At 58.6% G+C, this 68840-nt stretch overlaps 3 protein-coding genes across 3 annotated transcripts; all 3 read right to left on the reverse strand.

The window, feature by feature from the left end:
* Nucleotides 1–10556: 10556 nt before the first annotated feature.
* On the reverse strand, nt 10557–41205 carry CFAP65 (cilia and flagella associated protein 65). The gene is given in 35 exon segments (XM_050711670.1): nt 10557–10644; nt 10891–10927; nt 10930–11038; nt 11041–11111; nt 11574–11711; nt 12357–12649; nt 12997–13146; nt 13777–13991; nt 14588–14653; nt 15211–15348; nt 15947–16063; nt 16521–16664; nt 17916–18074; nt 18740–18931; nt 19714–19824; nt 23686–23752; nt 24105–24281; nt 24521–24649; nt 25474–25699; nt 26644–26772; nt 27936–28101; nt 28668–28820; nt 29515–29739; nt 30156–30401; nt 31337–31474; nt 32474–32836; nt 33273–33473; nt 33993–34258; nt 34598–34820; nt 35964–36109; nt 36804–37003; nt 38308–38474; nt 39825–39927; nt 40635–40789; nt 41131–41205. Coding segments are annotated over 35 exon segments (5583 nt in total).
* A 3412-nt stretch (nt 41206–44617) lies between these two features.
* On the reverse strand, nt 44618–50993 carry LOC118252636 (motor neuron and pancreas homeobox protein 1-like). Its single transcript, XM_035556124.1, has 3 exons — nt 50567–50993; nt 45232–45392; nt 44618–44935 (listed from the first exon to the last, which is right to left on the reverse strand). Exons 1-3 carry the CDS (start codon nt 50991–50993, stop codon nt 44618–44620), a joined length of 906 nt encoding a protein of 301 aa, XP_035412017.1.
* Nucleotides 50994–59774: 8781 nt separating this feature from the next.
* Nucleotides 59775–68208, reverse strand: IHH (Indian hedgehog signaling molecule). The gene is made up of 3 exons (XM_035556120.1): nt 67906–68208; nt 63415–63676; nt 59775–60436 (listed from the first exon to the last, which is right to left on the reverse strand). Exons 1-3 carry the CDS (start codon nt 68206–68208, stop codon nt 59775–59777), a joined length of 1227 nt encoding a protein of 408 aa, XP_035412013.1.
* Between the last annotated feature and the right edge of the window lie 632 nt (nt 68209–68840).

Genomic DNA, 68840 nt, shown 5'->3' on the forward strand with positions numbered 1-68840 from the left:
TCCCACACGCCGGGACGTGCCTCGCACCCCCCCGGCACACCAGGCACCCACAGAAGGGCGCAGCTGGCGGGGGGCTCCCCGTGCCCAGAGCCCTTCCTCACTGCACCCCAGGGTGCTGACACAGCCTGCTCCCCCCGAGCATCCCCCGTGGTGCTGGGTGGTCCCCGTCCCCATCCAGCATCCCCGCGTGGCGGCTCGGTCACCTGCCAGCCCCCAGGACCGCCTGCAGGAGGGGGACAGGGGCTGGGGGGGGGGGCAGGCAGCGAGTCTGCTCGAGGGCAGCTGCTCGCCCAGGGCCTGCTGCATAGGCTAATTTAATAAGGGCCCCGCGTCCCTCCCGGCTCAGCCTGTTCCCTGCAGCAGCAAAACAGATCGGGTTTCTCTCTGCCAGCCCCGGGATGGGGTCGCTCCCCTGCTGTGGTCCCCAGCCCTGCGGGCACAGCCCCACAGGAGGGGTCGTGGCTCTGCCCGGGCATCCCGGTGCTGCTGCCACAGCTGGGGCACAGCTGGGGTTCGTGGCAGCACGCTGCCCTTCCCACTGTCACTGTGAGCATCTGGGCTGGTGACCGGGACAGCCACCCCTGGAGTTCCCCCCGTGTCCCCTTGCTTTGCCCCAGTCCCACTCGGGGCTGCGCTGTCGCCCCCAGGGGCTGGAGATCCAGGGCCGGGGCCGGGGCCGGGAGGGAGCAGATGGAGCCGGTGCCGGCCCCTGTTTGCCTTTTTCCCAGTTGCCTGGTGCTCTGTTTGTTCTGGGGATGGCTTCCTGCTGCCAGGCCTGAAACAGGTGGCTTTTATTTGCAGGGTCTGGCTGATTAGAGCAGGGGCAGAGCGTCGTTCCCCTTACCCAGCCCCGCTGCTCCCTTTTTCTTCCTTTTTTCCCCCAGAGAAGCGAGGCTGGGGGAAATCCCCCTCCTCAGCAGGGACGCACGTAACCCTCCCCAGGCATCTCCCCTCCGGGGCTGCTCTGAACACGGCCCCAAGGGGATGCATAAATCCCCAGAGGGGTCCATACAAGCCCAAAGGCACCCAAATCCCACAGCCGAGGCTTGCTGCACCCCGGTGCCACTTGTCCCCTCTCCGTGCTGGCTGGCCGAGGGCACACGTGTGCAGGCACCCACCTGGCGGCTGCCGGCCGTGCGCCCTGGTGCAGCAGGAGCCCCGGCACACGCCGGCCGCCCCGCACGCACGTGTTCCCTGCACACCCGTCCCCGCAGCCGGAAACTCCCCGGGATGGCAAACAGCCCGGCAGATGTGCCCGGGATTAGCTCCCACACGCAGCACGCACGCACACCACGAGCCCCTGGGGTACGGGGGGTCCCCTGGGCATCGCTGCGCCCGTCCCCGTCGCGCTCCGGAGCTGGCCACCCGCTGTCCCCAGCGGCCACCCCCGGGGGTGTGGAGCTCCTCCACTGTGCTCCTGGGGACCACGCTCAGCCCCTCATCCAGGACATGCCCTGCCTGAGTTTGGGGGCAGGCTGTCCCCATTGCTGCGGGGACGCTCGGTCCCCCCCCGGCCCCGCCAGCCTTGCCGGGTCCCCACGCTGCCGCAGGGAGCCGTGGCCTCACCTGCCTGCTCCCCGCTGTTCCCATGGGGATTAATCCCACCTGAAGGTCAGGGAGGCTCCGCCAGCTGCTCACCTCCTGCCTGTGGATTACAGCCTGGCTGCGAGCAGGTGGCAAGTGCTGCGTCCCCGGGCCAGCCCGGCCCCGATGCGGGGCTGACAGCGTTTCAAAACCCAGCCGTGCTGCTCCAAAAGGGGCCCCGGTGAAGGGTCCCTCGCAGCCCTAGGGGTCCCCTCACGCCCATCCCACCCTGCCAGGCACCAGGGCAGAGGAACCGGTGGCTGGTCCTGGGATCCTGATTCCGACCTGAAATGGAGCCCGCTGGTGCCAGCCTCCTGCCTGTTACCCCAAATGTCCCCAGCCTGTCCCCCCCAGGGCACCCCCTACCTACAGCGTCCTGGAGGGAGGTGCTGGTCCCCTTCACAGCACCCAGCCCAGCACAGAGGGCCGGGGGCAGGATGCTCCGAGGGAGCACATCCAGCCTGCCCTCAGCCCCGCCTGCAGGTGCATCGCATCGTGTTTGGAGGGGCTCCGTGGGGTAAGCATGGATCCCACGTCCCAGCTTCCCCTACAGCACCAGGGGGTTGTCGTGGGGGTGCCAGCTGCAAGGATTTGGGTTTCTTTGAGTTGTCTTTAGGTTTTCCTCCTTCCCATCTCCCTCAGACCCAGGAGGTGCCAGGTCAGCCCGTGCCTGGCCAAGGTCCTGCCCGACCTTGTGCTCGTCTGCTCTCCTGAGCTGCAGGTGTCTGGGGACAGCCAGGGTGTCCCCCAAAAAGCCGTGCAGCACCTCCGGAGCTGGCCGTGCTGCAGTGATGGGCTGGGGACTGCTGGGGAGGAGAGGGTGAGGCTCACTCCTGGATTTACACCCACTGAACGGACAGAGGGTGCCCTAGAGAGCTGCAGGAAGGAGGCAGGGCACCAGCAAAGCTGTCAGCCTTTTTTCTTTTTTTTTTTTTTTTTGTCCCAAGCCAGGCTGACGCTCATCCAGGCAGCGGGATGAGAGCCTGGCAGCCGCAGCTCCCCTCCTCCAGCAGCTATTAGGAGGCAGCGCAGGCGGGGGCCGAGCCAGGCGCCGCGGTGAGGACAGAACATCCTGCCTTGGGGCTCCCCGGCACGGCACAACAGCTGGGACAGGAGCCCCAGCACGCCGCTCAGCACCTCGTCCCCAGGCAGGCTGCCTGCCCTGCACCTTCAGTCCTTAACCCCTTTGCTCATAGGGGTTCGCAGCCCTTTCCTGGGGTCCCGTTGACCGGTGGGTGCAGGGGGGAGGATGCCATGCTTGTGCCACCCTGTGTCTGATGCTCCCCACGGCCAGGAGCAGGCTGGGGGCAGATCCGTGCCTGGGACCCACCTCTCCCCTCCACCCCACCTGCCAAACAGCCAGGGGTTTGTCCCAGCTGGGCTCCACGGAGGTGAGTGGTGGAGGGGATGTGTGGGACAGCCCCAGTGCCTGGGGAAGGTATCTGAGGCTACAGCCCTGCCATGGGGAGCGCAGGACCCCAGCTGGGACAGTCCCCGCTGCTCCGTGCCCCAGTCCCTGCCTTGCCCACTAACAGGCTGGGGAGAACGAGGGGTGCTCAGCAACACCCCCACCTCCCAGATTAGGCCAGCCCTGGGGACACAAGCAGCTTCGGTCTCCTTAGCCCAGACCTTGCAAGCTGGCTGGGTACCCACAGTGGTGCCAGCACAGGGACATGGTGACCTTGCTGGGGCAGGGAGCCCCTGTTCACCCCAGCATCTCCGCCAGGCATGGCAGAGCCATGGTGAACAGGCTGGGGAGAGGCGGGCTGTTAGGGGGCGTCAGCCCCTGGTTCCCATTGTGCTTGTCCCCACACATCCCCAGTGGCACTGGGTGCAGTGGCAGGTCCCCGGGTTGTCCCCTCCGTGTGGCACTGGGGTGCAGAGGGCAGCCGGCTGCCTTTACCACATCCTGGGATGGCACAAAACATCCGGGCTGGGCAGGACACGCAGCTCACCAGGAAGAGCACACACCTCTCCTGGCACCCACACGCAGCCCTGCACACGACGCACACGCACCGGCACACGGAGCAGCGAGCACGGCGAGGGCATCGCCAGCTCCACGTGGTTCGCCCAGCGAGGGCGCACACGCACGCACAGAGCCGTGCACACACTCGCAGCTGTATGCAAACGCGCACACACACACACACGCACGCGCACCTGCATGCAAACACACCTCTATGCAAATGCACGCTGGGGCACACGTGCCTCCTCAGCGCTCCTCCTGTGCCCTGCTCTCCCTATGCAAATCCTCCCGCGCCATGCAAACCCCCAGCCCGGGGCCCCGGGAGCCCAGTGGGATGCAAATGGCCATTTTTGGGCTGGTGGGGTGGGGGGACAGTGTGTGGTGTCACCACATCCCCTGCGCCTTGTCACCTGCCAGCATGGCACAGCCTTGGCACTGCTGCCACCGGCTCTGGCACGGGAGCTGGGGATGGTGCGTGAGGAAGGGGAGCTGGGGGCAATCTGTGGTGCTGGTGCTTGCAGGTGTCCCCTTTTCCTACTGGGACACTGGGTCTGGCTCCAGCCGCTACCAGGATAGCCAGAAAAGCCAAAGAGGCTTTTTTGGGGGCACCTGGACTAGCCACAGGGTGCCCCGTATGGTCTCTAACGGACTCGGGCTGTGCTAGGGCACCACGCAGCCCCACAGAGCCCAGAGTCACCGAGGGCGGGCGAGGCGGCAGGGCAGCACCTCCCGTGCCCCGCTGCAGCAGATAGCGTCTGTGCCGGGCCGTGCCCCCACGGGGACGCACGTGCGGCAGCTGGAGCAGCGCGGGCGGCGGGGTCTGGCTTTGCTCAGCGCTGCTAATCGTGCTCCGTTTGATCCTGGGGCAGCTGCAGGGGTTTGTGCGTACCGGGGCGTGTGTTGTGCTTTCTCAGCTTTTCAACTTTGCCAGGCCTGGTGGCAGGAGACAGAGCCCAGAGACGCGGCCCGGAGCAGCCCGTGGCCGCAGGGCCGTGATGGGCAGCCTCTGGGCAGTGTCAGCACGCCGTGTGCTGGCTGTCCCCGGGCTGGGACGGGCGCTTGGCTACCGAGAGACAGGGGGCTCCTCGCCCCGTGCTTTTGATGCTTTCCCCCACCACCAGCTGGAGATGCTCCAAGCATCTGCTCAGCGACGTGCCTGATCTCCATCCCTTGCAGAGGCACCCCAGGATGGAGCGGGGCTGTCCTGCTCTGGGGCAGGGGCTGCTGAGCCTCATCCTGTGCAGGGACCAGGTGGGGATGGGGGAAAGCAGCAGGAATCACCTCGTCCCACAGCACACAAGGCTCAGCCTTCGTGGTGTTTGCCAGTGCTGCAGGCAGGGCTCAGGACCCACCGGTAGGCTCAGAGCATCCCTGAGCACAGCTGGGTCCTACACCAAAAAAGAAGCACGAGTGCCTGCGGGGAGTGCCTGGGAGCAGCGCCCGGAGGGCAGGGCAGGAGCTGCTCAGGGCTCTCAGGAAAAACGCAGAGAGCCAGGCATGGCCAGGCACAGAGGCACGGTGCGCATCCTGGGCTGATCCGTCGCTGTCCCAGCTCTCCGGGACTCCCCGCTAGCTCCACAGGGCAAGGAGCAGCCCTGGGCTCTGTGCTGGCCAGGGAGGGGAGCAGAAGTCCAGGTCAAGCCCTACAGCGTGCTTTGAGCGTGGGGTAGGCACTGAGCAGGCTGATCTGGAGGAGCCCCCCGCAGCTTGCCAGATCCCCCCCAGACCCTTCCGTAGCAGCGTGGGCAGCAGCAGGACCACGTGCCTGGCCCGGCCAGCCCAGCGCACAGGCAGGGAAAGGATGCGACCCCCCCCCAGTCCTCTGCCCTGCTCTTGCTCTCCCTCCCCTGTGGCTCCCTCGGTGCCAGCAGACCGTTGAGACCTACCTGGAGCTGTGCCCTGCTGCTGGCGGGCGCACGGCCAGGCTGCTGCCGGCAGGTGGGACGCGTGTGCCTAGCGTGTCACGGGTGGGTGGCTTTCCTCCCGTGCCCTGGGCACACCTAGCGTGTGTCCCCCGTGTCACTGCCTGCGGTGCCGAGTGTCACCACTGCCACGTGTGCAAACGGCACGCGGGTCCCGCGTCCTGCGTGCACGCCCCGTGGCGTTCACACGTGCTGCACGCACAGTGTCTTCTGCAGGCACTGCCTGCTGAGAGCTTCGCGCCCGTGCCGCCCTGCGCCCGTGTGTGTGGGTGAAGGCTGCGTGCTGCGTGCGTGTCCCACGGGCTGTATTCTCACGGGGGTCGCACCTGCTGCAAACCAGCCCGCGCGTCCCGCACGGGTGTGCACGCTCTGCGTGGGCTGCGAGCCGCGTGGCGCACGGGACGTGCCGCCCCGGCATGGCGCGGGTGCTTGCAGACGGGCTGGACCTGCCTAACGCGAGCCGAACGAACAAAACGTTCAGGTCAGGTCTTGCACGTGGGGCTCGACGCCAGGCAAGTGCAGAAGTCTCTCCAGGCTTGGACCGTGCGGGCTGGGGGTGCTGCCGGGAGCCCCTTCCCCGTCCCGCATCCCCAGCTGGGTGCCGATGTCCTCGCCGCAGCCGCTGCCCCGAGCCAGCTCCGGCGGGGTAAAGTCCGGAAGGTTGGATGCTCGACACCTGCTGCCTGGGAAAGCCAAACAGAGCAGGGGCGGGTTAAACTGGCACCGCGGGGTGGGGAGGGACTGTGGAAAAAAAAGAAAAAAGAAAAAAAAAAAAAAGAGGGAAGGAAGGAAGAAAGAATGGAGGAAAGTAAATGGAGGAGGGGAACAGAAAGGAACGGAAAATACAGGTGAGAGAGAAGAGGCAAGTTAAGGGAAGGGGACAGCCGGGACGGCATCCCCTGAGCCCGTCCCCTTCCCGCCGGGGGGTTCCTCTGGGCTCCCAGTGCTCGCCCCCGGGGTGTCCCCAGCGGGACCCCCGTGCCCAGCTCCCTGCTCCCGGCCGGGCGGGCAGGACCCCGGCCCAGGCGTGCCGGGCTGCAGCACCTCACCTGGCTCCGGTGACACGCTGGCAGCTCGCAGGTGAGCGGCTTCGCCTTCCCCCTCCGGCTCACGAGCAGAAAATGAGGGTGACGCCGGCTGGATGGGGCTTTTATAGCCCTGATAAAAATAGCGCTGGCTGGCCGGCGGTCGGGGGGCCGGAGAGATGTGACTGAGCAGAGACAGGCGAGAGGGCTGGGCTGCCCGCCGCGAGCCTTCTCCCCAGCACACCTGTCACGGCTCTGTGTTTGCTCAGAGCAAATATTGACCCAGGGAAGGCAGGCTGGGCAAGGGAGGCGATTAGCCCACCTAGATTAGAGGCAGAGCAGGTCTCTATGCAAACTCTCCAGGGCTGCCTTTGTTAATGGGAGCCTGATGGGCTGATAGGAGCCAGGAGCCTGGGTGCTGGGGCGGGCGGTGGGGAGGAGGAGGAGGTGGGGGGGGGGAGAGGAGGAGACATTCATTAACCTGCACTGGAACAACACCAGCTGTCACTTTTCCACCCACCTGCCCGGCTCACTTTGCAGCCCGGGGTGAGGGGAGAGCAGGCCGGCGGAGCAGGGGGGCCGGGGGAGGCAGGTGCGGGGTGCCCCGCCTGGGAGCTGCTCTTTGCTGCACTTCGGGCTGCCGAAAGGTGAGGGAGCAGCGAGGTCCTGGGGCAGGAAAGCAAAGCCGCTGCCTCCCCTGAGCAGCCTGGTTGATGGCGAGGACCCCCTGGTGCCCACCCCAGGCCCCTTGCTCGTGCTGAAGGCACCTCGGGCACACCAGGGCGATGCTCGCTTCGCTCCCAGGAGCCCCCGGCCCCCTGATTTGGGCAGCAGGGCAGAGCTCGATGGAACACCTCTGCTCGCTCTCGGGGAGCGTTCCCAGCGCAGCCCCATCGGCCGGCAGCCAGCTCGCCCGGCGCAGCGGTGAGAACAGGACGTGTCTCGCTCCGTGCGCCTCGCCTCGCCTCGGGGTCACCTCAGCCCCGAGCTGCTCCAGCCTGCGCAGCCACCGGGCAGGGAAACGTGGGCTGAGACCCCATGCTGGCTCTCCGGGGAGCATGCAGAGCCCGTGGGGGCCAGAAATAAGCTATGAATACTCCTCAGCCCTGCCAGTCCTCGGCAGGAGCCGGGATATCTCTCCGGGTGCCTCTGGCACCCGCAGCTCCCTGGATAACAGAGCATGAAGCGCGACTGCGGTGGCAGGAGAAGCTCCTTTGTGCGAGTGCACTGGTGTGTTTGTTTGTGTTTTTGGGAGTGTTTGCAGGTGGGGAAGGGCGTTACACTGCTTTAACCCCCACGGTAGACACCTGCAGGTATCCTGGCTCCCGGGAGCGCATTAGAACCTGCTGCTGTCACCCCTTCCAGACCGAGAGCGTGCTCGCGGGTCGCAGTAAATGGATTCCCACGTGTAAGTGGATCGTGGCGGATCCTTATCAGCCACTGCCACCCAGCTCTTCCTCCTTGGAGACTCATCCCTGGCAGAGTCGGGATTTTGAGAGGTGGGCTCCATCCCTCCTGCCTGCTGCCGTCTCTGGGGCGGGGGTCCCGCAGGCTGCCCACCCAGCCCAGGCACAGCAAGGAGCTGGGGGGATGCTGGCATTGGCCACCCTTACCCTCTTTTCCAGTTTTGCCAGTGAAAGAAACTGCCTCCGTGTGCTCTTCCCCGGCAGCACCAGGGACCGAGCCCCTGCGCACGCACCCAGCGGGGCTGGCCCTGGTGCAGGCAGGCTCAGCCTCCTCTCACACCAGCCGCGGGTTTGTGCTGCCCCACGAGGAACGACTGGCTCACGTCAGCACCTCTTGGGTCCGTCAGAGGCCACCTGCAGCATCCTGACCTGAAAAAGTCACCGCTCCCAAGTACCAAAGCACCACGGCTGAGCCAGCCAAGCCCGGCACCTCGGGCACGGCAGAGCAGAGGTGAGGGGTCTCTGCCCGGCTCTGCCAAGGGGCTGGGGAAGCTCACCGTCGTGGCTTTGCTCTCCAGACATCGCCGTGGCCGTGCAGATGCCGCGGGCTGCTCGGGGCAGGAGCAGTCCTACCTAACGCTCAGTACGGGAGGAGAAGGGGCTGAAGCCAGCCGGGTCCCGGGGGCTGTCCCCCGGCACTGTCCCCATTCCCAGGTGGAGACGGGGTCACACCGGGTGGGTCTTGGTGGGGGATTCAGGCTTCCCCCCGCAGTGGGACAGCAGAGCCCTGCAGACACCCTGGCAGGGAAGACCAAGAGCAGCTTTGTTCCCTTCCCTTTATCTCCCGGACAATGGCACGATTCAGCAGGTGTTAAATGTTTTAATGGGATTCTGGATAGCTTCTGTTGCCCACCTGCCCCAAGGCCATTTCACCCCCCCCCTTAGGAGTCAGGACCAACAGCCAAGAAGAAAAGGCCTGTTGTGTGTTGCATTAACTGCCTGGTGACTGAGGCTGCTGATAACCAGCGCAGGAGGAGGGGAGCCCTCTGCTCGCCAAGCTCGCCCTCAGCCACCCTCCTTCCGCAGGCACCAGCCCCAGCATCCCCGCCACAAGGAACCTCACGCCGCTTCATGGCCCAGTGCTGAGGCAGCAGCAGGGGAGCACTGGAGGGATTTGTGGCCCCCGGGTGAGCTCTGCCCAGCCAGCCCGAACACACGAGGCTGTGCGCACGCACGTGTGTGTCCTCCAAAATCGTCTGGGGGGGGGCTGTTCTCAGCTTGAGAGGAAAGAGGACTTTCCCAACCCCAGAAAGGGGCTGTTCCCAGCGTATTTGTAAATAGGGTGAGGAGAAAAGGAGAAAAGTGTGTGACGGGTGCACGCCGAGTGGTTCTGGTTGACAGGAACCAGACGAGACCTAGAGCAGAGGTGGCACACAACCACCTCACAGCGGCTGCAAAGGGCTGAGGGAGGAGAGCTGTCTCTCACAGCTCGGTAGGTAGCTCCCAGGCCTCTTGTTCCCTGACTCACCCGCTGCTGAAGACACTGTCTCAGGGCCCTCGTACTGCTCCAGCTGCCAAGTGCAGTGCTACCTCTCTTTCGTCCAGGTCGTATTCAGCATGGGAGAACAAGGAAAGGGATGGGGGGGGGAACACACAGTGTTCCCCACATCAACCTATCTGTCCTGCGAGGCAGAGGAGGGAACGGTGCAGACAGGAGGGCACCATCATGCAGCCAGCCTGAGGATGGGCAAACTCATTCACCTCGTTTCCACTGCTCCAGGCTGCCCCTGGGCTCCTGCTGGATGCCACCTGCTTTAGGAGGATGGCGAGGCTCCTGCCCCTGCCCACATTACCCGTTTTGGGATGCCGGTCGTGCTGAGAAAATCCTAGTGAGGAGCCAGGACCAGGCAGATTCACCCCAAGTGGACCAAACAGCCAGGCTGGGCTGCTGCTGCCTTGAGCTGCCGTGGGAGATCTGGCACCCAGCGTGCTGGGAAGGGAGGAAAGGGTCTGCAGCACGCCTGGTGAGAAGGATCCAGGAGCCACGTGGAGCCCCCGGGGCTGAGCTCAGGAGCTGGCAGTGCCTCTGCTGTATCTGCAGCAAGAGGAACAGCTCAGCCCTGGGGCTCAGAAACGGTTCCGCACGCAGGGCTCCTGCGCCGAGCAGAGCTCTGCGAGAGCAGCGGCACCCCCGGGCGCAGCAGGCACCTGCCCTCTGCCAAGCAGGGCAAAAGCAGCCCGCGGTGCGTGGTTTTCCTGCGGGCTGCACGGGGAGAAGGCGCAGACGTGGCCCTGGGAAGGCAGGGCAGGAGGGCTCGGAGAGGGATGCCAGCAGGGTGCCTGGGCGCAGCAGAGCCCGCCGGGGCTGCGGAAGGGGGGAGATGCCCCAGGGCCACCCCCGGTGCCTGGCACGGGCAGCCCGCAGCCTGCGGCCTTCGCGGGGAGCAGCGGGCAGAGCCCACAGCTCGGTGCTGGCACCGGGGCTTTCTCAGAACTCACACTGCCACCTCCCGGCTGTGACAAACCCCGCTCCTTCCCCAAGCGAGACCTTGCAGTTTTAAGAGGGGAGAGCTGGTCCAGGGCGCTACCAAGCCCAGAGGCACTGACCACGCTACATTACGCATCAGTATCTGTGTCCCCAGAGGCCAGGCTCCTTTTATTGGGCTGCCAAGCCTGCTAGAAGCTGCGCGCACGGGCTGGGTTGCTGTATATGGGACCCGCAGAGCAGCCACAGGAGCAAGGAGGGGAGGAGGATTCAGCCCCTGCTCCCTGCTGGGGGGCAGCGGGGGCTCAGCACCTCGGTGCCCAGCTGTTAGTCCTTCCTCAACGATATTCCAAAGCAGGCTCCACTCCTCTCCCAGCTGGCACAGACTGAGGGCACCGGGAGCAGTCACAGGGGCTGTCCGTATGCTCCCACCGCGCAGTGAGGTCCTTCTCTGATGATGTGGCCAGCCACGGGAAGAAGAGATCTCGTGAACTCTGCTGTGGAGCTGCTGGAGGATTCAAGCTGGAGCTGAGGACGCAGGCAGGACATATGTCCTTGGAGGTGGCCAGCAGGCTGAGTTCAAGTCGTGGTGCGGGAGGGTCAGAGTTGCTCTGGACTTTACAGGGGTGGGATGAAGGGTGCAGGCACTAGGTATGCTTGCAGAGCTCAAGCAGCACGTTGTGTCACAGCTACGTTCTTGAGCTTTGGGGTGTTGGACTGGTGATTCTGAAGGAAAAGAGAGAGCCTTTGGAGTGGGGAGAGTGCAGGCTGCTGCTGCCTCCCCCCAGACAGCCATCCCTCCCCAGGGGATCACAGGGAACATCCACCCTCCTTCTGGACAAGACTTCTGCAGCTCTGGAGATGACACCTCCATTCAACAACCCTCCCTTGATGCCCTCTCCCTGTACTTATCCCCAGGCCGGGACAAATCCTCATTCTTTGCCCTCGGTCCCAAATCTGCTTCCCCACCTGTGTTCACTCCCTCAACCCAACCAGATCCCACCCCATCCCAGACCAGGGCAGCTTTGCCCCCTTTCTGCTGCCAGAGGATGTGCTGCCTGTTCCTTGAGCACACTCCCAAGAAAGCCTCCTTGTGCTGGGCTCCCCAACCTGACACGGGCTGTGCCTCAACCTGACACATTAAGGCCAGTTCCTGGCCCCCAGCACAGAACAGATACGCTCTGCTACCTTCGGAAAGGGCTGGGGGGCAGAGCGATGACCCTGGGCCGGGCTGTCAGCACCACCTCCCCACGGCTGGCTTCAATCAGGATGTTCTGCAGAGTGTTCTCCAGCACCAGCTCCACCAGGGTCCCAAAGGCTGGATGCCTGGAGGGACAAGAGTACAGGCAGAGGATGGTTATCAGGAAGCCGATAAGGAAGGCTGCTTGCTGTGGCTCCCCCCAGGCACAGCAGAAGAGCGCACGCTGCTTCCTGCATGCTGAGGCCAATGAACCAAAGCCTTGAGCAATCGGGTGCTGACCCTTCTCCCAGGACTGCCACCAGCTGGCACCCAGCCCTGACCTTGGTCAGAGCAGGGTAACAGCGGTTTTACTGTTTTTTTCCCTCCAAGCTGTGTTGTAGTTAGCATTTGTGGATGTGCTCGTGGCCTGTAGCAGCGTGCCAGGGTGTAGCCACAGTAAATATGATGTGATGAAATACTGTAGTAAAAATGAAAGGCGAGGTAAGCACACACTGCCTTCTGACGTCCAACGTAGCCAGAAGCATCCAGGTGTAAAGCAGATGTCACCCAGCATCAGCATCCTGGTGCTGCCCAGTGCTCAGCGCCAGGACGCAGCAATCCTGCACTCTTCACAGACTGCACTTTGGGAGGGGGTGGGAGGGTGGGCTAGCGTGGGCTTCCCCACAGAGCACACAGAGCACCCCAGAAATGCTACAGGGAAGATGGAGAAATGGGTTTCTGGCCAGGCAGTGCAACTTAAATCTCTTCTGTGTGAGTTCTTCCTCACCTGCTCAGCATCTCCTTCTGCTCCCTCAACTGCTCGTGGTGAAAAACCTCACTCAGCCTCTCCCAAGACTCCAGAAATTCCTTGTTGGGGAAAGATTCTTGCTTCATTTCTTCTCTCTCTCCATTCTCCTCAGTGTAAAGATCTGGGGAAGGAGAGCCCCTGGATGGGACCGTGGTGCACTGTCCCCCGTCTTGTGTCTCTACTGTTGCTTTACAACGGAACTGGGAGAAATAGGGGATGGGTTCATCCAAACTTCTCTTCACTGCGTCTTGGAACTGGGTGTTCTCCAAGAGGCCACTGGGAGGAAGAAAATAAGGGGTGAGTCCCAGAAAATCAGTTATCTGAGTGACCCCAGGGGATCATTACAAGTAAGAACAAGTCAGAGGGAAAACCTTGGCTGATATCAATGGCTTGAGCTAAAGAAACTACCGTTGCTTCCCCAGTATTTTTTCCCCTGCCTTTGGCTGTCACACCAGGACTCCCGAGCTCGTAGACCCCAGGGCAGCTTTAGGCAAGCTGCGTCCCCTATTTTGGAGCAGCATCGGTGCACAGATCCCGTGGGATTAGCGGGTGGCTGCCCGTGCTGCACACACACACCTGGAGGACAGCGGCTCCAAACAGGGTGAGTGTGAAGGGACACGCACCTGAGGACACCTGTGAGCATGTCAGTCACTATCTGCAGCTCCTGTTTGGAGGCAGTGGCCAGGGATAGCCATTTGGGGTCCATCTCCATCCTGTCGCTGACCTTACTCCCATCCACAGGCTTGGTCTCCAGCGGTAGGTGGCTGAAGGGGCTGGGAAAGAGGGATTTGTTCCATCAGTGGTTCTGCTGCTGAACTGAGCTCCTGCAGCCCTGCAGCCTCCTGGCTGAACAGCAGCACCGCAGGCAAGCTGGGAGCTGTGCAGGGTGCTGGGGGAGGCGTGAGAGCTGCTACACGTGACAGCAGCAAGGACACACACAGAAGAGGAGGACTAAGCTCTGACAGTATCTCCCGATGGGCTGCCTCTCTTCCCAGCACCCCAAAGAGTGGCTCCTGGCTCACATTAGTGTCAACAAGTGCCTGCGGCATCCCATAGAGGCTTTCCCAAGCCCAGTGGTTTCCAAGGTGTACATGTTGTTAAATACTCCTGCCCTTCCCATGCATGGCACCTCTGACAATGATTTAAGCCTGGGCTTTGTCCCATAATATCAGGGTCTTGATACTGGGGTGCATAAGTATCGGGACCTGGACCGCACCAGGCTATTCTATCAAGAGAGGGAGAGAAACAGGCCACGTCAGCTAATATCAGGGAAAGCAAAGCCCCTCCTGCCGATACTGAGGCACTAGAGAGGAGCAGAGCAGAGCTCCAGCTTCAGTGGGTATCAGGTCAGGGGCAGCCCTGGCTCAGATGAAGATGCCAAGCTAAAAGGACAGATCTCTTACCGGGGCAAGAAGTACTTGGGGAACTCTGAGGGGAAGTTCTTGAAGAAGTCCTCAGTAGAGTGGGACCTGGCTGTCACAGCGAGGTGTAAAAGGATGGGCTTGGGAGGCTCTGGTTTGACCCACACCCGGCTGGCTTCTTTGTCCAGCAACAGCCTCCTCTCCAAGTGTCCAGCAGGGAGATTGGGCACAGGGTGGTTTTTAATAGGGGGCAGCGTCTGTTGGAGAGAAAAATGGCAGGCCCTCTGTTGCTCCTCTAGCCACAGGTAGGCTGGGGTATGTGTGAGCGCTGGCGTGAGAACTGGAAAGCCCAGAAGCCACCAGATGCTGTTCAGGAGACAGCATCCGAACGGACTTGGCACTGCAGTAGCCCGATCAGGCACAAAGAGCCACGCTGGGAACCATGCCTGCCCCCTCCTTGCTGCCCAGAGCACCAGCCCCAAGCACCAGCAGGGCTTTGGGTATCTCCCCTGGGCCCTCAGGGCTGTTGCACTCCAGCCCTTTCACCCCCAGCGCGAAACCACCCCCCCTGCCCATATGCACCTTTTCTGCTCATTTGAAATCTTTCCACTTTTCTCCAGTCATGGCTGCATGCTTCCAGTTTCCCTTCCCATTCACCCCAGATGGAAAGTTACTGCCCACGGGACACAGCCTGATTCTTCTGGCTCCTCCAAACAGTCTGTGTCCCAAAGCCTTGAAGCTACAAACCCTGCCGTGCTCTCTGCGCAGGCTCCCACGCTGTGAGATCCAGCATCTGCCTCTTTTCTAAAGCAGTCAGTTTGATTCCACTGGGGGTGAGACAGGCCTGACTTACCTTGTATTTCCTGACCGCAGCTGAGGGCTCAGGGAGATTTTCTGTCTCAGCAGAATCTGATGATCTCTTAAAAAAAATAAGAAAAAAGAATAAATGGAGAAGTCACAGTGTAGGGAAAGATTAGGAGCAGAACAAGTCTTGAGGATTTCTTGAGGATTTGGTTTTGCTTTGCCCTAGCTGAAACCCAATGATCTATCTCATCCTCCCATTTTTCACTGTGCCCCATTCTTAATGGTAGTTACACGCTTCACTACAGTGTTTATCCACGTTTAAAAATCCAACCATCAGTTTCCAGAGCCACTGGCTTTGTTTTCCCTAAGGCTTCTCATGCCCTTCCAAATTTCAGATGATCATTAGCAAATTCAGAGTTTGTAAGGTGATTAGAAAAAATCATTTTTAATTTCAAGTTCCACATCTGCCATCCCCTCTCTCAACATTAAAGAGAATGCAAGAGGATTCGTGGCTAGAAGTCAAAATCACATTTTCCACTGTCCGCAGACCAGCTATGAGAACCTGAGTAGATCAGAGCCCTACGTCCTCTCGCCTGGATTTTCTTCAGGAATGTTTCTTGTTGACACCTGGCTGCTGTTTCTGAGCTGCTGTAAAATTCTGGCAGCACTTACCCCTGCAGGTGACTTCGGCTTCTTCTCAGTCCTGAGGTCCTTCTCCGTGATGGTGAACTCCACAGCCTGCCGTTCCCTCTCCCTTTCCCACTCCTGCAGGTCCCTCTCATACTGACGCAGGGACTCCTGGCTGTACACCTACGGGGCAAAGCATGACTGAGGCAGCAGGGCGAGAAAGGAGCTGCAAACAACAGAGCCTCTGGTTCAAGTTCCTGCCTGTTAGTCCTTCCTCCCTTCCTCCCCGTCATGTCCTCCAGTGGCAGGAAGGGGAGAGAGCAGTGCTATTGTAAGGCTTATACAGAGAAGACAGTCTTCTGCCAAAGGACACCTGAAAATTGGCCAGTGTACTGGCCAGAGGGACAGTGCTGCCAGTCTGGGCCCCCACCAGTCTCACAGAAGCAAGACTTGCTTTTCACTGATATTTAAGTGTCTGACTCCCACTGAAAGCCAGTTCTGTTCAAACGGTGACTTCTCGTATCTCCGTTCAACTCACAAAGCCCCAAGTTGCACAATTACACCTCACCTGGTGAGCCACACAGACAGAGGGGGACACAAAGCACCAGAAGAGAAGAAGCTCCGTTTCCTCAGCAAGGAGAAGCGCTGGCCAGCGTTACGGAGCTACGAAGGGTTCCTTCAGGTGGAAGCCAGCAGGCAGCTGACTGCTGGGGCCAGCTGTTTGGGAACTGCAGTGACCTGCCCAGGTGATGGGAATACACACGTTCCTCCCGGGTCTCACCTCACACACCACATCTACGCTGTACAAGGAAGGAATCCCTGAAGGCTGCAGCGTGATGAAGCAGGGGATGCTCTCTCCAGGCTGCATGACCCCCAGCTCTGGAGCAATCTGCAACACCTGGGGAAAAGAAAATCCACGGAAGATTTGTTTCTCTGTCCTGTGCCCTTGCTGCATGCCCTCTCCTTGCAGGAAATACAGAATGGTGAGATTTCTCTCCCTGTGCCCTTCTGAAAGGCAGGTGGCATGAGGGAGATGCAGCTGCTGTATTCAAGAAATGACTGTAGACTTTGCTGGTAGATGGAGTTCTGAGGCTCATCACATCCTTTAGCCTGAGGTTCACTTATCCTCACTGAAATCTTCAGACACCCTTTCTGAGTTCTTGTCTTTTTTCCTCCTATCCTACCCTTGCCTCCACTTTTCTCTGCCCTTTCCTTTCAACGGCTAGTACAAAATCCAGTTTCCAGGATGTTTTCTCAGTGTCTGGGTGAAAATGGAGAGGAAGTTCTTTTTGTGGCACAAGTGACCCACCCCCTGTCCCCCATGCAGAATAGAGGAGAAAGAAGGAACGACTCACCCCACTGTCTTTAACAGTGTTCGTCTTCCAGGTGAACGCAACAGCCTTGCTCTCTGAGATGTTGTTGAGAAAGACAAGCCGACACACTCTGGTGCAGTCTGGGATATTTCCGACGCAAATCTTGTGGTGTGATAAGGTGGCCGCCTGCAGGAAAGAGGGCGAAACCAGGGAGAGCAACAGTGAAGGAAGATGGCATACGGGGAAGGGCAGCCACACGTTCATCTTCAGGTTGTACAGCAAAGTCCAGAAAAAAAAAAAAAAATATTAGCTGGTCACCTTTACCATAACAACTGGAATGAGTGTCACGTTTCTCTCAATTTACTCTGGCTGCAATAACTCTTTGCAGCAAGAGGACAGCCCTGTTGCAGCGGGGGCGGACCAGCAGCACCCAGACTCTCTTTGCAGCACTCGTAGTCCAGGCCTTTTCCTCACTTCAGTTGGAAAAAGTGTGAGCTCTGTGCTTGGGCAAAATTCTCCTCAGCCTAGCCGTGAGTTCTGGGAAACTGCTCCCTATCTTACCCCGTTACTAGCATGCTGCTAGCCTGTCCCATTCTCCAGGCACAGAGCAAATTCATTACAGTGATCATTTTCTAAGCTAATGAAAACTCATGAAATTCATAAAAACTTAACGAAATGTTCGGAGACAGGTTTTTAATCACCTCTTTGCTTTTGCCAGCAATGCAAATCGCCCTGCAGGAAGTCAAAGAGCATACGTAGCAGTGGCTGGGCTCCGGGGAAAGTGCGCTAACGTCACACGGAACGAACCCCTTACCTGCCTGGTGTATGCCAGCGCCGGTGCTGTGTAACACTTACTGCACTGGGATCTGTGGCTGAGTTTAACAACAAACCATCCAGGCTGGCAGGACGGCTCTGCCCAGGCCAAACAAGCCAGCAGCAGGTCGGGCAAGCACATTCCTCAGGATGCACCCGAAGCAGTGACCCTCCTGCAGTCTGGGTGCAGGTGACGCATCGCTCAGTCTGGCTTTGGCTGTGAAGCTGAGGCAGCTGAGCCTTGGCGTGGCACGTCAGCAGTAGGACTTTTTCTTAATGCGTGAATGAATTGCCAAGGAAAAGGTTTTATATCTGCAGACAAGGAAGGTAGCTGCAATGGGGATAATCTTTAATGGAAATTTCAGAAAATGAACAAAGCCTAAAGCCTTTTTCGTTCTAATGGCAGCAGAATCAGCAAGTTGGAAAGAAGGCACCTTTCAGAACAACAGCCTTAGTCAATCAGGCTCTAGATGACCTGCTGGAAGGGAAATATCTTGCCCATCACATTGAAATGGACTCCTCTGCAATACAAGCTACTGCTAGATGGGGCCACTTGCATATTTCAGTCTTTTTCATGCATTTCTGGGCCGATCATATTGCTCATATCACCATACCTGGACTTACCTGCCCAGGCACAGTCAGTTTGGTAGAACCCAGAAGGACAGAAGGAGACAAGACTTCGCTGAATGTGGCGTTCTCTCCTGTGATATTCGGATCGTAGCCTACTCCCTGGAAGGTGATCAGAGCTGAATCACCCCCCAGGATGTGGATGGGAACTTCAACCTGCCTTGGACAGAATAAAAATATTAAGACCAGAGTCATATTTGGGAGAGATGTGCAAAAGGGCAGTGTACTTGCTAATGGACTGCCTCTATGTAAACCACATTCATGGGTGAAGAGAACTCCGTGTTTCTTTGCTCTTTTAGGCTTTGACCTCTCTGTTGGCCTTTCCTGCTTACCCAGGAAGGTCAGTCAAGCAGGCAAACAGCAACTTCTGTATGAGATGGGCAGAGACTCCCTTTCAGAACAAAAACTGGAGGGTGGGGTTTTTTTTTTCTGTTTTATTTCCTCTTTTATTTTCTTTTCTTTTTCTCTCATGCAACCACCATTAGTGGAGCTGTGCTCCAGCTCTGGCCATGCCTGCCTCCTGCAGCCTAGGTCAGCAGCCTTTGGAAAGGCTGTTTCCAGAGAGCTTTTTATACCCCTGTGGACACTATTAGATCCTTGAAAAATATGTGCTGGGATGACTCTGGTTGTGAAAGAAATGTGTCCTTTGGGAAGAAGAGACTTATGAGATGATCTGCTCTGTTTCTTGACCAGAGCAGTCACTTCTTTGCTCTTGGATTCTGCTTCTTGGAGGAATGAAGCCATCAATACAAGATTTAAAGAATTTTTGGCACAGGATAGCAGAAAGAAACCATTTCTGGCAGTCATGAGGAGGACCTTACCAAGTACGTTCTGGCTTCCAGTGGTGAGAAGATCCACTTAATCTGACCTGTTGTGCCAGGGGGGATTTCTCCTCTGGGAGTTAAGCAGACGAACACAGGATGCTGAAAATTGTCCTTCTGGATCTTCATGATGCTGTCCAGCTGAACCTCAAACATCACTGGCATGGAGCCACCATTATAGAGTTCATAAACCTGAAGGGAATCATAGTGCACTGCTTGTTACACCCTGCACAAGTTAAAGCAGTTAACACTTCCCCAGAGGACTCTGATAACCACGAATTAGCCAGCTTGTCTCCTAAGCATGAGGAGACCTCATAGTGTCAGGAGTTATCACCAGGACTCTAACGGGCGACTGTGCTGAAGGTTTATCACCACACAGGTACATTAATGACTACAGTGCCTCTCCATGTGTCACCCTGTGAATTCAGGCTAGGAGGAAATTAATACAAATTAGCTAAAGGGATCACTGCAAAGTGGATTACTTGAAATGCAGAAACCCTCTTGTTAAAGTGATCTTAATTCAGTTCAGACTTGTTCATTTTCCAGGTAAATTAGGCAGAACAGAATCAAAGCTACCTTTTCTTGCTAAATAAGCGTTTAAGGAAGTTCAATTAATTTACTAAGAAACTAATTACCATTCATTTCCAGAGTGCCTGGAGCAGCTAGACAAGCCTTCACCTAGATACAGCGCAAGAGAACAGGGGAAGAGCCCAACACACCTCACGTGCATTCTGGCTAGAGTAAATGCCAAGTCCTGTAGAACTGGAGATGATGAGCGGTACTTTCCCTACAAGCTCCTGGCACCAATTTCCAGGCTCTGTCTAGTACTAGGTGCAGAGTTTTGATGTGGTGCTTTCCTGTGGAGACCACTCTGTTTCCTGGGAAATGCTTTAGACAGTGCTGCTCCTTTGGACACAGTAACGTGCTAGCTCGTTCCCTCTGCCTGCTGCTGGGTTTGGCCCCAGGATGCTCACCTGTGTCGGGGGGTGGGAAGTCCCAATCGCAATGGGTGTGAAGAGGTGCTTAGTGGATGCAAAATGAACGTACAGCTGGTCCTGTTCCACCGTCACGCCTCTGAAGTTCAGCTACAGCAGGAAGAAACACAGTCACTTTCTCACAAAGCCTTGGCCCTGCCACTACCAACTACACAAGGACTCTGAAGGACTTGGCAAACTGAGAGCAACGCATTTACAGCTTGAAATTTGGTAATACCAGGACAGTGAGTCCTAAGACAGAGGCAAGGAGATGGAGAGCCTACTCAGCTGTTAGCTTTTCTCTGGGAGGTTGGCATCTTTTATCAGCAACATGGTACCCTTCTCCATTCTATATCAGGCACCAGCTTCAGTGCTTCTCCTTGCAAGTATGTAGTAGAAATTCTTCATGAATGAAAGTGTCTGTATGTGGTAGACTGTGCAGCTGTGACATCCAAACCCTTTGCCATAAAATCCTGAGCCAGAATTTTAGCTAAGTAATGACCCCCTCTTGGAAGGGACCATCTGGATGTCCTCACTCTGCAGAACATGCTACTCCAAGACTGTGTATAACAGGGTCCAAAGGCTGCAAGAAGATCCCAGCTGAATTTTAGGTGATCAAGTAATGATTAACAGTAACCTGTTAGCAGAGCAGCCACCCCATCAAGCAAAGCAGAGGGATTTGTAAGAGCTGTTTCATGGAAAGGCAGGGACACAGGATTCTGTATTTTGAGAAGACTGCGCACAGGCTAGAGATGAGTCATGGTGCATGATTTCCAGCAGGATCACCCCAAAGCACCCCGGAGCTGTCTGCTGCCTAGAGACAGAGGCTGCAAAGCAGTCACAGAGCTAATAATGTCTCTGCATGGATAAAGGGAGCTAACTCACTGCAGTTCACAATTAGCCAAGCCTAGGACATGCCTACTTTTCAAGCGCATACACAGAAGATGGAGAAGACATTTGTGATGCTGGGTGGATGCCTTGGACAGACACCTGAAGGATATACCATATCAGCTGTTTAAACAAGGCAGAGATTGCCGATTTCTTCAAAAGAACCGCTTCCAGTTCAACTCCATAAGCAAAGTGATGAGGGAGAGAGGACTAGAAATACAATACTAACAAAGTCCCACGTGGGATTTCATTCTTTCATCTTTTCAAAGCACTACATGAGTGTGCAGCTTCTAAGGGCCTCAGCAAGCCAGATACAGTGCAAATAAAAGAACAATAGCTGACACTTTCAAATTGCAAGGGAAAAAGGGTCAGGAACCTTCCCGAGCTTTGGGAGTGAAACACCCATTTGTACTACCTGTGTCAAAAGGCTGCCTTTGATTCCACCAGACCAAAACTGCTGAGGCAAAACTGTCATCAGTTTCCTTAGACACAGGATGTGACAATTAGGGGACTATTATTACAGGGAAACAAACGGAGAAATGTGAAGACCTGCTTCAATCAGTTCCCCTTCCAGAGAGCACAAACCTCACCCCACTGAAATGACTTAGAGCGTGAGAGGACAGGGATGCCAGAGCCCCCAGGGAGCAGAGCTGCCCGGAGAACACGTGCTGCATGTGACAGCGTCTCACTATACCTAATTAGCAGCTATGAAGTGCAAACAATTCCAGTTTATGGATCCTGTGTGCTAGGGGATTCTCCCTGAGATCCAGCCGTTCCCTCCAGCGAGTTCTGGGAACCAGCCTACAGCCACCTCGTCGTGCAACACCTGCAGCCAGCTGGGCCTTTCCTACTAAAAGTGCTGAGGGTGCAGACTGTGCCCAGCCAAACTGTCCCTGAGCTCTGAGAACAAGGGCACAGCTGCACTGTTACAGGCAGGCTAAGGAGATGAGGCAAAGGACAACCCACGAGAGCATTAGGCAGCTTGAGGCCCTGTTTCCCTCCTGGGCAAGAAACTGGGTGACAAACAAGTCCCACAGAAACTTCATCCTGCAGCCAGAAGAAATTGCTTGTGGGAAATCAGTTTGATTCCTTCGGAGCACCTATAAACCCAGTCACCACAGGACTGAAAGTAGGGGGGAAGCAGTGATGGGAACTCTTGAAGAAGCAGCGGACACTCTGCTGGGGAAGCAGAGTGGGAGGTTAAACTGCCCATACGTGTAAAGCCATCGCAGAGCTGAGTTTGGACCACCCCAAAAAAATGATGCATCATCCTGCAGCTGGCTACCATCACCGCTCTGAAGCCAGGCAATTTGGATTTTGACAGAATGACCAGACAATACCGTAGCCTGACAGTCTCCACCTCTGCTTATTGTTGCTATATCACCGTCCCAAAACTTAATTTTTGGGTTGTCATTACAGCATTTACTTCCCTTAAGATCAGCATATACTCTGCACGTTTCACTCAGTTCCCAGGTGAGGATTGGTACAACCCTGGCAAGTGAGCACCGTTATGGTGGTCTCCACCATCTCTTCATGCCATGGCTGGAAGGAGTGAAAGTACACTGTGTTTGGCCCTTCAGCTGCCCCCTCTTCCACTCCTACTTTCCGATATTAGTGCTTTGGTACTGGCACTGTGTTGCAACCACCTGCACTGCTCCAGGTCCCTGGATTGGCCTCTGCAGCTGCCACCGCCAGAGCTCCAGTGCACCCACGGGACTTTTAGCATCCCGTGCTTTTCCAGCCCCTTCTGCAGTGACAGCGTGAGGTAGGGTGGTGGCTTCTGGTAGCCACCAAAGCCACTGGCAATGCAGCCAGGGGAGGTGTGTGCCCTATAGGCTTCTGGTACTCCAAAGCCTAATCCCTCACTGGCCAGCTGGTGAAATGCTGGCTGCCACTCTCAGGATTGTGCCAGGCAGGCAGAGCACAGAGAGCCCGTCCAAGGGCTTTGAGAGAAGGCACAGTTAAGCCACTGTTTGAACAGCTTGGTCAAAGGGTTGGATTTTCAGCTGACAACGGTCCTGAAAGAAAAGAAAAATAAAAGAGATGTGTGAACACAATGGTCTCATAGGAAACTTCAGAGACAGACAGGAAGGCTCAGCCGGGCATGAGCTGTGCCCGGCAGAGCACAAGGTGACTTTGACTCTAACTGACAGTTTGAGAGAGGGAGAGAGAGAGGCAAATTAGTTCCAGGCCTGAGGAAATACCCAGGGAAAACACATAGCGGATCAGCTCGGGGATGCTTTAGCAAGCAGCGAAGCAGGAAAAATGAGTAGGAAGCGCCTCAGCTATTGGCAAGGAGAAAGAAGTGGGAGGACCAAGCAGGGATGCAGGAAGCACCTCCTGGGCCAGTGGGAGCAGCTGCCTCCATGCCTCCAGAGCTGGAGGATGCTCTGCCAGCCCTGTGCCAGCGCGTGTCCCCGGACGGCAGCCACTGCAGGTGGTACTTGTGGAGAAAAGCACCTTCCAAGGGGTCTTGAAGAGAGGAGAGAGCTGATGAGGTGGGGAGAATCAGGAAAACTTCATACGAGAGAAGCAGGATGGGCTGCACAGCTAAACTCTGGGATCACTGCACAGAAGAACTCACTGTGCAGCAGATGAAATGAGGGGAAGAAACAAAGAGATCCTGTCCGCGAGTTATACCTGAGTGTGGAAAACACACAGGGATGGTAAGACCCAGGAGGGCTGTTTTGGACTTCGTTTGGAGGAGGAAGCCGTTCTGTACTAACACCACCAACAGAATATACAGGTTAAGAATATATTAAAAAAAGATACATATATTATATGTATACTTATATACACATATACATATCCTCTTGCAACTTGTGCTCTGGGGAAACCAGCAGATGCTACATCCAAGGGCCGTTTTGCCAATGCACTGCCCCAGCACACTGTGCTGAAAGCACAGGCTTGTCAGGACGCTGTTTTTATGTCTCTGCTTGGCCCTGTGTTACTGCCTGGCCAGTGCAGCCTCCAGGGGAAGGCCAGAGCCTCCTTCCTGCCACCTAGCTTCTGGGAAAAATAATGGGTAATTCGGTCCCTACCTGCTGTTCTGCAAACAGAAGCAAGAGCTACCTGCTACCTTACCAGAATCTCATGGCCATAGGAAGCCTTCAGCAGGACAGGGAGGTGATCGGTGCCAATGAAATCATGTCTAGCAGCACGAGAAGAGGAGAAAGAGAAAAACCATTAGCCACCAACCTTGTGTCCATGGTGATAGAATCAGGGTCACACAGTACATTAGAGACAACTCATTTCCCTGCTAAAGAGTCACTGTTGCGTAAGGGCCGTAGAGAGAGGGAGCGGGACAGTTGTGCTTGGGTGGGAAAAAGTGATGCAATGTTGATTTTAGTCATACACCGATTTAGGAACCTGAGTTTCTAGGCCAAAGCCTTTAAAAATGGGCAAGTGGCACGTGAAGTGAAAGGATCTGGAATGGAAAAAGAGGGGATTCTGCTGTCCTGTCATGCGGGATGAGGCCCTGAAGTACAGATGGTTGCCATCACCTGTGTGAGAGCTGGACACATTCCTCCTGTCCTGGAAGAAGTTTCCCTGACTTTGGAGAAACAGTGAAGAGGTGGTTATCCTGAATTCTCATCTGGTGCAGCTCATGGGGGCTAAACTCAGCATCCTCTGCCCAGTGTTCCATGTCCATCTTCTGATCAGAAGGAAAGAGGAAGGCCCTAGGGATCCAGTCAGCAACAAGGACAGACAACTTGCCCAGGGCCATGGTCAGCGTGTTCAGTCCAGCCAGGCTTCCCCACCCAGACCCACCAACGAATTCACCCACTGCCCCACAACACAAGCTACACCAATAAATTCCACCCCGTTAATATTCAGACATCTCACGGCCCCTGTGAGCATTTCCATATCCCCAGAGAGACCCCGGAGAGGAGGCTGGGCTCCAGCAGGCACTGCTTACCACTCCACGGGCACCACACCCTTGTTCACCAGCAGGAGCACCACCAGGGTAGGCTCTGAGTCTACTGGGGCAGCCCCAAAGTTGAAATCCACCATGAAAGGAGTGTACACTGGAGGGATCAAGCACGTGCTGGTTACAGGAGAGAAAGAAAAGATTAAATTGAGACAGGAAGAAGAGCTGGCAGGGCAGGACAGGGGAAAGGGTCGTTCTACACCATTTGTCTTCCTTATAATTCTTCCCTGACTTTATGTTGTTGGCCATTTTTGGAGAAAGGATACTGGGTGTAAGGAATGCCTTTGGATTTTCTCCCATCTTTTATATATGACTAATGAGAGTGAATGATATACATGGAGGATCTGAGAGTCCTGCTTAGCTGAGGCCTCTTTTTAGCTCCCAATTGCAAGGAACACACTGACATACTGCAACAGGTCTGGTGGAGGACCACCAAGATGGTTGAGGACTGCAGCACATTACTTACAAGGAGTAACTAGAAACCTGCACTTGCTCAGCCTTATGAAGCAAAGGCTCAAGGAAGGCAACGGCATGAAGTTGCAACACAAGATATTCAAATTAGACATTAGGAAAAAACGTCCAGGAAAGCCCATCTTGGATTTGATGATCTTGAAGGTCTTTTCCAGCCTAAATGATTCTGGATGTGGTTTCTCCACCCTTGGAGATATTCAGCATTGAAATGGACAAGGCCCTGAGTGACCTGATGTAGTTATCCCTGTTTTGAACAAGAGGTTGGGCAAAGACTTCTAGAGATCCCTTGAAATTTAATTATTCTTTGTCTGTGCTGCTCCTCTCTAGGGACGGCAAGCAGAGAAGTGGAACTGCCTGCAGGGGCTAGAATAAAATAACAGAGTGCTATGCAGCAGTAAGCTGCCAAACAGGCCCACAGCCACAGCATCTACGTAGGGCTTGTGCTAGCAACTGAGAGCTCCTCATCTCACCTGTGCCTTGTAGGAACTCTGTACGTGAGCTCGCTGGGAGTTGGGTCTTGTTCCAAGTATTCATTCAATTTGTCCAAGGAGAAAAGCCTCCAGAGGTACAGCGTGCTGACACCGCTCGCACTCCCTGCTGAACAGACATCTGCGATGCAGAAGGCTGGGTAGACACCTGTTGCTTCTACGCGGCAGAGGGATTGTGGCTCTTCTTTCGTGCTTGCAAGATCCGGAGCTTGGGAGAGAAACACCACTAAGGGGCAGCTGTCCACGACAGCAGACTGGGTAGACATGCTACCCGGGCCAAAGAAAGCACAGAACTTGCACACAGTCTTTTCTTTGGCAGCTTTTGAAAACCTCTGAACCACCGACTTCCAGCCATAACTTAAATTCTGCTTTCAGAAATCACCTAAAGTCTATGAATATGGTCCTTGTCAACAGGGTACTTTCACAGTTTAGTTCTATGCAACTCCATACTTTTTTGGTTTAAGCCTACAGCCCAATCACTTTACCAAGCGCCCCTTGTTTGCACACTGGGAAGAAAACAAACAGACAAAAATATATATATATATATTTTTATGTTGTCTTCTCCATACCATCCATGTGGCATTGCCGTTTTTTATTCTCCAAGGTGAAAACTCCTTCTCCAACTACTCCCTGCTTGTACAGATACTGCTCCTCACCTCTGAATATCCCTGCTACCATTCTCCATGCCCTTCTAGTTCTAGTACATTCTGTCTCATACATGGACCAATCCAGACCTGTAAAAAGGACCCCTGCTACATAGGACTGGTTGCATGAAGCTCTCAGAATATATTTCAGGATACATCATAGGAAGCCATGGTTATGCAGAGGAGCACAGAATCTTGTGAGCACAGCAGCAGGGAAGTTATAGCTTTCCCTGTTTCTGTGCCTTGTGGCTCAATCATATCATATCTAATCTAATCTAATCTAATCATATCTAATCTCAAAAGGTGAAGCAAAAGGGAAACAGCATGCAGGATCTGACAAATTGCTCAGCACAGGGATTTCTGCATGTTGGGCTTGTGTTGCAGCATGTGTTGCAGCACATTGGAAACTGTGCTGCACAGCCTGTCTACAGCCTGTGCTGCCAAGCACAGTCTGCTTGGCTGGGAGGGAGTGAATTTCTCCCCCTTCCCCAAAACGCCCATCTCTTACCTGTGGGGGTGCAAATATTATATTTGATTGACCAGGTGTAATGCAGCCGACGGGCTGGCCTGACCGATACTCTCACAAAAGCTTTTGACCTCGCAGGGATCGTCCCTCCGGAGGGTTCCAGCTCTAAAGCTGTGGGAGAAAAGAGGTGGCGTGAGCTCTTGGTACCGCTGGTGTCTCTTACACCACACATGCATTCAGCACAGCTCCCCAAGCAGCCAAAGTGCAGAGAACCTTCCCAGAGGAGGCCCTCTGGAAAGGCAGCTGAAGGTTGGACTCCACCATTTCTTCTGGGAAGCCGCTTTGTTTAACTCCCTTCTCTGCTGGGAAATCACAACTTATTTCAAGGTCTCAGTTGGTCTAACTTCAATCGCCAGGCTCTGAGGTTTGCTTTTTCCAGCAAGATAGAAGAGTCACCTGTAGCAAATCCCTAAACAAAGCAGCAGATGCTTCTCAATCACTGAGGGACCTGTTCCTTCAGTAAACATAAGAAGATGTAAACCACACTCAGGGTGAGTGACAGTGCACACCCTGCCTGCATTATTTCCAGAACCGCCCTCTGCCCTCCTGTGCACCTCCGTGCAGAAGCACCTTCACATCCTTTGCGCAGTGCAAGCACCAGCACCTGCCATCTTACCAGGGCTGCGCTAGGTGGCATAGCTCCCTCTGACTTCTGACTGATGTGCCTGGTCTCCACATCCCAGCGTCTGGGTAGCCTCCTTCCCACTGGGTTGTAAGAGGTGCCCATGCAGTGGGAATTCCCTCCAATGAGTCTCCCAGCATTTCTTCCCACTTATTTTAGCCAAATATATGTACTTCAAATTGGATCTTTAAAATGCAACAGTCTAATAGCCCACGAAAAACATTTTCTTCAGTCCTTAGTACATGTAGAACAAACACTGCTGCTTTGATTTTACTCGGAATTATGCACACACACACACACAGAGACAAAATTAACTTTGAGCAAGAAGCCAACACAGATATTTTTGATCAAGTCAGTGATGGGAATGGGAAGGTATGTATGTTTCCTGAGGAAGGTTTTGCTAAGTTGCAAAAGTTGCTAAGTTTGCACTTGCACAGTACAAAATAAGCAGCTTTGTTGTACCCAGACACAGATTGCCTCATGTCCTCTCAAGCATACTTTTACCTCTTAAAATATGGTTTCCTTAAGGTGCTTATGACAATAGTTGCATGTTAGCCAGCAAGCAGCCCAACCTCTGCGTTCATGCTAGTGTGATTTTGCAGAAAAGAAGGGAAGACCAAGGCCCCATTCCAAGCTAATTCTCCCACAGTACCCAGTGGATCGCTGCAGACTTCCTCAGGGTCACAAGGCCTGGTGATCAGTTGTTCCACGCTGAGGATGAACTTCAGAGAACAGATCCCATCATTCAGCAGTACAATGCTGCAGCTCTGCAGGTCACCAACCAGAACATTTCCAAGGTCCAGGTGCTCCTTTTGTGCCTGGAACACAAGCCCACCATGCAAAGGTCACTGTTACACATAGTGAGCAATCGTAGTCACTGCTCAACTCACCACCGTGCTGATCCCTTGGCACACAACATGCAGTGTAAAGAGCTCCCTACTTTGTGTAGGGCCTCGCATGTCCTAGGAGATGCTGGAACAGGGCTGCAAGGGACTCCAAAGGCTTTCTCCTAGTGTTATTTGGGCTGCTAGCTGGGTAGGATGCAACATGTTAGGGGCTGTGAGGACACTAGCTGGCCAGCTGCACTTGGCACAAAGGCTGCCAGTGTGTCTCTGTCTGCCAGCCCCTCCATGACTGCACCAAAAGCCCTCCTCTCTTTTAGCTGGCAATCCACTTGCATGCAATTTATAGTGACTAAATATCTCTGAGACCTTTCTATCCAACTCTCCAACGTCACTGACACTGGGAATTGACTTACAAAGTATTATTTTATTTAGCTCTGGTTCCTTAGGAAACCTGCCTGAAAACTAAGGCAGCTGCACAGATCTGTGGACTATCCCAACCCAGTCCCCCTCCTGCTACCCAGTGGGTCCCAGTTCCTTACCCTGATGGTGCCCAGTGCTCCCTCCCCAACAATCCGTAAGGTATAATGGACGCTTTTGGGAGATGCAGGGGCTGGGCTTTTCCAGCTCACGAACACCACAGCTCGCAGGAGATACTTGGTCACCTTGTCAGGAGTAAAAGTCCATTCCTGAGCCTGGAATTACAAGAGGGAAGGAGAGAGCTCACAGGAGCTCCAGACCAGAGCCAATCACACAACAATGGCTGCATTCAATGCAGAGCCCTTTCCTCCACTGCAGTGATCTACTGAGAACACTGGAGACATTCACTTCAGTCCTCCATCACCTCTGTCTGTGTCAGAGGCTCATATTGATGGCTCATATGAATGCACATTCAGATCTTCAAAGTCAGCCCGTGGAGATCTGCTCATCCTCATTACTCTTAAAATGTACTCAGAGAATGCAGTAAAGATTTAGAACCTGAGTTTACAGGTAGAAGAACAGCAGAAGAACATAACGAACTCTCCTGTGCTCTCATTCGTCCTCCATCTATTAATACATCCAGGTGCAAAACACAGTTGTTGCTGTGTGGTTACCCAGACCCATCCAGAGTCCCTCTTTAAAACTCATTATCATTATCTAGTCCCTGTTTAAAACTCATTTGGTCTTGTAGTCAAGGAGGATGTCATCACGTTTGGGCAAATCCAGATCATGGGAAACCGCAGAACTGCAGATTTTGGCTAGCAACCCAAGCTAAGACACTGACAAGGGGATATTCTCCCAGTTTGGCATTAATGACCAAATGATCAGCAGCCCTCATATTTCTGCTCTAAACACTCCACAGCCACATTGCAGAGAGCAAAATACAGTTTTGGTAGAACCTGAACTTACCATGGCTTCATAGGGCTGGAGGAAGCCTGTGGCTGGCCTGACAGACAGGACCTTGCTGTCAGACTGCTGGATCTTCCATGTGAAGGCCATGGGCAGCCTTGTGCAGTTCTTTATGGTGTACATTCGGGTTGAGGAGGTCCCTTTATAGATGGGCTTGAAGTATAGATTCCCATCACCTTCTAAGAGCAAGAGAAGGGACTCCGCACAGCTCCTGATGGCAATCTCCTGTGGAATTCAGAGAAAAGTAACAGACCAGAAGTCTCAGCTGACCTCTGGATGGACCTCGCAAAGATGTTGCTCCTTCCAAGAAGAAAGCAAGAACAAACTGGGGCTGAAGGAGGACAGGAAGGACTCTGAAGTGGGCTGCCAAGGAGGTCCCTGAGCACAGTATAGTGCATTACAGGAGACAGAGACCCAAGGAACAAGGGGTACAGGATGTCTGGCATTGCAAGCACCTTCTATATGCAATGTGGATTCCCACCTTAAATGCTGAAAGTGTTCTTTCATTCCTATTTCCAAAGAGAAAAATCCAAACTAACCATTAGGAGATATAACAGGTGTCACGGTGCAGGTCACTGATAAAAAAAAAAGAGTACAAGGGAAGAAACCTTTCTTACCAGCTTCTACTTCCCTCTCCCTACCTTGGTGTATCCAGGACAGGAGTTCAGCTGCAGGGGCAGGACATGCTGCTGTGAGATTGTGTTAACTGGGTGAGTGGAGAGAAAGAAAATCTGGTGGCCTCCTGGAATGATGTGTCCTGAGTGGGGCTTGACCAAAACAGAGGGACAAACAGTTTGGTTCACACTGAAGGTTATCAGTGAGGTGCCTGTGTTCGAGAGCAGAATACTGCAGTAGGTGTCAGTGTCAGAAGCCACAGGAGGAAAAGTCTAGAAGAAAAAAAGCAAAAAGGGTTGTTTGCGTTAGGCTTAGAAAGCCAGCTTAAAGAAAAAGCTTTTTTTTTTTTTTTTTCCCCATTGAATTCCAGGTTTCAATAAGCACCATCCTGAGCCTGTGGAGAATTCTGTAACTGCTTCTCTTCAAGGAAAGGAAGCAAATCACCCAAGGGTACACAATGTATGGTCTTTTCCCTTCCCTCAGCAATTCTCACCTTTCATACATGCATGTGACTAATGAATATACTTTCCATTATGCAAGGCTTTCTGTGCCAATAAGTAAGCTCCTTGCTGGGACCTGCAGTCTCTGCATGTATAGTAATCTCTTGGATTAAGAAATCCAACAGGCTGGAATTTGCTCCAGTTCATGCATATCAGGTGCAGGCTGTGTGCCCTGAACTAGGTGAGGAGATTTTCTGAGAGGTTTTTAAAACTCTTCTTACTTCCCAGGATCAGATCTCACTTTACCTCACAGAATCAATATTTTATTGTGCTACAAATACATCAACAAGAGACTGGAAAACTTCCACTCCACCTTGCAAGCCACTTCTCTTCCAGAAGCATGGATTCTGTGAGATGCTCTTCACTTGTGTAAGTGTGTGTAGAGTGTCTGAGGCACCTAAGAGGGGACTAAGCACCCTTGTCAGTGCCTACATCCACTTCCAATAGGAAGGAAGGAGAACCCAACAGCTCTCCTCTCAGAGCTGATGAGATGCTCAGTGCAAGCTGTCACACTGGAGGCTAGGAAGATAACACAGGAGAAGGGGCATCCTACTTCTGTCCCAAATCAGGAGCCTCCACACCATCATAAATCACCTAAGTCACATCTTAGGTTGGTGCAGTGGGGCACAAGGTGGAAAGTTCAGAGGTAAACACTGAGCATCTCTGCAAAATCCAAACTTCTTTAAGTACATCAACCCGTCATGCACCTTGGGGACGTCAAGGATGTACTGTGGGATGAAGTGTTCCCGTTCTGCTTCAAACGTGTGCGCCCTCAGCCTGACAGTCAGGCACCAGGGTGGGCAAATGGTGGCATCCTCCTCGATGTTGCTGTATTGCCTCAGAACCTGCAGGCACACAAGAGACAGAGCTGAGTGCACGTGGGAAGGAAGTGTGGCAAGGTGCCTACAAGAGCAAGTACCATCACAGGCAGCAGTTTGTTTCACTGACACCCCTGGGCCTGAGGAACTGACTTCTTCAGGGAAGGACTGGCTGGTGCAGGATGAGGAACATGAGTGCTGTTCTTCCAAACAGCTACATTTCAGACCAGAGAGACCACTGAGTGACTTTTGAGCAGAAGGGTCTCTCCAAGCTGTTCTGTGATACCACAACGGTTGCCTTAGGGAAGGAGTGTCAACAGATCCTCTTGTGCAGCTTGAGACATATGCAGATCCCAGAGTTAGCACTTTACATCAAGTCACTGAAAACAAGCATTTTTCCTTTACCTGAGCCCATAATACTCCTGACTTGAAGATTATTCCCAGACACCCCTTCAGTCAGCAGCCTAACGAAGATCTCCCTCCTACCAGGAAGCATCCTACCACGGAGCATCCTCATTTTAGGATGCTAGCACTCCTGTGACTGCAACTTCATGAGGTGTGAATCCCACATCATACGGGAATAGAGGCCGCAATGATGCACAGTGCCATCACGTGCAGTGCTTTTCTTGTGGAGGCCCAGACACAAACAAGTTACTGCCCATCACCCAGGCCACAACACCCATCCTTCTGCAGACTGCCGTCCACAATATCAGTTCAGTTATTCATAGCAATTTCTCCTTCAGCAAAGTGTGCATTACTTCACATTCACTACACAGTAAGAGTAATCACAGCTGTCTATACGCATGAGCTATGGCTTGTTTTGCTGATTTATCTCTGCCAGGACACAGATGAAGGAGAAATGGTAACCGACCAGTGTATCGCGGCAGTGGCCAGAGGATCTTAGAAAGGATGCAGGTTTGCTAAATTCAACATGAAAGGCTCCATTTGAATTTTAACTCCCCAAAAGGCCTGCAAAGTCTCTTGCTAATCCCTCACCTGAATCTGGCCCTAGTAATTTCTACTAACCTTGTAGAAGGCAAAGCCTTCCAGCTCTGCCGCATAAAGGCTGTTGAGCTGAGTGGGCTGGAAGAGGACACGGAAGGCTGAAGACTTCAAAGGCGGGATGTCACAGATTTCGGGTGTCACCTGGAAGGCACTGTCATGGCTTGGAGTCCAGGCAACAGTGATCTTTCCTTTGGTGTGGTTGGTCACACAGAGAGGAAGCGGTTCTACCTTGTGGAGCGGCACACAGCAACCAAAATCATACTCCCTGGGGCTGACACTAACATGGGGGGGAAACAAGGCCAGGTCGCTGCTTATGCCATCATAGAAATACTCAGTCATGGAGCTGGCTTCAACGTATTCCTTGGGGGGCTTGTCCAGAGGGATCTGCAGGATGGAAAGGTCTCAGCGTGAGCAGGGAAAATGTGCCTGTGGGAGACAGAAGGCACTAGAGTCCTGACTGCCTTCGTGAGCAAAAAAACATGCAAAATGCTCTGCAGTAACAGTTCCCAGGACAGCATGAAGTCTAGGCTGTAAGGATGCTTCCATTTGCAGCCAATCCTCACTCTGAAGCTGCACGTGGGAAAAGAAGCCCCCGTGACTGAGTTAAAGCCAGACAGCAGCTTAGCAGCAGAGCCTCGGTAAGACCCAACCAACGCAGATATTGTTAGTGTGTGCTGGGAACATTACCAGCAGAGATGCTAAGGAGGTCAGGGTGGCACCTGCAAGTCCTTCTAGATCCGTCTAGCCTGTGCAACAGAAGCCCAGCCTCTGCAGAGAACAGCACTGGGGCATCTTAGATTTCAGGGAGGGCAACTCTTACCTCAGGAGGCAGCATGAGGGCTCTTTTTTCATCCATCTGCAACATCCCATCCTTCAGCATCGCACTCAGGATATCGGGGGGATAGAAGGTCAGCCCCCTCACCATATTGGTTCGAAACCAGGAGAGATGTCTTGCCTGTAGGATGGCTGGCTTAGCTGTGTCTGAATGGCAGGTACCAAAGAAGTCCACATACAAGGGTCCCTGGAAAAAACACCAGAAAGGTTTGTAAGAAATAAGCTGCCGTTCTGTGATTGCTTTGAACGTTACACTAGCCTAGCACCTCACTCCCAAAAGCATGCTTGGGAAAGCCTTAGAGTCTGCTACGTTAGACTGCCAGTTACTTTCTGTCTTGATGTGGCCAAAGAACTTTGAGGGAATTGGAAGGAATGCTGAAGGCACTCCGTGCACAGCTGTGCAGCAAAATTTTACTCGGACGCTTAAGTGGACACGAGACTCTGAGGACGTGCCTCACCTCACTCCCCCTGCCACCACCCTGCTCCTGCAGGTACTACTGTGCCTGTCCACATCAGCCCCCTACTGATGAGAGGAACCTGCACCATGGAGAGTCTGCCGAGCAAGAGCCCAGGACGGGCATCACTGTAAATGCAGTGGGAATAGATTTCCAGGGGCTGCTAACTGAGAGAGGCCCGCCCTGGTGGGTTACACTGGAAAAGCCCTCTGAGCTGTCAGAGCTCCGATACCACCCTTTGCCTCTCGTACCTGATGGTGGACAAGGCACACCACTCGGCGGTGATAGCTGATGGGGTGAGCAGGTCGGAAGGTCACCTTCAGTGCTCGCGTTGTTGTGCCCTCCAGGACTCCGCAGGGGTGATCCAAAGAGAAGACACTCCCCCTGCCATCAGTATCAAACTGGTAGTATGCAGGGACATCTGAGATGTTGCTGATTTTCAATATCTGCATCGAACTTTCCCCAAGATTGATCCAGTCAAAGTTCACAGAGAATTGGTGCAAGGACACCAAAGGACCTAGAACAAAAACGTGCAAGACAGATCTTGGACCTGTCATATCTCCTTTCTATCAGGATGTCACAAACCACTGCTCCACCTAACTGATCTCCCCAAACTAGAATGATCTCATTAGCAAACCCACCAGTCCTAGCACACCGCTGGATATCCACTTCCAACAACTTTCCATCTGTCTCAAGCAAATATAAACTTCAAAGAGCACACCAGGGACAGCCTGGATGGCAGCAGAAGGTAAGTCTATGACTGAGGGCTGTGACAGTCCTTCTCCAGGCATTAACCCTTTCCCTTCAGGGCTGAGAGGAAGGCGGAGAGGAACATGAAATGATTTCACTGTGATACCTTTACATGAGCCAACCACCTTCAGAACGGTCTGCTGGAGGCATCCAGCCGATATGACGGTGAAATAATCGGTGCTGTGCTCTCCTACTGTCCGTGGCTGAAATCGTATGCACAAGACCAGCTTCCCTTTGGCAGGCACAACACTGTGGGACACATCGCAGGAGAAGACATGATCTTGGAGCAGAGGGTCTTTTGCTCTTTCTATCCTACACGGTGCATCAACCTGCAAGCAGAAATGAAATAGGTTAACACAGGAACCCACAAGAGCCAGGACGGTGTCGTTCTGTATGCAGAACACTAATCAGTAAAGAATTGCAGTTTTTTGCACAGACCAACACCACCAAGAACAACAAATCTATTGTGGCACAGCACAGAAACACTGTGCAGACACATGCAACCCAGTCCTGCTGGGGCACTGTGGGCAGCAGGCTCCCACCATATGCTCAGAAATCAGCGGGCTGCAGCAAAATGTCCTGGGGAACTCTGGGGACAGAGTGTCCCTCCTGCTAGGAGGGAGGGTGAAGCTGACTCAAGGTGTCCTCAAGGGCCAGTGTGGCCAAAGTGGCCGCAGCGGCCAGGAGAACAGGCAAGCAAATAACTTATTTCACTCCATCCACGCTCCCTCTTCACCTGGGGATTTTCTTTTCACAAAAAAAATATATAAAAAAATAATTTAAAAAAAAATGAATGATGCTCTAACTCCTTCCTCTTGCCCCTGAAAGAAGGTCCTGATTCTTAGCTGGGTACGCTGGGCACTGCTGCAGAATGAATGACAGTATTACAAATGAGTAAGCTTTTGCCACTCCTAAGTTTCAGAGTCTTTTGAAGACCCAGAACTGCTGTCACCCATATCAGCAGTCGGAGTGCACCCAGCTTTTAAGAGCTCTGGAATAGGCTGAGCTGGCACATAAACAAGGTTCTCAAATGCAGCCCATTTGACTCAGAGCAATTTGCCAGGCTGCAGCCTGCTGAGGACACCAGAAGGTCTATCAGCTGCCTGGGACACATGCAGACCAATTTGAAGCAGCCACAGCTGCCACGCAGGACTGATGGGCATGCCCAGTGTGAGCAGGAGAGCTGCAGGAAGGACCGCAGCGGCTGCCTGATCTGCACCAAGTGCAGTGAGAAGCAGGCAGGAGCTTCCATACCGTGCTGCAAATGAATGAGTTACTAGTGTCGTAGCTGGAAGGCAGAGGGCAAGGGTGAATGGCCCTGTTGGCGGTGGAAGGTTCATCATTTCTGCTTTGTTCAAACTCCCACTTGGGCTATTTTCACAACATTAAGGGATATTCTCAGAACCACATCCCCCAGGGAAACATGCCAGCATGTCAACCTCTTACAAGAAGTAGTCTCCCTCTCCACATACCACAGACAAGTTGAAGATTTCTACACACTTCTCCACTGTAGTGCTCACTGGCACGGATCCAAAGCACAGCACGTCCCGAAACTTCCCAGGCTTTACACCTTCATACTGTTCCCCTGGCACATTCACCCGCAGGTAGGGGTATTTGGCTGTTAAAGAAGATAATATACTGCGTTAAGAAAGCGTGGTGGAATCTCCACCCTTGGATATTCAACTCTCAATTAGACAAGCCTCTAATTAACCTCAGATAACTCTGAGGTTGGATCTGCCTTCAAAGCTGGCCCTGCTTTAAACCGAATGAGCTCCCTTCCGACCTCAATTTACTAAACAGTCACATCTTTTCTTTGTCAGTGGCCATATAAGGCACTTCAGGCACAGGCTTGTTAATGAAACCATTGTGGTTATTCCAGATTATAGCCTGCTCGCATCCTGAAAGCTTTAGAATATCCCCCTGTCTCTCTGGCTGGCAAAGACAGCCATGAGAAACTGAGTGCAGGAAGACAAGGAGTTCCCGGAGGTTTTTCTGTTCCACCAGTGAACTCATCTCATTTCTTCCCATCTGCTGGTTTAAGCAGGGAGCAGAAACGTCAGTTTGGCCAAAGCATGCCACGGGGCACGTTAGACTCCGTCGTCTCTTCAGATCACACTTTCCAAACTGACAACAGTATATTAGAGAATTTCACAGGCCACTTTCAAACCGCAGGCTTCATTTGCTCATCAGTGGGTGAGCCATCTACGGCTCAAGCCTGCGAACGCAGTAGCCTCCTGCATCCCTGTGGAATGCTGTTTCGCGGTCAGGGCTAATACACATTACTTTGAGTACTACTTGCACAAATGACTCACCCCGGGCTTTTAGCTGGAGAGTCCTCTTTAGTTTCTCTTCACCTCCAAACCAGCAGGTTGCTGCCATGTCACACACCACAGCCACCTTGGGCTGGAAGACCACCTTGATCGTGCACTCATCACCTGCAGACAGCATGCCGTGGTCAGGAATCATGTAGAAAGGGCTTGGTGTCTCCCAGGCAAACACAGTGATGAGATCACTAGCAAAGAGAGACATTTGAAGATGAATGAAACCTTTGCTGCCTGTGCAATCGTGCAGAGGATGGGCCTTTCCCAGTGGGTTGCTCACTTAGGATGTTAAGCAACCAGTGTTGAACGTCAGAACCCCTCATGCATCCAGCCAAATATGCGATGCTGGGAAGGAATTTGTCTCTAATGCCTGTAAATGCTGTGTTTACGCTTTAATTAATCTTTGCTGTTACATCCTAGAACTTAATTAATGGCCAAAAAATCTCTCAGCCTCATCATGTGACAGCGCACAAATCAGCTCCGGAATGAAGCATATGCTTTTCCTGTATCTACGTTTGCTGCTACTTAATTCCAAATGAACATTTGTTCCTCTGTTATATGCCCAGGTGAGACGAGAGGACTGAACTCTTTTCCTAACACCTCATTCAGTTCTCCTCTGGAGCAAGCTCGCTCTGCTTGCTTGATTTGTGCAAAGAACATGACATAACATCGGCTTTTATATTATATTGATTCTAAGCAGTGTGCTGCTCACCATCCATATCCTCTACCACCCCAGGTCCCTCAGTGCAAGTGATTTCTCAAAGGAGAAAATGACTCATTTGAAATGGTTTCTGGCTGATTCCTTGCTCTGCTGAAGGTACATGTGCCCGCTGACTTTCCACCCTCATAACCACATCAACTGAACATTTTGGGCAGTGCAGGCTATTTTTCTGCTAGTAAAAGGTATTTCGCTCTCACTGTCAATCACTGTAAACGGTTTGAAGTACACCTCCTTCTTACCCGCAAACTTCTCCTCTGCTTTTCTGTTTATAAAACTGCTTCAATTAAAACAAGACAGTCCTTGCTAACTGGGAGCATCTTTGCTCCTAAAGGATGACTCCAAACCACAGAATCCTGCCACTGCTTAGAGGCCAAGTCACAGAGAGACTAAAATGTTTCCAGCTGGTACTTCATCTCTCCCTGCTCTTGTGGGCATGCTGCCTTTGATTAAGCAGAAGCCCAGGCCTTTCCTGTGGACACGGGATGTTCTCTGTGGGACACTTGCTGGTCACTGACTATTTCCTGCGCATGAATGGTTCTCAGAGCGTGCTGGAATCAGACAGATGTGGAATGCCAAGATGTGCCCACAGTGAGATCTGATCTGTACTACCATCTCTGCTGCCTTTTCTGCTCTGATCTCAGAGGAGGCAGGGGTCTGCTGACTGCTAAGACAGCCAGAAGATCTAATAACAACTGAAATGAGCTGAAAGCCCGAGAAGGTAGCCAAATATCTGACAAAACAGAAAGAGGGCCTGCTCAGCCACACGTCGCTCACCCAATATTGCGCACAGTGAACGTTGTCTCCGTGACACTGTGGACGGCACAGACAGGCAGCTGGACAGTCGCTGGGAAGGACAGACACGGGCGCGGAAGCGTAGCACGCAGGGTGACAGAGAACTCGCCCTCGGCCTTCCTAAAGCAGATGCTGTCTTCGTAGTCCCTCTGCACAGAAGAGCAAAGGGAGACAGCAGTTAGATGGGGGTCCCTCTTGCAGGTACTGCAGCTCCTCCAGCGAACACCCATCACCCGACCCTCACCTCTGGGAGGCTGTTGGGAACAAAAACATCTGTGAGAGGGGCACCAGGGAAAGCTTCTGTGCTGGAGAGAGAGCCTATGAAGCACTCCGAAAGGAAGGCATTCAGGCATGCTCCTCACTGTGTCAGGCAGCACATGAACACCCTCTGAGAGTGCAGTTTAAGGCCACATTTGTTTCACCTGAGTGGTTTTGATGCAGATTGATAGTTTCAGTGTTTTCAAGCTCCCAGTTCAGGTTAACTGAAGCATGTACAGCCTCTCCTTGATCTCCACCAGCACAGAAATATCAGTCCTCGATTAAGTGCCTTGTCAGCTAGAGACCTAAGCAGATAACACACAACTTAAAGATGCAGTGTTGACAGCACCGTGTACAACTAGCCCCAGGGCACCTGCTGGCCAGCTAAGACAGAAGAAATTGTCAGATATGTGTCTTCCATGCTCCCCCCATCCTCACTCCTCCTGGGCACCACTTTCACAGGTAAGGAGAGACCTCGGGCACTGCAGCACATGCGGTGATCCCTCTGAGAAAGCAAGTCTCCTGCTCTAGTGACTGATGTGGTACAAACTACCTGCTGGAAATGGAACGAGGCCAGCAGCTTATTTTACAAGGAAAACACTCCACAGTCAACAGAAAAAATCAAGATACTACGAGACCAAGGTACAGGGCCCCACCCAGTGATCACACTCTGGCTGGGACGGAGATACACTTCACAGGCATGTAGCTGTGGACACGAGCCAGAGGCTGACATTCAGAGCAACACAGACACCCGTCACAAGCTGAAGACCAAGAAAAGGGGCCAGTAATAAGAACCATTGCTGCCAAAAATTAAGCTTAAAGAAAGTACCACCCACAAAAAGGGAGGTCCTTGAAGTATCCCTTATAGAAAATCATCTATCCCTTATAGAAAATCCCTTATAGAAAATCATCAGCCTTTCAATTTACAAGACAGGGGTCTCCTGTGACATAGCAGAGGGTGAATCCCTCAGCCTAGGTACTGCACTAAAGCCAGCCAGCTGAGACTCCCTGGGAGCAAACCAGGGGCAGGCAGTTCAAATAGGGTTGGTTATCTTACTGACATGGTGGGAGGCAGCATGCGAAGACCTGGGAATGCTTTCTGTGTTTCTACACTAGAACCTCCCCTAAGGACAGGTTCCTTCAAGTGAAAACAAGCCAAAGGATAAGAGAAGCAGAGGCCCCTTGCCCCCACGGAAGCCAACCTGAGCATTGAGAGCAGTTTTGATGTTTTGCCACTTTACCTTCTCAGTGGGCCGGAAAATGATGGGCAGAGTTAAGGACATACCAGGGCTCAGAGCAATTGGCTGCGGGAAAACAGTGATGAAGAACCGTGTGGAAGGACACCTAGATAATGAAATCAAAACAAGAGATTTTGTCTGATGCCGTACAGACGACATTAATTCAGCAGAAAAGAGAATAAAGTATCAAAAGGCTCCAGCAATGCCACCCCCCACTATCAGAAGGAACTTACAAACCCGACCCCAAGGTCACTTAGCAAATCAGCAGACATAGGAACAGAACCCAAGTGTCCTGAAAACTCATTCCCACCTCTAAATACCTACCCCTTCCTAGAACAAGATTTTACATTCCCAGGCCATGTAGCGTGAGCCAAACACTTGCTAAGGGCAGAAACATTTGAGGCTCAGAGCAGGCAGTGCTCTGTAATCCCACAACAGGGAGTGCTGGAGTCCCAACATCCAGTGGGACTCCCGGGAGCAGTGGTTTCAGGACACACTAGTGACAGGCTGGCACACATCCACAATTAAAATCTCACTAGACTGGAAATGCCTCACAGACAGAAGTATCAGCAAAACAGAACTTTAAAAAGGCATTTCATTTAAAATACTCCTGCCAGGAACAAGGGCTGTGCATCTGAATTAGCATGTTTCTGTCCGGCCACGCCAGCGTGCCTGCGCTGTTTGCAGCACATAGCCCAAGGGAAGAGGGGCAAACGGATCTGAGAAAAGGTGCTAAAGTGATTGATAGAGCAGGAGGGATGAAGATGCAGCGAGAGCGTGAGGAGGAAAAGGAGAAGGAAACTTGCCACGCACCTGTAGCTCAGCTTCTGGGTTTTCTCGTGAACATTTTTCAAGATCAGATGTTTGATCGTCTCTTTTCCAAGCTCCCAGCCACGCCACCTGAGTGTTTTTGCCACTTCAATGCCCCAGAATACGCCTTTCTTCTTCTTTCCCTTTCTTGCAGACAGCTTAGGGAGTTGCAACAGGCACATGAGCAGTTTGTGAAGGAGGGAGGAGAAATCACGCAAACAGCTGTTTCCCTGCACTAGAAGGCTCTGACTCTGGCAAAGGGTGGGAAGAGCCACCCCGTGGAAAAGCTCCAGGAGTCACCCAAAGCCCTGTCGGGGACTCCAGGTCTGCTCCGTGAGTCCAGAGGGGACACCTCCTGGCCGCAGCCCAAACAACGGGTACTAAAGGATGTCATGAACTAGGGAAGCAAAAGCTATTTTTTTGTTGTTGTTTTTCTCCTCTTTCCTTCTCTGCCAGTAAATCCACCCATGACCACGGCACCCTTTGCTCCACCACTCACCTTCCTGACACAGCCACAGTGCAGCTTCTGAAATGAGCCCGAGTTTGGGGGCTCCCCATGCACTTGAGCAAGCATCTGAAAGACGAGGGGAAAAACTCTGCACGTGCTGCTCCAGCACCCAAGCAGCTTTTGCTGCCAAGACCTGAGAGCTCTCCGGGTGCCTCAGCTCCCTGAAGGGCACAGGCTGTGCTGCAGCACCCCCAGCAATGCCCCCATTTTGTGCTAGTGGAGCTGGCACAGCAGGGCTGGCACCGCCGTGCACTCAGCAGCCCCCCCGGCACTGACCACAGCCCCCCCACCCCGTGGGGCAGAGCTCTCCTGGGGCTCTCACAGCACAGCCCTGCCCGGCCCACGGTGGCCCTGCTCAGCCCGGCAGGTGAAGCCGTGCCCTATAACCCTGCTGTATGGCCGCTGCAGCCCCATATAGGTGCCTGCACAGTGCTCCCTGCAGCACGGCGCTGCCCAGCTCCCTGTGCTGCAGTGCAGCCCCAGTCCATGGAGCCTGGCCCCGATCCCAATTCCAATCCCAACCCTGATTCCAATCCTGATCCCAATCCTGATCCTGATCCCAACCCTGATCCCAATCCCAATTCCAATTCCAATCCCGATCCCAACTCCGATCACAACCCTGATCCCTGTCATGATCCTGATTCCAATCCCGATCCCTATCCCAATCCCTATCCCAATCCCGATCCCAATCCTGATCCCAATCCCAATTGTGATCCAGATTCCAATCCCAACCTCAATCCCAACCCTGATCCCAATCCCGATCCTGACCCCAATCCCGATCCTGATCCCAATCCCGATCCAAATCCTGATGCAGATCCCAATCCCGATTCGAATCTCAATCCCAACCTCAATCCCAACCGTGATCCCAATCCCGATCCTGACCCCAATCTCAACCCTAATGCTGATCCCAATTCCGATCCCAATCCCTGTCCTGATCCCAATCCCAATCGCGATCCCTATCCTGATCCCAATCCTGATCGCAATCCCGATTCCAATCGCGATCCCTATCCTGATCCCAATCCCGATCCCGATCCAGATTTCAATCCCAATCCCAACCTCAATCCCAACCCTGATCCCAATCCCGACCCTGACCCCAATCCCAATCCCAACCCCGATCCCAATCCCTATCCTGATCCCAATCCCAATCGCGATTCCTACCCCGATCCCTATCCCAATCCCGATCCCTTCCCCGACCCCGACCCCAGCCCACCAAGCCCGCCCCCTTCCCTTCCCTTCCCGTCCCGTCCCACCTCCGCTCCCCGCCTGCGCCGCCCCGCCGCGGCCCGGCGCCGTCCCGGTCCCGTTGCTGTGGGGACCGCACGCGGCCTCCTCGCCTCCCGTGGCAACGACGGCGGCCGCCCGGGGTCAGCCCGCGCACGGGGGGCGGCGGGGGCCGGGGCCGCCAGGGGGCAGCAGGAGGACGTGCACGGGGGGCTATGGGGGGAGCTGGGGGGCGCCGGGGCGTGAGGGGGCGGGTGGGGGTGGGCAGGGGGCAGATGGGGGGTGCAGGGGGGAGCCCAGGGGACACGGAGGTGAGGATGGGTCCTGGAGGAGGAGAAGCTCGTGGTGCTGGCAGCAGGGCTGCGGTGAAGAACTGTGGGGGTCTGGGATGGAGGGGGCGGCTGTGGGGCTCAGGGGTGGGATGCTTTGGGGGCGTGGGGTGCAGAAGGCTGGGGAGCACTGGCATAGGGAGGGGGGAGCCCCTCGATGCGGCCAGGTCACCCCTTGGAGCATCAGTGACCCCCATAACGGGTGCCAAAAGTTACGGGGCCAAGGGCAGTGAAGGGGCAGGGGGACGCAAGCCAGGCAGCCATATGGGCACAAACCCATGGGGTATCCCGGGTACCAGTCCCGTGGGGCAGCACCACCACCGTGGGTCACCCCTACATCCTCCCACGATGTCCCTTGAGGTGTGGGAGACCCTTGTGTCCCCGGTGGGGACACCCAGACGGCCCCCCGGGGGCGTTAGCGGCAGCGTGGCGCAGAGCAGGGCTGGCAGGAGGAGATGCAGCTTTAATGGCATTTGTCTGCCTTTACAACATGAGTCATCCGGCTAAGCAGCCGTAAATCAGCACCCCAACTCCTCCGGCATCCATCGCGTCCCCTCCTCCGTCCCCCCCCAGCGCTGGACGAGTGCCTGGCTCCTGCAGAAAGAGCCCCATAAATAACAGCCACAAAACAAACCCTCCTGCGGCCACAGAGGGCCTGCGCGCGGCAGGCGCGAGACGAACGCCTCCCATCCATCACTTTAATGGTTGTACTCTGGAAATTAAACCTGTCAGGGCCCGTCAAGGTGAACGGTTTCAAGTCTGTGACATCCCCTCAGCTCCCCTCCTCCTCCCTGATTTTCCCTTTCCCTCGCTGCCCCTGCCACCCTTGCGGCCCCCAGCTCGCCCCCTCCCCACGGTGCCCACCTCCACCCACGTCCCTCCGTGCTCCCCTGGGCAGTTTTGGGGTCCGGACACCCCCCAAGGGGTCCCGCCATGCCCGGGGCTGTGCTGCCTGGGGACAGGGGACCCGAGCATCAGGGATGCCTGGCACCCAGGTCAGGCACCCAGGGGAAGATGCTAAGCTGCCAGCAGCCGCTGCGGGTCACTGTCCCCCTGTGTAGGACTTATCCAACATCCACCTGGCTGTCCGGTCCCACGCTCCCCTCTCCCTTCATCTCCTTCCCTGCCCATCCCTCTGTCCCAGCCGTGCTTCTCCACACGCATCCCCGTCCCCTCTGTCCCCAAGCCCATGGTGTTCTGGCACAGCCCTGAGGGGTGACAGTAGGACATGGGGTAGGGGCAGCCCAGCCCAGCCTGCCCCGCTCCTGCAGCCCCGTAATGGGATGGGGTGGCACAGCAAACTGGTCCCTGTGCCTGCACTGCCATCACAGCATCCCCAGGGGAAGCCCGGAAAGGGTGCAGAAACCTTGGGAAGTTTGCATATATAGATAGAGGGAAGTATATATATATACACACGCACACACACACACATATATAGGGTCTCTCAGGACCCTCCAGCATCCTAAGGACCAGGGGAGCCTGCTCACTTTTGGGTCACGGCCTAAGCCTAGGGCTGCTGGGGAGGTGGCAGGGGGTGGCTGTTGTCACCCCACTACTAGGGGCTGATCTGAGCCCGGCACAGCCCCCCCAGGGAAGCTATAGCCACAGGAGGGGGCACACATCCTGAGCACCCCCCTTCTCCCCCCTGGTGCCCCAGGTAGGGCAGCATGGGGGCACTGGTAGGGCAGACCCCCTGTCCCCTAAGGAAGAGCACAGGCATCCGGATAACAGCTTTATAGGGGCAGGGTGTGGGGACTCCCCCAGATACACACAGAGGAATAATTACGAGTTAAATAGGATCCAAACACACATAAGTTAAAGTGGGGGGCAGGCTCCCCGCGGCCCCCCTGCCCCTCACGGGCACAGTCTGTGGCTGCCAGCAAAGAGGCCCCCGACGCCTCAGCCCGGCCCCTCTCCCCGGACGCGGTTCACAAGACGGAGCCCGTCTTCCTCTCCGTGGTGCCCAGCTCGTCCTCCTCCTCTTCCTCATCCTCCTCGCCCCCCGAGCAGGAGGAGTCGGGGCCGTAGCCCAGCTCGGCGGTGCTGCGGTGCAGGAAGCCCGAGCCGGGGCTGCGCCCCACAAACTCGGGGCCCTCGCCCACCTGTCCCTGGGGCTCGCTGGGCAGCAGCTTCTCGCAGGCTTTGCCGAGCCCCCGCAGCTTCTCAGCCTCCACCGTGGCCCCCTGCTCCTTGGCTTTGCGGCTCCGCTTCCACTTCATCCGGCGGTTCTGGAACCAGATCTTCACCTGCCCACGAGGAGAGCACCCGTGACACCGGGGCCACGGGCACCCAGCCCCATGCAGTTGTGCCCCCAATGCCCCCATCCTGTCCCCACTCCCCCCGCTGCCTTCCCTGCAGCGCAGACCCCCCTCCCCCCCCCCCAGGCTCCCATTTTTGCAGGCATCCTGTGGTCATCCCTGCCAGGAGGCTGGGGAAGGACTCACAGCTCTAAGCGAGGGGCAACAGCATCACCCCAAATTCCCACCCCCATATCCCCAGCAGCTGCCGGTGCCCCCCCTCCGCGCCCCCAGGACCAAGGTACCTGCGTTTCAGTGAGCATCAGCGACGTGGCCACCTCGAAGCGCTTGGGCCTGGACAGGTACTTGTTGAGCTTGAACTGGTTCTCCAGCTCCAGGAGCTGCTGGCTGGTGAAGGCCGTGCGGGGCCGGCGGCACTTCCCCATCAAGCCGGCCTGCGGGGTGGCTGCGGGACAGACAGCGGGATGGGGTCGGAGGGCAGCGGGGCCGGGGGCACCCCCTCGGCGAGCCCGGCGTGAGGAGGAAGGCGAGAGCCTCTTCCATCGCCTCCCGGCCCAATAATGGCTTTATTGCCCGGCTGATACCGACCGGCGAGATACGTTATCAGGCCTCGGTGTGCAACTGGGATCAGTCCTGTGACTGGAATTAAAGCTCCTTTTATTGCCGGGACACGCAGGTGTCTGCCCAACTGCCGAGGGCTGCGGCGCAGGGCTCCGCGTGCCCCGCGCAGGGCTGATAGCTCGCCCTCGGCCCCGAGCAGGAGGCTGGGGAACAAAGGGGCCTTTGAGAGGCCGGCTGGGGTGGCTCCTGCGCCGTGTTTGATCCCTGCTTATCTCCTCTCCGCTCGCTTTATTGTACCCCCCCGCCAGGGTTCGGCTTTTACTGCTTCTCCCAGCACCGCAGCGGCAATCAAACCCAGAGGTTTGCAGCTGGGAGGAAAGGGCCGGAGCGGTGCAGGGAGGCATTAACGGGAAAGGTCCTTGGCACATCACCCCTGCCACAAAGTCCTCGCCACGTCCCACGGCACTGCTGCAGAGCCCCGATTCTCCCTCCAGCTCGTCGGCAACCCAGGCACCAGCTCAGAAAATTCCTGCCCGGCTGGGCACAGGGACAGAGACACACGTGGGACAGAGCGAGACGGAGCCCCACAGCCCCACGTGGGTTCGGGATGGGGCAGAGCTGTCAGAGGGGGATCCATCTCCAAAATGCCTCTGCTTCCTCAGCAGATGGCCAGCAGCACCCGGCCGAGCGTGGCACGCGAGGGTCACCGCGGCTCGCCCTCCTTGTGGGGCACGGGGCACCAGCAGCCACGTTATCTCCTCAGATTCCAGCTTTGATCCCGACCTGCCCATCTCCCGAGGTGTCCACTGAGCCCTTCACAAACACAGCGGTGACGCACGGCGCAGGAATTTATGAAGGGGGCATTAACTGAGCGCCATCCAGGTTTGATCCCGGGTACCTGGGTGCTGGGTGGGACAGGTCAAACAGGCAGAGGTGGGGCTGGGCTGGGGCTCTGCAAACTCCTTGTGTGATGAGCAGGGGTGGACACGACCCCTCCTGCATCCACACCCACGGTACCAGATCCACCTCGCAGCCTCTGGCCATTTAAACGAGGGACTGATTAGAGGGATGCTGTGCCGATGGCTCTGACATGCACCCAGGGCAGTATTTTCATCTAAAAAGTGTTAGATGAAAGACAGCTCAGCTCTGCAGCGGTCTGGGCTGTGGATGGTCTGTGCAAACCCTCAGCAGAGACACGGGATGGAACAGATCCAAGCAGGGCCCCTTCTGCTAAGGAAAGGGGGACTGGCTTCTCCCACCTCAACATGGAGAGCCTTGAGCTCAACCCCGAGCCTGTGCCCTGGGGCAGTGGATCCTGGCTCTGGGGAAAACAGAAATCCTCCAGACCTCCCCGAAAGGCTCCTCTGTGCTGCCTCCTGCAAGGCCAGATGTGGCGAGGGCGGAGGCACAGAAACGAGCCCTGACCCCGAAAGCAGGGGGAGTTCTGTCTGCTTGGGTTCAGGGGATGCTGACAGGCAGCTTGCTTTAGCAGCACCCCCAAAAAGGGACTCGCTCTCCACAAGACACTGAGGACAAGTTGGTCAGGCAAGAAAAGGGAGAGCAGAAATTTTGCCCAAATCCAGACAAATCTAAATGGGATGTAGACCAAACGACTACCAACACAGGTGACTGGCCACTGGAGCACAATCCCTCTGGCCAGGTTTTCCACCTCACTGTCTCTAATTTGGGCTCGGCACAACGGTGCCCATCACAGACCGTGACCTTCTAGAAGCCCCCAACTCCTCCTGCCCCAGTCCCGGCCAAACCAAAAGCCACCGCCACCAGCACGGGGATTCTGAGGGTAGGAGGTATGTTCCAGCTTGCCGTGCAGAGGGGAAATGCCTGTCCTAACCGTGTGCCTGGTGGACCCTTCCCCTGCCCTGTGGCACGGACAGCACCCCCCCAGGGCTCACCTCTCTTAGTTCCCTGCCAGCCGAGCTGTGAACACTTCTCCATCACCGCCACCACCCCACAAAAAGAGCAACCCGTCAGGAAGGCTCTCCCCCTTACCCAGCTCCTGCCTCAGCACCATGCATTTGCTTGACAAAGGGTTTCCTACCTGCCCGTACATCTCCTGCGGGATCACAGCTCATCTCGGTATCCCTTCAGCCTGGCCATGCCCCTCTGATGGGTGCCTGGCATTTGGCTGCAAAAATCAGTGAATATATTGGCTGGCCTGGAGCTGAGAAAGCCCCCGACTCTGTGGCCAGGAGCTGTACAGGACAGCTGCCTCCCGGATAATTAGATAAAGCTTATAAAGAATTATTAGCTTATTTGATACAGTTCTGTCTATTTGATAACGAACCTAATCCAAGGTTGATATTAACCCACTTGGTTTTAATTCGGTTTGTTTAGCTATAGCTCACTTGGCTTTGTGGGCTAGCAGATAAAGGAGAGGAAATTAGCACCCCGCCCCCACTGGAGGTGTTTCTGCAGATGTCAGGGCTGGCAGGAGGGGAGGTGGTCCCGTGGCCAGGGGTCTGCCAGCAGCCCCGACTGCTCTCCATGGGACAGTGTGTGTAAGGGACCTTCCTAAATCTTCTACCCCCTGGTTTCCTCCATCAGCAGGCTCCTGCCTGCTCTTTGCCAGCTGTTTCCCAGCCCGCGCTTCCTGCCGATGCCAGACCACTGCACACACGGGAGCCTCGGAAGGCACCAGCCAGGAGCAGTCCCTGCAGCCCCTAGAAAGGGGCCTGAGCACCAGGTCCCCAGAAAGGAACCACGTGCTCCTCCCGAGAGCCTTGCCATGTCTCCCAACCCGCGGCTGTGCATCACCACGCTCTGCTCCTACAAATGTCTGCCGGGCAGGTCTCTGCTCTCAGCTCCCAGCACCCTGCTGCATTTCCACGCTGCCAGCCAGGGCGAATAAATCACAGCTCCCATCAATACCGATGCGCGCAGCACCCCGGTGCCAAACGCCCTCCCCGAGCAGTTCAGGAGGGCAGCCACCTGCTCACAGCGAGTCCGAGCCCCCAGGACAGGGACCCGGGCTGGGAGCAGAGGAGCCCAGGTGGCTGCGGCGAGGACATGCCTGCTCCTTGGACCTTCCCCGCCTGCCCTCTCACTCTGCATTGCAGCAGAGGCACACGGGTGCTGGCTGCGGCTCCGCAGAGGCAGATGGCGAGGAAGGCACCCGTGTATACGGCAGTGGGAGCGCTTTTCGGAGCAGAACCAGCACCCAGCCCCAGCCCTGCTCCATGCAGGTGCCCACTGTCTCAAGCCACCCCCCAGCACCCTGCCTTCCCCTACAACAAGGGCAGGTGAGAGCAGAGCAACTGTGTGCCGTGCCTCCCCGCAGATCCTGCTGCTTCGCTTCAGGGGCTGTCCCTCTCCTTCCACCACCCTGACCATTCCCCAGAGACCAGACCACGCCGTGCCTGCAAAACATCTCTACACTTGAAGCCACAGAAGGAATTCATGATTTGGCTCTAGAATCTCCCACGAATACATCGCAAGGGTGACCTCCCTCTGGGGTGCTCCAGAACAAGCACTGGGAGGCTTTCAGATGTGTCTCCCCCAGGTATCTGCCCAGTGCTACCCGAGAGCTAAACATGAGCAGCACCAGCAGCACAGAAACTTGTGCTCACACACTCTGGAAACCTCATCCAGGCAAGTCTGTCTGTCCATCCAACTGGGCTGGGTGATGGGACAGGGAAACACAGACCACAGGCAGCCCAAGAACCCTGTGCCAACAGCGGGAGGCTCCTGCCCAGCTAGCTCACCATCCTCTTCACGGAGGTGAGGAAGGGCTGTGCAGGCAGCATGCCGTAGGCAGGACGCAGATGTCCCCTCCTGTCCCTGCATACCCTCACCACAGTCCCCATCCCCACACAACAGCCAGCATGTTGGGGCAAAATCTAGCTAGTGGCAGTGGTGACTACAAGGAGAAGTCAACCTGCTTTTGAATCTTGCAGCAAGCCCACAAGAGGAAGAGCTGGAGACACCCTCGAGAACCCAAACGATCCCACGGGACTGGAACAAGAGCCTGTAGATGAATGAGCTGGTGCAGAACGAGGGCCAGGGCCTGATGGCAGAGCCTACACAGCAGCGAGAACAAGAGGACACAAGGACCGAGGGAGCAGGATCCCCTGCAAAGGGCTCCCCAGAACTGGGACCAAGCACCTTTTGACCAGGATATGGACTGGGGCAGTGGTCACTGTGCTTGAAAAATCTACAGCCCTGGCAGTTCTTGCCACATCCTTGTTACACCTCCTTGCGTCTGCCTTGGCTCTCCCAGCTCTCTAGGTCCCAACCCACCAACACTTGGGTCAGCAGCCGCTTTTCCTCCCCTGAGCTACCCCCGTTGGGGCACAAACCTGTCCACGTTACCCCAGCCAGAAGCCAAGCCTGGAGGCATAATCTGCACCCTGAGGTGCCGTCACCGCTTTGCAGCTGGACCCAAAACCCACAGCCCCGGGGAGAGCCGGGGAAAAAGGAGAGCAGCCGAGGGAGGGGGACAGCCCCTTTCCCTTTCCCTTCAGCCTGTCCGGGTGTAACTTAACGAGGGAGCAAAGAAGGGGCTGATTTATGTTAATTCTCCATTTGTGCGTTATTATTCGTTTCCAGCGGCCCGGGGCGCTTCTGATTCGTTTCCCAGTGCCGGTCCCGCTCCCCGTTTCTTTCTTTTCGTTTCCTTCCCGCGGCGGCGGCGCGCAACGAGCCCGCGGCGGCCGTGCGGTGCCGGCGGCTGGGGGGGGGGGGGTGCGGGCAGAGACCCCCCCGGGAGCACCTCTGCCCTACCGGCCCCGGGGCCGGCACCCCACCTCCGTGCCGCCCTACAGCCCCGGGCCGGGGGAGGGCTGGCGGCGGGGCCAGATCTTCCCCCCCCACCCTCCCGCACCCCGGGACTCCGCTCGGGGGTCTCAGCGCTGGGGGCGTGACCCCGCAAAGGGCCCCCCGCAATGGGGAGCGGGGCCGGGCACAGCAAAAACCCCCCAACGGGGCCGGCCCCGAGGGCTCCCGACCTCCGACGGGGCGGCCCCGGCGAGCCTCAGCCCCCCAGCCCCAGCCCCAGCCCCGAGGTGTGTGTGTGGGGGGGGGCGGTCCCGGATCCCTTACCGTGGAAGTCGGAGAGCCTCGGCACCAGCATCCCGGCTCGGATCCAGTGCTCCAGCGGCAAGGAGCCGGCCACGGCCGCCTTCAGGTGCTCCGCGCCGGGCGGCGGCAGGTGGGGGAAGCCGGTGTAGGCGAAAGCGGGGTGCTGGCCCCCCAGGGCCGGGAGCGGGTACACGGCGGGGGGGTAGAGGGCCGGCAGGGCGCCGAGCCCGGGGCCGGGGAGATGCAGCAAGCCGGGCTTGGGGACGAAGCCGGCCGGGCCGAGGGGCGCAGAGACCTGGGGAGCCCTCGGCGAGGGGGTGTCGGTGCGCCCGGGGGGGCCGGGGCTCCCCGCGGGGCTGAGCCCCGGCGGAGATGCGCTCCTCGGCGGCTCTTCAGCCAGGAGCGCCTCGATGCTGAAGTTTTGGGATTTCTCCATGGGTTTGTGCATGGCGGGCCCCCCACCCCCGGCACGGCACGGCACGGCTCGCCTGCCAGGGCAGCGCCCGGCCGGGCAGCCCCGGGCCAGCCCCGGTACCGGCGGGCATCCACCCGCGGGGCCCCGCTCCGCTCCGCGGGGCTGCCCTCGGGGGCAGCCCTCCTCTCCTCTCCTCTCCGCTCCTCCTCCTCCCGGGCACTCGCTCTCCCGTCGCCACCGGGGGGGCTTTTTTAACCCCCCCTCCACCTGCCCCAGCTCCCCATTGGCTCCGAGCGGGCCCCCCGCCCCGCCGGCCCGGCCTCCCTCCCCGCGGGCCTCCAGCCTCCGGTGTCCTCAGCCTCCGGCACGGCGCTGTGGGACCCCGTGGGGCCCGATCCGGAGGCTTCTGCACCTCCCCGGCCTCGTAACCCGGCCCAGCTCCGTGCCCAGGGGGTCCCCAGGCCGCAGGGCTCGCAGCGCTGACCCACAGCCGGGCTCGGTTTCCTCGGTGGGGAAACAGAGGCTGCAGAGGACATGGATCTGCTCAGATAGGGCGAGACCGGACAGGCTTCAGTGGCATGAACCCCCAGCCCTGAGGGGCTCTGCCCTGGGCACCTCAGGGCTGGGAAGGCAGGAGAAGTGCTCCATGTCCCCCTGCCATTTCCCATTGCACCCCTCTGGGACGGGGAGATCCGTGGACCTGAGCTGGCTCCACAGAGCGTCCACCTCCCTGCATCACCGACACCCATCCAAGATGCCAACAGGGCAGGCAGGGAGATTTTTGCTCATTTGCCCAGGCTTTGCTTATCCGGGCAAGCCACAGCTTGAAAAGCACCACCAGGAACAGACAGAGAGGAGAGCCTCAGCTGTTCTGCGAGATGTGGGTGAGCTGGAGCAGAGCTACCGTAGCTCCACTGCCAGCGGCCTTTGGGAAGAAGCAGAGCATCTGGGAGCAGGTCTGTACCTGTCTGTGTCAGGGTCCCACCTTTTGTCATGCTGATGCAACGAGACAAGCCTCTGGTTGTGCCCAGCAATGGGTCCTGCTCTTTGGAAGGCAAGTGAGGCAGCTACTACAGCTCTGCTTAAGGATTATCAGAGCTAGAGAGAGCTCCCATCCCTGTATTTCCTTCCCCTTCACCATTTCTATCCTTGCTGGATTCCCTGAGATTTTAGAGCAAGAGTCCCCAGTATCCTGCCTCCCACAAAGGCTCCGAGCTCAGGGAAGAGAAAGGCAGGAGCACACACGGGACTTTCCCCAGCCTCCTCTGCCCGGCAGCCCCAGGGGCTTCTCTTCCGCAAGCCCATCCAGCCTGGCCTGGAGCCCACTGAGCTCCCTGCACCCGCAGCACCGAGGTCCAAAGGTCCCCCGTGGGAGATAACTTCCTCCTTCCTTTGCCTGAGCCCCAAATCTTTGTGTGGGAACAGACACACAACAGCCCTTCTCCAGCTGCCTCCCCAGGAGGACAGGAATCAGCCCCACGGCCAGCCCAGGGCTAGATTGCACAGAAGGGAATTTGGGGGTGGGAACGGAGCAGCCTGGCAGAGGGGAGAGCTGCAACAGGTATCCCGGGAACCAAGGGCGCAAGAGAGGTAGGACGACTCTTCTGTAGGTCAACAGCAAGCAAGGCCATTCACTTCCCAATAACAAGAGAAGTCTGGGATGAAAATAGGGGGAGATCTCTCCTCCAGGCGAGCCAAACCCAGAAGCTGGGGCCCTGCAAGAGACGTGCCTGGGGCAGGAGCACCCAGCGGGCAGGGACAGGAACAGAGCCCAGGAGAGCCGCCCCAGGAGGTGGCCAGCAGAAGGGGCGGGATGCGGGCGGTGATAGATGCCAGGGTGCTGATGAGTTCACAGTCTTCGGGGTCATTAATCAGATCAGAGCTGGATTAAGGTGTCCGAGGTCTGATTAGCTTCATTTCCCGCCTCAGGAAGGAGGGAACTTGCTTTCCCATCCATCAGGGTCCTCCGCTGACAGCTCACCTGGTTGCTAACTAGATCTGAGGATTGCAATAAGCGAGCGTGGCTGTGGCCTGGTCCCTTACCTCTGCCCGTTGCAGAAGGGTCTGCACACAAGAGATACACAACCCCGAGCATCAGCCGAAGGCCACAGCCCCCAGGATATCAGCCAGAGAGAGCCTGACCCCATGGCCCAGGCATGCAAGGGCACTGCAGGCTCGCATCCTTCCCCAGCCACCTGCCAGCGGTGCCTCAGCTCTCAGACATGAGCCGTGGAGGGGGACAGGTAGCATTTGGGAGCACAGTTCAGTTTTACAGCCCTGCTGTTTCCTCGCTGTCACCTTGGGCAGCAACGTAACACCCCTCAGCAAACCCGACTGCCCCAAGATCAAAGCCCAGGGTGCCGAGGAAAACACACACCCCGATAAAAAACCGCCGACTGGAAGCAGACTCTCGCTTTCCCAGGATCAGGTCCTTATCCCAGGCTTCAGACAAAGACAAGACCCGTGCTGAGGCTGTTTTAATCTCCAATTAACCCATAATTTTGGCCGGTCATAGACCGTGGTTTAACACCAAGCCGTTACGGTGGGTTTGGGCGGTGGCAGGCACGGATTTCTACCATCTTGCTCCCACCAAGGCTTGAGCTTCTAAGTCTTGCAGGAGCTTCCCTGTCCCCAGGAGGCTTGCTAAGGATTAACTGCTCCTCCAGCCAGGGCTTTCTGCCTTTGGAAATGACTTCCCCAGATTTTTGGAGCCCTAACCATCACCCGCAGCGCTGCAGCCCTTCCCCTGCCCCTCACAGGCCACCCCTATCTCCGGGCTCTGGGAAGCCGCAGGAGGCTGGTGGGGAAGGTAAATAAACTGCCAGCCCTGGGGTGATTTGTGGCAAAATGAACAGCCCCGAAGTCACCTGCGGGTGGCCCGGTGAGATAATGGCTCCTAATCAGCCCCACAGCGGTGGGAGCCGGGCTTTGCGGGGTCAGACCTGGCACGGCCAGCCCGGTGTCCCAGGCTGCTTGGTGGCCGTCCTCTCTGCAGAAGGCACCGATGCAGCTGTCCGCACAGCCCAGCGCTCCCCAAACCCCTTGAGGTGTCTCCCAGCGATGGCAGGAAGAAGTGCCAGGAGCGCCCCCAAAGCCACCTGCGCGCCTGCTCCCAGGCTGGGCCGTGTGCCTCTGTCCCTGCTTGCACCCCCTTCTGCTTGGGGTCTGCCTGCTCCTGCCCATCCCGGGGGGCTCCGAGCCAGCTGCAGGCTGCCCTGGGGCTTCTCCAGGCTGTGCCATCAGCAGGCAGAGCTCTGCCCTAAGGGACAGGGAGATCCCCACGTCTCCATCCCCCAGCACTGCGCGGGCTCGGTGGGGAGCTCCGCAGCCCCCTGCTCACCGCATCCAGCCTCCACGATCCCCCCACGGCGCTGAGCCCGGGTACCTGCCCCAAGCGAAGGGGTTAACAGGGAGAGCAAACACCGCGGCAGTCCCTCCCAGACAGGCCTCCTGCAGGGATTTCTGAGCTGCTGTTTATTTAGCCAAGCGATTCCTCAAATAAGCAGCCCCATCTCTGATGGGACGTGGCAAGGCTGAGCAGAAAAACGTGTTAGCAGCTCCCCTCCTGGAGCAGGGGGATGGCAAATGGGTGCAGGAAGGGCAGCTCGGAGCAGAATGAGCCATAGGAAGCAATAGGATCCCAAAACCCACAGCAGCCACCCAGAGATCCCCTCCTTCTGGTGCGCCAAACAAGCTCCGGCAGGACCTGGGCTCTGCCTCGTTGCCCATCCTTACCCCAGGCTTTGGCTTTTTGGAGAAGAGGCTGAACAGGTGTCGTATCCGACAGCCTGGCATCACTTAAAGAGGGATGGGATGCACAGCCCATTGGGAACACCCTCCTGGTACACCCCTGCGTCCTCGCTCCCAGCACCGTGCCCCAGCACATCACACCCCGTGCCCACAGCCCTACTCTCCCCCCCTACCACCCCCAGCAAAGGGCACTGGGGCACCCCACACCCCTGATTTGTCCCGTCAGCTCCAGGATATTCAGCTCCCATTTGGCTTCGCAGGGTCCTGAGCTGCTCCCCCAGAGGGAAGGGAAGCGAGGCTGGGCCCTGGGCGCGGGGTGACCCCCGGCACAGCCTCACCTCCTGCTAATGGGCTTTCCATGGAGTCAGCTCCCAGCCCGCTCCCAGGGTGACTGGATAAATCAGCTGCTCCTCCCAGGACCTTGGGCTCTAATTAATGTCAGCTCATTAACGAGATAACGGCCATTTATTACCCTGTCTCCCTGGCTGCTGATTAACCCTTTCCCAAGGCAGGGGGTGGCGATGGCATGGGGTGGCAGGAGCTGGGGACGTCCCTGCAGTGACACCCAGGGGTGCCTCGGGAGGACGGGGGGGACAGGCGGAAGGACAGGCAGGGCTTCCAGGGCTGAGCGAGGAAAGGATGGGACAGGGTTTGTGCGGGTGGGTGTGTGGCAGAGTTTTCCTCCCTTTGGCACAGAAAAGGGGTCCATGGATTACAGCCAAGCCCCTCGTGTCCTCACCTCTAGATGCAAAAGCAGCCCCGGCTCCGTCTCTCCTGGCACTGCCGCCCCACCGGCCCTACAGAGCAGTGGGGCAGGGTGATCTGCCCTGGGGAAGGGGGTGCCAAGGGGGCTGGGGAGGGCATGGTACCCCCTCCCAGGGGGCTCATGCTCTCGTTACATCAATCACGGTGCGCCGTGGCTCCCTATTAGCGGGAGCAGCGGCTGGTTAATCAGGCTGAGGGCTTCGGCTCGTTAAGCTGACACCTCCGCTGCGAGAGTGAGACATGGGGGCACGCGAGGTGCCACTTATTTATTTTCTTCCTTTCCCAGGGAATATATTAAACAAATTAAATTCCTGGAGTGTTGGGTCAGCACCGGTCGCTCTGCGCCTGTGCCCGGCACAGCCTCGGGGAGGGTCTGCCGCAGAGCCCGGCCCCCCCAGCCCCTCGCGATGAGGCACAGCCCCCATTTCCCTCCCCATTCCCCTTCCCTGGGTGCTGGGAGGAGATCTTGAAGGGAATGCAGACCGTGGCTTGGTACAGAAGCTCCTCGGTGCTGCTGTCAGCTGTAGCCCTGGCACTTATTTGTGGGGGCTGGTGGCAGGGTGGCACCGCGAGGCCACTCCGTGGCTCAGCCCGCTGGAAGGCAGTGAGCGTCTTCTCCGTAGCAGCTGGGAGTCTCCATCCCAGGACACTAAGTACGGGGGATTTAGGAGAACACCGTGCACCCCCAAAAGTGCTTTCATGCCTTAACAGTGCTGGCGTTGACCTCAACCTGTGTGGAGCCATGAGAACAAGGCTCTTTACCGAAACAGCCCCCGCTTCAGGACCAGCCACCCCTTCAAAACCGAATGTTGGCCCTGCTCAGATGCCCCAAGGGTTCGTGAGCCATTTCCTCGCCGCTGGCTGCCGCACCCCACCCTGGGGCTGCCCGTGCTTCAGCCCTGCTCCGGGTCTCTTTGGGATGACAACCGTGGGTGGGGGACTTGCCCCAGGTGAACCATTTGTTGATTTATTGGCCATTCGCAGCTCTTTCCTCTGCCACCACCACTTCCCTCCCCATCCTCGCAGCAAAGCTGGCGGCAGCCTGTCCCGCTCTGCTGTCCCGTCCCACCCCCGGCCCTTTTCGGCAGCCTCTTCCCCTCACAGATCCCAGTCCCTTCCGCTTAACCGCAGTCCTCCCAGCACCTCCTCGGTTCAGGAGCAGACCCACCTTCCGCTGGTGGAAGGGTGACTCCCTGGAGGTTAGCGACGAATTAGAAATAATTTAATTTACCTCCCCGTTCGGGCGCTTTGATGAGCTGAAAGGCCCCTTGTCAGGCGGCGAATCCATCTTCCTCCAGCCTTACATCAAATTTCATTCCCTAATTAGAAACTCCTGCCCCGGAGCGTGCTGCCCCCCGCCCCGGCCGCCCCGTCTCCCCACCAGCACCATTAGGAAAATAAATCGTTCCATTAGCCGCATTGTTGTGGCTGGGGGGCCCCCGCCGCCGGGAGTTATTGGAGCAGGAGGGAGGGCGGGGGATGCAGAGGGATGATTTATTAAGGAAAAGGGCCCTGATTAGATCCTTCCTCGTCCCTCGTGAGCACATACTCGTACACCCCGTCCCCGGGCACCCCGCAGCCTCTGGCAGGAGGTGACTGCGGGATGGCAGCGGGGTTCCCGGGGCCGTATCCTGCAGGTGCCCGGCTCCCCAGGCAGCGCTGGGACCCTGCACGAGGTAACGTCAGTGCCTGCTGCCCTGGGGGACCGCCAGCATCACCCCCCGGTGCTGCCACCCCATAGCCGGGGTTGTGCGGGCGCTGCGACGGCAGAAGGCCGGGGGGGCGAGGGACAGACGGGAGAGGCGGGGACGGGGCTGGGGTCCCCCCTTGTTAACAAGGCCGGGCCCTGTAACCTTTACAAGGCGCTGAATGGGAGGTGGGAACCTCTCCTCCCCTGATTTGGGGCCGGGGGGGGGGCTAGGCTTGGATTTTAGGGAGGGGGGGACGCCCGCTGCCCCAGATGGGAGCATGTGTGGGGCTTCTCCCGCCGCCACATGCCCTCCCTCTCCCTCCCGCCCACCATTCACATGGTAATGGGGACAAATTGATGGAGGGACATCCATTGTGGTACCCCCTCGTCAGCCCGGCCCTTCTGCCGGCCACCCACCAGCATCCCTATCCATCACCACCTCGGGGTGGGACAGGACGGGACGGGATGGGGGCCCCGGTGGGACCCCCGCCAGGATCACTGTGCTTTCCATGGAGCTCTATGGGGGGGCTGACAGGGCTTCAGGAGGGCAAAGAGCCCAAAATCTTATTTACGGGTCCTTCCTCTTCATGCCCTGGGGGCAGCCCAGAGCCAGCACCCCACACTTCACCCGCTTCCACCCCAAAGCAGGCCGCAGTGCCCTGCAGCAGCCTCCTAACGGGGCAGAGATCGTTTCCCCCATGCCCACAGATACCCTAAAACCCTGAGCCTGGGGACGCCCCCAACACCACGGGACATCCCCGAAGGGCACAACCGGTGCTGCTGGGGGGGTGCCTGCCCCCGTCCGCTGGGCTGGTGCTGAGCTGCGAGGGGGCACGGCCGGAGCATCCCCTCTGGAGCAGAGCCCCCGCCTCAGGCTCCCCCCGGCCGCGGCACCGCCGGCAGCCCGATGGAAATTTCACTCCATAAAGCGGCTCTCCAAGGCCTGACCCCGCGGCCCCCCCCCCCCCCCACCCCCCCCCCCCGGGGACCAATTTGTCCTTCTCTGTAATAAGAACCTAATTAAATTAGCCCAGCCGCCTCGCCGAGCCCTTAAATTAGCCGCGGTGAGGAGGGCCCTCGCTGGCAGCCCGCGGCCGGATTGCTCCGCGCTCGCCGTGCTTTGGGGTCTGGGGAAAGACCCCGGTGGGACCCCGCTCCCAGCCCCGCTGTGGGACAGGGACGGGGAGGCTTGGGGATGGGGCAGGGGTGCACGGGGAGGCTGCGCGGGGCACAGGGGTGTGGGGTGGGCTGGAGGGGGGACGGGGCTGGCTCGGGGTGGAGGGGGCAGAGCTGGAGGTTGTTAGCACCAAGCCGATGTGGAGAACCCCATGTGCCACGTAGCGGGGGGGGGGGGGGGGGGGTCCGTCCCCAGGGGAGCACTGGGGTAACGGGCGCTGCGGTGACGGGGAGCCACCCGGGACTGGCTCTCAGCTTGCTCTGCCCTAAGCTGGGGGCTGCAGGTTGGAGGCGATGCCCACCCACCACCACCCCCCCCCCGAGGCTGGGTCCCCCCACAGCAGAGCTCGGAGCACCCTCCTGGGAGATGACAGATTTATTGGGCCGTGTCCCCGACCAGGAAAGGTACATCCAGTGAAGAGACAAAAATACACTTGCCGACTCGTGCTCTCTCGCTTTGCCCTGGACAACAATCACCATAAAAACTGTGCTTTAAAATAATCTTTAAATAATTTCTGCTTTTCATTAAAATAATAATAATAAAAAAAAATAATAAATCCCCACCCCCCCCCCCACCCCCAAACAAAGAGCTCGCCCGCCCCTCCCGTTCCCACCTTCCCCCGCACGCGCCCGCGATGCCTCCCGGCTATGGTACATACAAAGAGCAGATAAATAAATAAAGGCGCGTGATGCTGCGGGGGGGGGGGGGGGGGGGGCGCCGGTCACAGCCCCCCGGCCCCCTCACCACCTCCACTGCCGGGGAGGCCGAGGCTCTAACTGGGATTTTGGGGGATTTTTTGGGGCGCTGGCCAGACCCCCAGCCCGGGTGAGCAGCAATGAGATACCCTGAGGGTTTGGGGTGCCGGGGGGGGGGCGGGAGGTCAGGCCAGGCAGGGCGTTGCTCCAGCATCTGGGGGGGTTTCTGAGCTTTGGGGTGCAAACGGTGTGGATTTGGGATGGGGCAGCTTGGGTCACGCTGCCCAGCCTTCTGCACCGGCAGCACCCGTGCCAGCGAGTCCCGGGTCTCGTGCCAGAGCTGTGCCAGCCCCAGGGGGAATGGCACCCCCCCCCCCCCCCCCCAGCACCCCGGGACCCCCCTCCCAAATCCTCCCCGCGGGGCCCAGCCGGGCTGTAGCTGCCAGGAGCTCCCTCCTTTGCCCCCTAGCCCCTCCGGGCCCTGCTCCCCCTCGTCTGCCAGACCTCCGCCGTTAGCCAACCCTGCACACGCACACGCACGTCACACGCACACACACACATAGCAGCATGTGGATCCCGCCGGGGGCGCCCCCCACCAGCAAGGGGGCGAGGAGGGGGGGCGCGGAGGAGGCGTGCGGGGGAGCCCCCCTCTGCCCCCCTCCGCCGGGGGCACGTCCCCGTGCCGCCCCCCCCGCCCCGAGAGCCGCCCCGCGGCCACCTCCTCCGCCAGCGCACCCTCAGCTCTCCACCCGGGGCACCCCCAGCGGGTGGAAGCTGTCGGGGGGCAGCAGCAGCCTGCCCAGGCGGTAGAGCAGCCCCGAGTACCAGTGCACGCCGTCCCCCTGCACCCCCGGCCACCCCACCAGGCCGTGGTAGAGCCGGAGCGGCCAGAAAGCCAGCTGGGCCAGCTGGTGCTCCTGCACCAGGGCGAAGCACGAGGCCACCACGTCGTCCACCACCAGCGTCCCGTGGCTCGTCAGCGGGGCGTAAGCCCCCACGTCCGTCCGGCCACGCACCCCCACCACCTCGGCGGGCTGCAAGCCCCCCGAGCCCGACGCCACCAGCACGAAGTGTCCGGGGCGCACGCGGCTGGCAAAGGTGGGGCGGAAGCGGGCGGCGGGCGCCGAGGCGTTCTCGGCCACGAAGAGCAGGTGGGTGGGCGTCAGGGCCAGGCGCCGGGGGGGCTCCCGCGTCTCGATGACGTGGAAGGCGGTGAGGGCGCGGGGTTCCTTGTCCAGGAAGGCCAGGAAGTCACTGTAGGTGGGACGGCCAGCCCCGTCCATCGCCAGCACCCGCTGGCCCGGCCGCAGCGCCCACAGCGGCGTCCGGGCGCCGTTCTCCAGCGTCGCCAGCGCCCGGCCGGGGAAGCAGCCGCCCGTCTTCGCAGCAGCCGAGTGCTCTGCGCAGGGAGAGAGAGGAGAGGAGGGTTACCCGTCTGCGAGACCCCCAGCATCTCCCCCGTGACATGCAGAGACCCCGTGCTGCCCGGCTTTGCCCTCTGCGCGGGCATCGCCACCCTGCGTGGCTCCCCTGCGCACAATCCTGGGGTCCCCCCCCCCCGTGCCATTTGGGGGGGTTGCTGTGTGTGCCAGCACCCGCTTCTCACTGTGGTGCCAGGGCACTGTGACCACTCTGCAAAGCAGGGTCCCCAAACCTGCCTGGCCCAGGGAGCAGCCAGTGCAAAGTGCAGCCCCGGTGCAAAGCGCAGGGTGAACACCCCTTGGGCGCGGGGGCACCCGCAGTTTGAAGAGCGGGTGCAGAGCCCCGTGCTGGTGGCAGGCAGAGCAGCAGGGTGCGTGGCCGCTCCCTGGGTGCCAGGGCGCTCCCTGCCTGCCCGTGCCCCGCAGTGCAGCACCCACGGCACCACCAGGGAGAATACAACAGGGAACGGCGGCAGGGTGCAGCGCCCAGCACCGCAGCTCGCCCCCACCCCTTGCTGCAGCCTCCTCCTCCCCCTGCCTGCCCGCTCGCCCCGCGCTCCCTGCACCAAAGCCCTCTCTCAGCAGCAGGGACGTGTCAAAACCCCCGGCCAGCATCAGGGAAAAGCCACCAGGCTGCTGGGCAGGGCTGCGCCAGCAGCAATCACAAGGTAAAGCACCCGAACACCTGGGGACACGTCCCCTGGGGCGGTGGCACGGGGGGACTGCCCCTCTCCAGGTGAAACAAGTCACCGGGTGTCCCCAGCGCCCAGGGTACATCCAGCCAGGTGCTGGCACTGGCAGGGGATCCCCGGCTTCCCAAGGAGCGATGCTCAGCCCCCCAGCAGCCCCGGCTCCCCCAAGGCACAGCCAGCCCTGTCCTAGGGTCTGTTTGATGCCCTCCCACTGCCTGCCAGGGACATCTCGCTTAGGCTCCAGCTCCTGGCCCTGCACGGTCCCAGCCTCGAGCTCCCAGCCCCTGGGGCCCTCTCCCAGGTCCCCACCTAACCCCTCAGCCTCCCCCCAGGTCGCACGGCCCCCCCATCCCTCCCCAGCCTCGGGCAGAGCCAGATCCCAGCCCCCAGGCCCATGAAGAGAGGCATCCATCTCTGGGACAGAATCCTTTTATTGCTCAGACGAGGTGCAGCGTCCGCCCCGTGCCTGCTCCCCAGCAAGGGACAGGTCCCAAATCCTGCACCCCACGTCCCCAGGCAGGCGTCAGAGCCACGGGGGGGGGGGGGGCTGGCAGGAGGGCAAGGGGGGCACCTGGCAGAAGCAGGGGCACAGGCACCGGGCACGGAGGGATGTGCGGGTGCAGGGGGGACCCGACGAGACGCAATACATACAACAGGCCACGCGGCCATCCGTACAAAAATAAAAGCCATTTACTAAGAGGCAGGGGCAGCCCGGCTGCCCTCTGTACACAGCTCTGGAGAGGGCCAGGATGGGCACCCCACAGGCTCCACCACACACCCCACGGCTTTGGGGATAAATCTGGGGGACCCGGAGCCCCGGGGAGCCGCTGTGAGCCACGAGGCTCTGGCCAGCCTCCAGAAGCCCTCCAGGGTCTCAGGGCCCTGCTCGGCTGCCTGGGCCGTGGCGTTTGTCTTCGGTCAGTCCAGGGGAGCATCCTGGCCTTCAAGAGCCTTGGTCCTTCTCCGGGGGCACAGCCCCACTCCTCCGGCCAGCCCCAAGGCACTGGGGTCACGGTCCTCGCTTCGGAGCCCGGCCCCGTTTCTCCGGCCAGCCCCGCCGGGCACCGGGAGCCCTGGTCCTTGGCCCACGCTTTGTCCCTCTTCTCCGGGGGTGCGTCGCTCCCTCTCTGCGCCGCGGTCGCCCCACGTCCATCGCGGGCCGGAGATGCGCCCGTCCTGGCATCGGCACGGGGGAGCGGGTCAGCGCGGGGGGCCAGCCTGGCGTCTGGGGGTGTCGGGCCGCTGGCTGCGGGCTAGGGCAGCAGGACAGGCAGAGTGCGGTGGGAGCCGAGCGCGGGGACCCCCCGCAGCGCCCGGGCGAAGCGCGGGGACGAGGGGCACCGAGCGGCACCGCTGCGGCAGCCCCCGGCCACCGCGGCTCCTCGGGCGTGGGTGTGCGCGCGGCCGGGGGGGGGGGGGGGGGGGGGGGGGGGGGCGGCCACCGTGACCGTGGGCAGGCCGGGCTTGTGTGGCACCGCCGAGGCTCTTTCCACGCGTGGGCACGGCCCTTTTGCCCCAAGGCCCCAAGGCGTGGGGTTGGCCGCGCGTCCCCGCCGTGCGTGTGCCGCTGCTGCCCTCTGCCGCACGCCCGCAGCGCCGCCGGCACCGGGCTTGCAGCCGGGAAGGGACCCGGGGGGGCTCTGGGGGCCTCGGGCACAGCTTCCCCATCATCACCACCCCCCCTCAGCCGGGGGGGGGGGGCCCTTGCACCCCATCAAATCACACCTCGGAAACCCCTTTCAGCACCGTACGGGAGAAGCGAGCGACAGCAGCGACCGCAGCACCCGGCCCCGGCCGGCTTCCCGCAGCTCCCGCTGCCCCCAGCACCCCCCCGGCCCTGCTCCCCGGCACGGAGCTGACCCCAGAGCACCCTGCCCTGTCCCTGCCTCGGTGTCCCTGTCCCTGCCTGGGTGTCCCTGTCCCTGCTGCGCGATGCCCTGGTGGCCGCAGGAGACCCCGGATGGGGGCTAAGGGACTGCAAGGGCAGGGGGGACAGGAAAAGGGGGCGCGGGGTGGGAAAAGGAGGCGGGTGGAGATGGGGGGGGGTCAGCAGACAGCTCTGATGGCGAATTTGCCCCACGGCGCTGCTCCCACAGGGGTGTGACTCGCTCCCTGCCCCGCTGCCTGCCCCAGATAGGGAAATCGGGCTGCGGGAGCCAGCACCCCCCCAGGAGCCCCCCCCTCAGCCAGCAGCCAGGCTCCCACGGCACGTTGCAACAGGGGGGCCGTCCCCCAGCCCCGCTCACCGTCCCCCCCAGCCTTACCTGACTTGACGGAGCAGTGGATGTGCGCCTTGGACTCGTAGTAGACCCAGTCGAAGCCGGCCTCCACGGCCAGGCGAGCCAGCATGCCGTACTTGTTGCGGTCCCTGTCCGAGGTGGTGATGTCCACGGCTCGGCCCTCGTAATGCAGCGACTCCTCCGAGTGGTGGCCGTCCTCGTCCCAGCCCTCCGTCACCCGCAGCTTCACCCCCGGCCACTGGTTCATGACGGAGATGGCCAGGGAGTTCAGGCGGTCCTTGCAGCGCTGTGGGGCAGAGGGGCAGAGTCAGGAAAAGCTTTTGGGATGGGGGATTTGCCCTCCTGGTTCGCAGGTTGCGCCCCACCATGCTTCCGCGAAGCCAAGGGACAGAGAAAAGCAGCTGACAAGGAAACCCCGGGGGACAACAGCGGGTCCCAAAGCCCCAGGGCTGCCACAGAGGTCACACAAGCGAGCTGAGTCCTGCCTCGTCCTGCCCTGCCAGGGTTTCTCACCCCAAAGCACAACCCAAGGATGCCAGCCCTGGATGCCTGGGCGCCCCGGCCACTTCCCCCAGAACAACAGCTCCATCCACAGCTGCAGCTCCAGACCTGCTCCGGCCTTGCATCAGCCCCTTGTGCACCTGACTCGCAAGTACAGCCCGCACTGCTGGCCCCTTCCCTGGCTGCAAAGGGGGTGGAGGACAGAAAAGGTGGAAAGAAAGTGATAGCCATGGCGTTGGGGAGCTCCTGGACAGCACTGGGTGAGCAAGGCTGGGACTGCCCGGCCAGGAAGAGCTGACGGGGGGAACGGGAGAGCTCTGTGAAACCAGAGAGGGGGACGGGGCCGTTAAGGTCCCATACGGGGCAAGTGCAGGGAAACATTAAACGAAAGAACCGGGCAGCAGGCTAAAAGCAGACACCGCGGGGGATGTTTGCGTGCTGTCACTGCTGAGCTGGAACTCCGTGCCGCAGGACGTCACGGTGGCAGCGACACAAGCGGGTCATGAGACGCTGTCCCAGAGAGCATGAACCAAGGCTATAAAACCTGGTGCTGGGTCCAACCCCTGGCTCAGAAAGGCCCTAGCACCGCTCCTGCGGGGAGCTGCCCCCAACACGTGGGCCCTCACCCTGTCCCCCATCACCAGCTGCTGCCCCGGGGGAGGTGGGTGCTGCTGCTCCTGGGGAACCCCGCTTGCTCTTGGCATGGTCCAGGCCCCAGGAAGGGCAGTGCCAGGCAGGTCTTTGCCCCACATGGGGCGGAGGAGCGCCTCTGCCCTCGTCTCATGGCTCCCTGGGTGTGGGGAGATAAGCCGGGAAGGTGTTGGACAAACAGTGCCCAGGAGAGGGGAGGAGGAGGGAGGGGAGCGACTTTTGTCCTCACCAAACACCACCGTGGTGCCACTCTGCGCATGGCACAAGGAGCTCCCAAGGCTCCTGCTGGCAGAGAGGGGGCTTGGGGCTGGGGGCTCCGCTGCGGAGGCAGGCAGCGAGCCCCCAGCACCCCGCTGCATCCCCTGCACGGTCTCCGCTCCAGGTGTCCCCTCGCCACCCAGCTCCGGTTCCCCCTTGCGCCCTCACCGCCGACCCCCCCTTCCTCCGGGTGCTCCCTGCGGGGCAAAGCCCCCGCACGCCCCCCGAGACCCTCCAACCTCTGTCCCCTGGTGGGGCACACCGCCTGCCACCAGCCCCTGGGGACAGGCCAGCCTGTCCTAGCGGGAGCCAGCTGTGCCACCCTTGTCCCCAGAAGTGCCACCTCCAGCGGGACCCCTGCTCCCCGGGCTGTCAGGGTCCCCGCAGCACCCAGCACCGGCCGTGCCTGTGCCTTTGGCGGCCAGCAGGTGTCAGGGCACGGGCAGGGACCGGCAGCGAGCAGGTACGGAGGGCAGGGACCGGGCGGGGATGAGCAGTGACAAGCAGCGGTGGGCGAGGGCGGGCAGGTGGCGATGCGCGGGGAGCGGGCAGCGATGGGGAGCGGCGCAAGAAGCCTCCGGTCTCCCCTCCGGCCTCATCCAGGAGGCTGCGGTCCCCAGCGCGCAGCCTAGGGGGGCTAAAACATCCCTGGGGACCAGGGAAGGGCCGGGATGTCCAAGCTGAAAACCCGAGAGACAGGCAGACAGCGGGGTTTGGGGGGAAGGTGCGTGGTGGCAGCGTGTGAGGGAGGGCACAGCCCGTCCCTGTCGTGTCACGGGTGGCCGGACACCTCCATGCCACATGTAAAGGCTCTGCACTGTCCCACGGCAGGGGGTGTCACCCTCTTGGGAAGGCAGCAGGTCTGGAGGAAGGGCACAGCGCCAAGAGGACACGGCCACCGGGGACCCTGGGACACTCAGGTGGGACCACAGCCTCACACAGGGGCTGTGGGTGGGATGCGATTGCTCGCAGCCGCGACCCCATGCCCAAAGCGTGGCCAGGAGAAGAAGAAGGATCGCGCTACATCTGTCCCCAGGTGGAGTTTCTCCCAGAGGGAGCCAAGATCCTCTCCTGAGGTCCCCAAGAGCGATTTGTCACCGCCGTGAGGACGGTCGCCACACCGGTGTCTGCAAGGGGTGATGGCTGGGGTAGGGACACCGTGGGGGCAGGGGGCCTGGGACATTCCTGGGCCAGGCTGCCGCGGAGAGGTGAGGCAGGCTCTGCCTCCAGCCTTATCTCAGCACCTCCGAGTGGGACCAGCGAGAGCAAACACACTGGAATTCTTGAGGAAGATGAAACGATAAAGGGAAGGCGGGCAGAGAGCAGCACTACCCACCCCCCCAAGCAGGCGGCATCGTCAGGCTGCCTGGGACACCCAGACCCTTGGACTTGGGGAAAGAAAACAGGTTTGAAGTGAGTCAACAGCAGTAAAAGCCAAGGCACTGGGGGAAGGGACAAGGAGCTGGGTCAATGGCCTTTCCCAGCCCATAGCTACGCGGGGCACGGTGCCAAAGCTCCCATGCCTGGGGGCATCTCCCACAGCCAGGGGCCAAGGGATGAGCCCGGAGGGCTGTGGGATGAAAGCGAGCTGCCAGAAGTCGTGCCAGGCAGCGGGGACAGTCCTCTGCCCGGCTGCCCCAGGCACCACGGTGCCCGTCAGTGCACGGACGTGCAGTGGCAGGGACCGTGCAGGGCTGAGAGCCCTCACTTGGGCAACGCACGTAACCTTCGAGAAGACCCAGGGAGTTCCAGGTGCCCTGCCAGCAAGGCAGCAGGGAGGAGGGGGCTGGCAGGTGGGACACGGAGCCCGGGACATGGTCCTGGGGGGGTGGGGGGCAGGGGCACTGCCTGGGGCAGGACAGGCGGTGGGAGCAGTCTCATAGGCAAACACAGTCAGAGGTGCTCTCCTGCCTCTAATCCAAGCCATGCGATGTCACTCGTTCAGCATAGCTCACTCTTCCTCAGCATCCCAGGAGCTGTTCTGCATCAGGAGATGCAGGCTCCAGTGACCAGCAGTCACGACTTGTGCAGCTCACGGGGGGCTGGATTCAGCCCCTCTGCTGCAGCCCCCCGTCTGAAAACCGCCCCGTGCCACAGCGTCTGCCCTCAGGGACCTGCCCCTTGGGGCACATGAGGTTACAGAGCTGCCAAGCCGGCACCCAAGCCACTTCTCTCCTTGTTACCAACACCTCGGGCAGAGTCCACGGCCAGAGCCCTGCTTGGCTCCTGCCACCAGGAGCTCACCCACCCGCCTGCCAGCCCCCGACCAGGGGGTGCAGTGGGCAGCGGGCAGCCCCGGCTCCCCCCCCGCCTCCCCCAGGAGCTCGCTCGGGCTGTAACCCGGTGCTGAAGCTGGTGGCCGGGTTTCTTAGCAAGGCCGTGCGGCTCCTTATCTGCATTCCTGAAACCCTCAGGCATTCTCCCGGCAATATTAAAACACAGAGTAACCTTCGTCCAGCATCACCCCCGCCACCCGCTGCCGTCCTCTGTCCCCCGTGCCCCTCCTTCCCCTGGCCCAGGACACTTGCAGGCTGTCTTCAGCAGGGCGTTTGCACCGACAGCTTCTCCCCTTCCCCAGACACCGCCAGCCGGGGGCTGCCCCCTGCCAGGCTCCCCCCACCATCCCACCCGGGGGGCACGGGAGAAGCGGGGGCACCACCGCGCAGGGGCTCGGCAGCGGCGTGGGACGAGGCCAGCAAGGTGCTCCTGGAGCTCCTCCGCGTGCCCCCTTCCTCCTGCGGGCTCGGCTCTGCCCTCCGCCACGCGGAGCAGAAGGGCGAGGGCAGGCAGGGCGCAGCGGGGCAGGGTTGCTGCCCCACCGGGGAGCGCCGCGTCCCGGCGCCGCCGGCCGGAGGCACGGCGCGGCAGCGTGCCGCGACCGCGGGGACGGCGGGACGCGGGCTGGGGCCAGCCGGGCAGGGCGCCGCCACCTCGGGGGACGGACGGGGTGCCCGGCGAGCCGAGGCGGGGCGCTGCTCCCGAGCTCCCCGTCCCGGCCGTGCCGCACCGGGGCACCCGGCCGGGCACCGGCGGCGGCGGAGCGGGGCCGCAGGTGCCCGGCGCAGGGGAGGGGGGGGGGAGAAGGGAGCGGCGGCGGGGCCGTACCTGGGTCATGAGCCGGTCGGCGCCGGTGTTCTCCTCGTCCTTGAAGATGATGTCGGGGTTGTAGTTGGGCGTGAGCTCCTTGAAGCGCTCCGAGTTGCGCGCGATCTTGCCCTCGTAGCGGCCGCTGGCCCCCAGCGTCTTCTCGGGCACGTTGGGGCTGAACTGCTTGTAGGCGAGGGGGATCAGCTTGCGGGGCGGCCGGCGGCGGCTGCCCACCACCCTGCCCGGCCCGCAGCCGCGCACGGCCGGCGCCAGCAGCAGCGCGCACCCGCTCAGCAGCAGCAGCAGCCGCGCCGGCTTCATGGCGCGCCCGGCGGCCCCGGGGCGGCCCGGGGGACCGGCGGCTCCGGGGGCTCCGGGGGCCCCGTTAGGCTCGCCCGCCGCTCCCTCCGCCAGCCCCGGGGCTCCCCATGCGGGGCGCAGCCGGCGGGCAGGTGCCGGTGCCGGTGCCGGCGGCGGGGCCGGTGGCGGCGGCGGTGGCGGTGCCTTGCGGTGGCGAGGAGCGGGTGCCCGGCGCGGGTGCGCTCCGGCTGCCCGGTGTCGGTGTCGGCCCGCTCTGAGCTGCCGTGCCCCGGCGGCGGCAATAAATAGCGAAGGGCCGTTTGTTTTGGCAGGAGAGCGGCCGCTTGCGGGGCGCGGGGCTCGGCGCTGCCCGGAGCCCCCCGCGGTTTGCGCCCTGGCGGTCAGCGCGGCGGGGCCGGAGCAGGAGAGCGGAGCCGCCGCTGCCTCCGCTCCCCGGGCAGGAGTGAGAGGGGAAATTGAAGAGATCCGGGACCGGGAACCGCCAGGACCGCACCCTGCCCGTGTCCCAGCCTCCCTGCGCCCTCCCTCCCTCTCCTCCTCCCCGCGGAACCTGCCCCGGGCCGCCCGCAGCCTCCTCCCCCCGGCCGAGCCCCGGGGCCCGCAGCCCACCCCGCCGGGCCGCCCGCCGCCAC

Source organism: Cygnus atratus, chromosome 6, assembly GCF_013377495.2.
Source record: "Cygnus atratus isolate AKBS03 ecotype Queensland, Australia chromosome 6, CAtr_DNAZoo_HiC_assembly, whole genome shotgun sequence".
Classification (NCBI taxonomy): domain Eukaryota; kingdom Metazoa; phylum Chordata; class Aves; order Anseriformes; family Anatidae; genus Cygnus; species Cygnus atratus.

Bases quoted from the DNA above. Each gene is read 5' to 3' on its own strand.
- LOC118252636 (XM_035556124.1), bottom strand. From the start codon at position 50,993: ATGCACAAACCCATGGAGAAATCCCAAAACTTCAGCATCGAGGCGCTC. The intron at 45,393-50,566 runs GTAAGGGATCCG...TCTGTCCCGCAG, and splicing joins GAGGCTCTCCGACTTCCACG to CCACCCCGCAGGCCGGCTTG. The intron at 44,936-45,231 runs GTACCTTGGTCC...CCTCGTGGGCAG, and splicing joins TGATGCTCACTGAAACGCAG to GTGAAGATCTGGTTCCAGAA.
- IHH (XM_035556120.1), bottom strand. From the start codon at position 68,208: ATGAAGCCGGCGCGGCTGCTGCTGCTGCTGAGCGGGTGCGCGCTGCTG. The intron at 63,677-67,905 runs GTACGGCCCCGC...TCTGCCCCACAG, and splicing joins CCGACCGGCTCATGACCCAG to CGCTGCAAGGACCGCCTGAA. The intron at 60,437-63,414 runs GTAAGGCTGGGG...CTCCCTGCGCAG, and splicing joins CCACTGCTCCGTCAAGTCAG to AGCACTCGGCTGCTGCGAAG.